Below are 72089 nucleotides of genomic sequence, written 5' to 3' on the forward strand. Positions count from 1 at the left end.
CAGGCACTTCAAACCGGCACTAGGAAACAGACTGAGAACCCAGAGTAAGTGTTTCTCCTGCAACCCGTTCCCTTTGTGCTGGATGAACGAACGTCTCTCCACATGCTCAGTTCTCAGAGAGAAGTGTGTGTGAAAGCCGTCCTTCACCTAGCTTGAAGGGAACACAAAGTTTCTTTTCAGTTGCAAAATCCACTCCATACATATATATGGGGAGGTACAAGCCCCAACTCGGTTTTACAGTGAAAACGGCAGGCACTTCAAACCGGCACTAGGAAACAGACTGAGAACCCAGAGTAAGTGTTTCTCCTGCAACCCGTTCCCTTTGTGCTGGATGAACGAACGTCTCTCCACATGCTCAGTTCTCAGAGATAAGTGTGTGTGAAAGCCGTCCTTCACCTAGCTTGAAAGGAACACAAAGTTTCTTTTCAGTTGCAAACTCCACTCCATACATATATATGGGGAGGTACAAGCCCCAACTCGGTTTTACAGTGAAAACGGCAGGCACTTCCAACCGGCACTAGGAAACAGAGTGAGAACCCAGAGTAAGTGTTTCTCCTGCAACCCGTTCCCTTTGTGCTGGATGAACGAACGTCTCTCCACATGCTCAGTTCTCAGAGAGAAGTGTGTGTGAAAGCCGTCCTTCACCTAGCTTGAAGGGAACACAAAGTTTCTTTTCAGTTGCAAACTCCACTCCATACATATATATGGGGAGGTACAAGCCCCAACTCGGTTTTACAGTGAAAACGGCAGGCACTTCAAACCGGCACTAGGAAACAGACTGAGAACCCAGAGTAAGTGTTTCTCCTGCAACCCGTTCCCTTTGTGCTGGATGAACGAACGTCTCTCCACATGCTCAGTTCTCAGAGATAAGTGTGTGTGAAAGCCGTCCTTCACCTAGCTTGAAGGGAACACAAAGTTTCTTTTCAGTTGCAAACTCCACTCCATACATATATATGGGGAGGTACAAGCCCCAACTCGGTTTTACAGTGAAAACGGCAGGCACTTCAAACCGGCACTAGGAAACAGACCGAGAACCCAGAGTAAGTGTTTCTCCTGCAACCCGTTCCCTTTGTGCTGGATGAACGAACGTCTCTCCACATGCTCAGTTCTCAGAGATAAGTGTGTGTGAAAGCCGTCCTTCACCTAGCTTGAAGGGAACACAAAGTTTCTTTTCAGTTGCAAACTCCACTCCATACATATATATGGGGAGGTACAAGCCCCAACTCGGTTTTACCGTGAAAAAGGCAGGCACTTCAAACCGGCACTAGGAAACAGACTGAGAACCCAGAGTAACTGTTTCTCCTGCAACCCGTTCCCTTTGTGCTGGATGAACGAACGTCTCTCCACATGCTCAGTTCTCAGAGAGAAGTGTGTGTGAAAGCCGTCCTTCACCTAGCTTGAAGGGAACACAAAGTTTCTTTTCAGTTGCAAACTCCACTCCATACATATATATGGGGAGGTACAAGCCCCAACTCGGTTTTACAGTGAAAACGGCAGGCACTTCAAACCGGCACTAGGAAACAGACTGAGAACCCAGAGTAAGTGTTTCTCCTGCAACCCGTTCCCTTTGTGCTGGATGAACGAACGTCTCTCCACATGCTCAGTTCTCAGAGATAAGTGTGTGTGAAAGCCGTCCTTCACCTAGCTTGAAGGGAACACAAAGTTTCTTTTCAGTTGCAAACTCCACTCCATACATATATATGGGGAGGTACAAGCCCCAACTCGGTTTTACAGTGAAAACGGCGGGCACTTCAAACCGGCACTAGGAAACAGACTGAGAACCCAGAGTAAGTGTTTCTCCTGCAAACCGTTCCCTTTGTGCTGGATGAACGAACGTCTCTCCACATGCTCAGTTCTCAGAGATAAGTGTGTGTGAAAGCCGTCCTTCACCTAGCTTGAAGGGAACACAAAGTTTCTTTTCAGTTGCAAACTCCACTCCATACATATATATGGGGAGGTACAAGCCCCAACTCGGTTTTACAGTGAAAACGGCAGGCACTTCAACCCGGCACTAGGAAACAGACTGAGAACACAGAGTAAGTGTTTCTCCTGCAACCCGTTCCCTTTGTGCTGGATGGACGAATGTCTCTCCACATGCTCAGTTCTCAGAGATAAGTGTGTGTGAAAGCCGTCCTTCACCTAGCTTGAAGGGAACACAAAGTTTCTTTTCAGTTGCAAACTCCACTCCATACATATATATGGGGAGGTACAAGCCCCAAATCGGTTATACAGTGAAAACGGCAGGCACTTCAAACCGGCACTAGGAAACAGACAGAGAACCCAGAGTAAGTGTTTCTCCTGCAACCCGTTCCCTTTGTGCTGGATGAACGAACGTCTCTCCACATGCTCAGTTCTCAGGGATAAGTGTGTGTGAAAGCCGTCCTTCACCTAGCTTGAAGGGAACACAAAGTTTCTTTTCAGTTGCAAACTCCACTCCATATATATATATGGGGAGGTACAAGCCCCAACTCGGTTTTACAGTGAAAACGGCAGGCACTTCAAACCGGCACTAGGAAACAGACTGAGAACCCAGAGTAAGTGTTTCTCCTGCAACCCGTTCCCTTTGTGCTGGATGAACGAACGTCTCTCCACATGCTCAGTTCTCAGAGATAAGTGTGTGTGAAAGCCGTCCTTCACCTAGCTTGAAGGGAACACAAAGTTTCTTTTCAGTTGCAAACTCCACTCCATACATATATATGGGGAGGTACAAGCCCCAACTCGGTTTTACAGTGAAAACGGCAGGCACTTCCAACCGGCACTTGGAAACAGACTTAGAACCCAGAGTAAGTGTTTCTCCTGCAACCCGTTCCCTTTGTGCTGGATGAACGAACGTCTCTCCACATGCTCAGTTCTCAGAGATAAGTGTGTGTGAAAGCCGTCCTTCACCTAGCTTGAAGGGAACAAAAAGTTTCTTTTCAGTTGCAAACTCCACTCCATACATATATATGGGGAGGTACAAGCCCCAACTCGGTTTTACAGTGAAAACGGCAGGCACTTTCAACCGGCACTAGGAAACAGACTGAGAACCCAGAGTAAGTGTTTCTCCTGCAACCCGTTCCCTTTGTGCTGGATGAACGAACGTCTCTCCACATGCTCAGTTCTCAGAGATAAGTGTGTGTGAAAGCCGTCCTTCACCTAGCTTGAAGGGAACACAAAGTTTCTTTTCAGTTGCAAACTCCACTCCATACATATATATGGGGAGGTACAAGCCCCAACTCGGTTTTACAGTGAAAACGGCAGGCACTTCAAACCGACACTAGGTAACAGACTGAGAACCCAGAGTAAGTGTTTCTCCTGCAACCCGTTCCCTTTGTGCTGGATGAACGAACGTCTCTCCACATGCTCAGTTCTCAGAGATAAGTGTGTGTGAAAGCCGTCCTTCACCTAGCTTGAAGGGAACACAAAGTTTCTTTTCAGTTGCAAACTCCACTCCATACATATATATGGGGAGGTACAAGCCCCAACTCGGTTATACAGTGAAAACGGCAGGCACTTCCAACCGGCACTAGGAAACAGACAGAGAACCCAGAGTAAGTGTTTCTCCTACAACCCGTTCCCTTTGTGCTGGATGAACGAACGTCTCTCCACATGCTCAGTTCTCAGGGATAAGTGTGTGTGAAAGCCGTCCTTCACCTAGCTTGAAGGGAACACAAAGTTTCTTTTCAGTTGCAAACTCCACTCCATACATATATATGGAGAGGTACAAGCCCCAACTCGGTTTTACAGTGAAAACGGCAGGCACTTCAAACCGGCACTAGGAAACAGACTGAGAACCCAGAGTAAGTGTTTCTCCTGCAACCCGTTCCCTTTGTGCTGGATGAACGAACGTCTCTCCACATGCTCAGTTCTCAGAGATAAGTGTGTGTGAAAGCCGTCCTTCACCTAGCTTGAAGGGAACACAAAGTTTCTTTTCAGTTGCAAACTCCACTCCATACATATATATGGGGAGGTACAAGCCCCAACTCGGTTTTACAGTGAAAACGGCAGGCACTTCAAACCGGCACTAGGAAACAGACTGAGAACCCAGAGTAAGTGTTTCTCCTGCAACCCGTTCCCTTTGTGCTGGATGAACGAACGTCTCTCCACATGCTCAGTTCTCAGAGATAAGTGTGTGTGAAAGCCGTCCTTCACCTAGCTTGAAGGGAACACAAAGTTTCTTTTCAGTTGCAAACTCCACTCCATACATATATATGGGGAGGTACAAGCCCCAACTCGGTTATACAGTGAAAACGGCAGGTCCTTCCAACCGGCACTAGGAAACAGACAGAGAACCCAGAGTAAGTGTTTCTCCTACAACCCGTTCCCTTTGTGCTGGATGAACGAACGTCTCTCCACATGCTCAGTTCTCAGGGATAAGTGTGTGTGAAAGCCGTCCTTCACCTAGCTTGAAGGGAACACAAAGTTTCTTTTCAGTTGCAAACTCCACTCCATACATATATATGGGGAGGTACAAGCCGCAACTCGGTTTTACAGTGAAAACGGCAGGCACTTCAAACCGGCACTAGGAAACAGACTGAGAACCCAGAGTAAGTGTTTCTCCTGCAACCCGTTCCCTTTGTGCTGGATGAACGAACGTCTCTCCACATGCTCAGTTCTCAGAGAGAAGTGTGTGTGAAAGCCGTCCTTCACCTAGCTTGAAGGGAACACAAAGTTTCTTTTCAGTTGCAAACTCCACTCCATACATATATATGGGGAGGTACAAGCCCCAACTCGGTTTTACAGTGAAAACGGCAGGCACTTCCAACCGGCACTTGGAAACAGACTGAGAACCCAGAGTAAGTGTTTCTCCTGCAACCCGTTCCCTTTGTGCTGGATGAACGAACGTCTCTCCACATGCTCAGTTCTCAGAGATAAGTGTGTGTGAAAGCCGTCCTTCACCTAGCTTGAAGGGAACAAAAAGTTTCTTTTCAGTTGCAAACTCCACTCCATACATATATATGGGGAGGTACAAGCCCCAACTCGGTTTTACAGTGAAAACGGCAGGCACTTTCAACCGGCACTAGGAAACAGACTGAGAACCCAGAATAAGTGTTTCTCCTGCAAACCGTTCCCTTTGTGCTGGATGAACGAACGTCTCTCCACATGCTCAGTTCTCAGAGATAAGTGTGTGTGAAAGCCGTCCTTCACCTAGCTTGAAGGGAACACAAAGTTTCTTTTCAGTTACAAACTCCACTCCATACATATATATGGGGAGGTACAAGCCCCAAATCGGTTTTACAGTGAAAACGGCAGGCACTTCAAACCGGCACTAGGAAACAGACTGAGAAACCAGAGTAAGTGTTTCACCTGCAAACCGTTCCCTTTGTGCTGGATGAACGAACGTCTCTCCACATGCTCAGTTCTCAGAGATAAGTGTGTGTGAAAGCCGCCCTTCACCTAGCTTGAAGGGAACACAAAGTTTCTTTTCAGTTGCAAACTCCACTCCATACATATATATGGGGAGGTACAAGCCCCAACTCGGTTTTACAGTGAAAACGGCAGGCACTTCCAACCGGCACTTGGAAACAGACTGAGAACCCAGAGTAAGTGTTGCTCCTGCAACCCGTTCCTTTTGTGCTGGATGAACGAACGTCTCTCCACTTGCTCAGTTCTCAGAGATACGTGTGTGTGAAAGCCGTCCTTCACCTAGCTTGAAGGGAACACAAAGTTTCTTTTCAGTTGCAAACTCCACTCCATACATATATATGGGGAGGTACAAGCCCCAACTCGGTTATAAAGTGAAAACGGCATGCAATTCCAACCGGCACAAGGAAACAGACTGAGAACCCAGACTAAGGGTTTCTCCTGCAACCCGTTCCCTTTGTGCTGGATGAACGAACGTCTCTCCACATGCTCAGGTCTCAGAGAGAAGTGTGTGTGAAAGCCGTCCTTCACCTAGCTTGAAGGGAACACAAAGTTTCTTTTCAGTTGCAAACTCCACTCCATACATATATATGGGGAGGTACAAGCCCCAACTCGGTTTTACAGTGAAAACGGCAGGCACTTCAAACCGGCACTAGGAAACAGACTGAGAACCCAGAGTAAGTGTTTCTCCTGCAACCCGTTCCCTTTGTGCTGGATGATCGATCGTCTCTCCACAAGCTCAGTTCTCAGAGAGAAGTGTGTGTGAAAGCCGTCCTTCACCTAGCTTGAAGGGAACACAAAGTTTCTTTTCAGTTGCAAACTCCACTCCATACATATATATGGGGAGGTACAAGCCCCAACTCGGTTTTACAGTGAAAACGGCAGGCACTTCAAACCGGCACTAGGAAACAGACTGAGAACCCAGAGTAAGTGTTTCTCCTGCAACCCGTTCCCTTTGTGCTGGATGAACGAACGTCTCTCCACATGCTCAGTTCTCAGAGATAAGTGTGTGTGAAAGCCGTCCTTCACCTAGCTTGAAGGGAACACAAAGTTTCTTTTCAGTTGCAAACTCCACTCCATACATATATATGGGGAGGTACAAGCCCCAACTCGGTTTTACAGTGAAAACGGCAGGCACTTCCAACCGGCACTAGGAAACAGACTGAGAACCCAGAGTAAGTGTTTCTCCTGCAACCCGTTCCCTTTGTGCTGGATGAACGAACGTCTCTCCACATGCTCAGTTCTCAGAGATAAGTGTGTGTGAAAGCCGTCCTTCACCTAGCTTGAAGGGAACACAAAGTTTCTTTTCAGTTGCAAACTCCACTCCATACATATATATGGGGAGGTACAAGCCCCAACTCGGTTTTACAGTGAAAACGGCAGGCACTTCAAACCGGCACTAGGAAACAGACTGAGAACCCAGAGTAAGTGTTTCTCCTGCAACCCGTTCCCTTTGTGCTGGATGAACGAACGTCTCTCCACATGCTCAGTTCTCAGAGATAAGTGTGTGTGAAAGCCGTCCTTCACCTAGCTTGAAGGGAACACAAAGTTTCTTTTCAGTTGCAAACTCCACTCCATACATATATATGGGGAGGTACAAGCCCCAACTCGGATTTACAGTGAAAACGGCAGGCACTTCAAACCGGCACTAGGAAACAGACTGAGAACCCAGAGTAAGTGTTTCTCCTGCAACCCGTTCCCTTTGTGCTGGATGAACGAAAGTCTCTCCACATGCTCAGTTCTCAGAGAGAAGTGTGTGTGAAAGCCGTCCTTCACCTAGCTTGAAGGGAACACAAAGTTTCTTTTCAGTTGCAAACTCCACTCCATACATATATATGGGGAGGTACAAGCCCCAACTCGGTTTTACAGTGAAAACGGCAGGCACTTCAAACCGGCACTAGGAAACAGACTGAGAACCCAGAGTAAGTGTTTCTCCTGCAACCCGTTCCCTTTGTGCTGGATGAACGAACGTCTCTCCACATGCTCAGTTCTCAGAGAGAAGTGTGTGTGAAAGCCGTCCTTCACCTAGCTTGAAGGGAACACAAAGTTTCTTTTCAGTTGCAAACTCCACTCCATACATATATATGGGGAGGTACAAGCCCCAACTCGGTTTTACAGTGAAAACGGCAGGCACTTCGAACCGGCACTAGGAAACAGACTGAGAACCCAGAGTAAGTGTTTCTCCTGCAACCCGTTCCCTTTGTGCTGGATGAACGAACGTCTCTCCACATGCTCAGTTCTCAGAGATAAGTGTGTGTGAAAGCCGTCCTTCACCTAGCTTGAAGGGAACACAAAGTTTCTTTTCAGTTGCAAACTCCACTCCATACATATATATGGGGAGGTACCAGCCCCAACTCGGTTTTACAGTGAAAACGGCAGGCACTTCGAACCGGCACTAGGAAACAGACTGAGAACCCAGAGTAAGTGTTTCTCCTGCAACCCGTTCCCTTTGTGCTGGATGAACGAACGTCTCTCCACATGCTCAGTTCTCAGAGATAAGTGTGTGTGAAAGCCGTCCTTCACCTAGCTTGAAGGGAACACAAAGTTTCTTTTCAGTTGCAAACTCCACTCCATACATATATATGGGGAGGTACAAGCCCCAACTCGGTTTTACAGTGAAAACGGCAGGCACTTCAAACCGGCACTAGGAAACAGACTGAGAACCCAGAGTAAGTGTTTCTCCTGCAACCCGTTCCCTTTGTGCTGGATGAACGAACGTCTCTCCACATGCTCAGTTCTCAGAGATAAGTGTGTGTGAAAGCCGTCCTTCACCTAGCTTGAAGGGAACACAAAGTTTCTTTTCAGTTGCAAACTCCACTCCATACATATATATGGGGAGGTACAAGCCCCAACTCGGTTTTACAGTGAAAACGGCAGGCACTTCAAACCGGCACTAGGAAACAGACTGAGAACCCAGAGTAAGTGTTTCTCCTGCAACCCGTTCCCTTTGTGCTGGATGAACGAACGTCTCTCCACATGCTCAGTTCTCAGAGAGAAGTGTGTGTGAAAGCCGTCCTTCACCTAGCTTGAAGGGAACACAAAGTTTCTTTTCAGTTGCAAACTCCACTCCATACATATATATGGGGAGGTACAAGCCCCAACTCGGTTTTACAGTGAAAACGGCAGGCACTTCAAACCGGCACTAGGAAACAGACTGAGAACCCAGAGTAAGTGTTTCTTCTGCAACCCGTTCCCTTTGCGCTGGATGAACGAACGTCTCTCCACATGCTCAGTTCTCAGAGAGAAGTGTGTGTGAAAGCCGTCCTTCACCTAGCTTGAAGGGAACACAAAGTTTCTTTTCAGTTGCAAACTCCACTCCATACATATATATGGGGAGGTACAAGCCCCAACTCGGTTTTACAGTGAAAACGGTAGGCACTTCAAACCGGCACTAGGAAACAGACTGAGAACCCAGAGTAAGTGTTTCTCCTGCAACCCGTTCCCTTTGTGCTGGATGAACGAACGTCTCTCCACATGCTCAGTTCTCAGAGAGAAGTGTGTGTGAAAGCCGTCCTTCACCTAGCTTGAAGGGAACACAAAGTTTCTTTTCAGTTGCAAACTCCACTCCATACATATATATGGGGAGGTACAAGCCCCAACTCGGTTTTACAGTGAAAACGGCAGGCACTTCAAACCGGCACTAGGAAACAGACTGAGAACCCAGAGTAAGTGTTTCCCCTGCAACCCGTTCCCTTTGTGCTGGATGAACGAACGTCTCTCCACATGCTCAGTTCTCAGAGAGAAGTGTGTGTGAAAGCCGTCCTTCACCTAGCTTGAAGGGAACACAAAGTTTCTTTTCAGTTGCAAACTCCACTCCATACATATATATGGGGAGGTACAAGCCCCAACTCGGTTTTACAGTGAAAACGGCAGGCACTTCAAACCGGCACTAGGAAACAGACTGAGAACCCAGAGTAAGTGTTTCCCCTGCAACCCGTTCCCTTTGTGCTGGATGAACGAACGTCTCTCCACATGCTCAGTTCTCAGAGATAAGTGTGTGTGAAAGCCGTCCTTCACCTAGCTTGAAGGGAACACAAAGTTTCTTTTCAGTTGCAAACTCCACTCCATACATATATATGGGGAGGTACAAGCCCCAACTCGGTTTTACAGTGAAAACGGCAGGCACTTCAAACCGGCACTAGGAAACAGACTGAGAACCCAGAGTAAGTGTTTCTCCTGCAACCCGTTCCCTTTGTGCTGGATGAACGAACGTCTCTCCACATGCTCAGTTCTCAGAGATAAGTGTGTGTGAAAGCCGTCCTTCACCTAGCTTGAAGGGAACACAAAGTTTCTTTTCAGTTGCAAACTCCACTCCATACATATATATGGGGAGGTACAAGCCCCAACTCGGTTTTACAGTGAAAACGGCGGGCACTTCAAACCGGCACTAGGAAACAGACTGAGAACCCAGAGTAAGTGTTTCTCCTGCAAACCGTTCCCTTTGTGCTGGATGAACGAACGTCTCTCCACATGCTCAGTTCTCAGAGATAAGTGTGTGTGAAAGCCGTCCTTCACCTAGCTTGAAGGGAACACAAAGTTTCTTTTCAGTTGCAAACTCCACTCCATACATATATATGGGGAGGTACAAGCCCCAACTCGGTTTTACAGTGAAAACGGCAGGCACTTCAACCCGGCACTAGGAAACAGACTGAGAACACAGAGTAAGTGTTTCTCCTGCAACCCGTTCCCTTTGTGCTGGATGGACGAATGTCTCTCCACATGCTCAGTTCTCAGAGATAAGTGTGTGTGAAAGCCGTCCTTCACCTAGCTTGAAGGGAACACAAAGTTTCTTTTCAGTTGCAAACTCCACTCCATAAATACATATGGGGAGGTAGAAGCCCCAACTCGGTTATACAGTGAAAACGGCAGGCACTTCCAACCGGCACTAGGAAACAGACAGAGAACCCAGAGTAAGTGTTTCTCCTGCAACCCGTTCCCTTTGTGCTGGATGAACGAACGTCTCTCCACATGCTCAGTTCTCAGGGATAAGTGTGTGTGAAAGCCGTCCTTCACCTAGCTTGAAGGGAACACAAAGTTTCTTTTCAGTTGCAAACTCCACTCCATACATATATATGGGGAGGTACAAGCCCCAACTCGGTTTTACAGTGAAAACGGCAGGCACTTCAAACCGGCACTAGGAAACAGACTGAGAACCCAGAGTAAGTGTTTCTCCTGCAACCCGTTCCCTTTGTGCTGGATGAACGAACGTCTCTCCACCTGCTCAGTTCTCAGAGATAAGTGTGTGTGAAAGCCGTCCTTCACCTAGCTTGAAGGGAACACAAAGTTTCTTTTCAGTTGCAAACTCCACTCCATACATATATATGGGGAGGTACAAGCCCCAACTCGGTTTTACAGTGAAAACGGCAGGCACTTCCAACCGGCACTTGGAAACAGACTTAGAACCCAGAGTAAGTGTTTCTCCTGCAACCCGTTCCCTTTGTGCTGGATGAACGAACGTCTCTCCACATGCTCAGTTCTCAGAGATAAGTGTGTGTGAAAGCCGTCCTTCACCTAGCTTGAAGGGAACAAAAAGTTTCTTTTCAGTTGCAAACTCCACTCCATACATATATATGGGGAGGTACAAGCCCCAACTCGGTTTTACAGTGAAAACGGCAGGCACTTTCAACCGGCACTAGGAAACAGACTGAGAACCCAGAGTAAGTGTTTCTCCTGCAACCCGTTCCCTTTGTGCTGGATGAACGAACGTCTCTCCACATGCTCAGTTCTCAGAGATAAGTGTGTGTGAAAGCCGTCCTTCACCTAGCTTGAAGGGAACACAAAGTTTCTTTTCAGTTGCAAACTCCACTCCATACATATATATGGGGAGGTAAAAGCCCCAACTCGGTTTTACAGTGAAAACGGCAGGCACTTCAAACCGACACTAGGTAACAGACTGAGAACCCAGAGTAAGTGTTTCTCCTGCAACCCGTTCCCTTTGTGCTGGATGAACGAACGTCTCTCCACATGCTCAGTTCTCAGAGATAAGTGTGTGTGAAAGCCGTCCTTCACCCAGCTTGAAGGGAACACAAAGTTTCTTTTCAGTTGCAAACTCCACTCCATACATATATATGGGGAGGTACAAGCCCCAACTCGGTTATACAGTAAAAACGGCAGGCACTTCCAACCGGCACTAGGAAACAGACAGAGAACCCAGAGTAAGTGTTTCTCCTACAACCCGTTCCCTTTGTGCTGGATGAACGAACGTCTCTCCACATGCTCAGTTCTCAGGGATAAGTGTGTGTGAAAGCCGTCCTTCACCTAGCTTGAAGGGAACACAAAGTTTCTTTTCAGTTGCAAACTCCACTCCATACATATATATGGGGAGGTACAAGCCCCAACTCGGTTTTACAGTGAAAACGGCAAGCACTTTCAACCGGCACTAGGAAACAGACTGAGAACCCAGAGTAAGTGTTTCTCCTGCAACCCGTTCCCTTTGTGCTGGATGAACGAACGTCTCTCCACATGCTCAGTTCTCAGAGATAAGTGTGTGTGAAAGCCGTCCTTCACCTAGCTTGAAGGGAACACAAAGTTTCTTTTCAGTTGCAAACTCCACTCCATACATATATATGGGGAGGTACAAGCCCCAACTCGGTTTTACAGTGAAAACGGCAGGCACTTCAAACCGGCACTAGGAAACAGACTGAGAACCCAGAGTAAGTGTTTCTCCTGCAACCCGTTCCCTTTGTGCTGGATGAACGAACGTCTCTCCACATGCTCAGTTCTCAGAGATAAGTGTGTGTGAAAGCCGTCCTTCACCTAGCTTGAAGGGAACACAAAGTTTCTTTTCAGTTGCAAACTCCACTCCATACATATATATGGGGAGGTACAAGCCCCAACTCGGTTTTACAGTGAAAACGGCAGGCACTTCAAACCGGCACTAGGAAACAGACTGAGAACCCAGAGTAAGTGTTTCTCCTGCAACCCGTTCCCTTTGTGCTGGATGAACGAACGTCTCTCCACATGCTCAGTTCTCAGAGATAAGTGTGTGTGAAAGCCGTCCTTCACCAAGCTTGAAGGGAACACAAAGTTTCTTTTCAGTTGCAAACTCCACTCCATACATATATATGGGGAGGTACAAGCCCCAACTCGGTTATACAGTGAAAACGGCAGGTACTTCCAACCGGCACGAGGAAACAGACAGAGAACCCAGAGTAAGTGTTTCTCCTACAACCCGTTCCCTTTGTGCTGGATGAACGAACGTCTCTCCACATGCTCAGTTCTCAGGGATAAGTGTGTGTGAAAGCCGTCCTTCACCTAGCTTGAAGGGAACACAAAGTTTCTTTTCAGTTTCAAACTCCACTCCATACATATATATGGGGAGGTACAAGCCCCAACTCGGTTTTACAGTGAAAACGGCAGGCACTTCAAACCGGCACTAGGAAACAGACTGAGAACCCAGAGTAAGTGTTTCTCCTGCAACCCGTTCCCTTTGTGCTGGATGAACGAACGTCTCTCCACATGCTCAGTTCTCAGAGAGAAGTGTGTGTGAAAGCCGTCCTTCACCTAGCTTGAAGGGAACACAAAGTTTCTTTTCAGTTGCAAACTCCACTCCATACATATATATGGGGTGGTACAAGCTCCAACTCGGTTTTACAGTGAAAACGGCAGGCACTTCCAACCGGCACTTGGAAACAGACTGAGAACCCAGAGTAAGTGTTTCTCCTGCAACCCGTTCCCTTTGTGCTGGATGAACGAACGTCTCTCCACATGCTCAGTTCTCAGAGATAAGTGTGTGTGAAAGCCGTCCTTCACCTAGCTTGAAGGGAACAAAAAGTTTCTTTTCAGTAGCAAACTCCACTCCATAAATATATATGGGGAGGTACAAGCCCCAACTCGGTTTTACAGTGAAAACGGCAGGCACTTTCAACCGGCACTAGGAAACAGACTGAGAACCCAGAGTAAGTGTTTCTCCTGCAAACCGTTCCCTTTGTGCTGGATGAACGAACGTCTCTCCACATGCTCAGTTCTCAGAGATAAGTGTGTGTGAAAGTCGTCCTTCACCTAGCTTGAAGGGAACACAAAGTTTCTTTTCAGTTGCAAACTCCACTCCATACATATATATGGGGAGGTACAAGCCCCAAATCGGTTTTAAAGTGAAAACGGCAAGCACTTCAAACCGGCACTAGGAAACAGACTGAGAAACCAGAGTAAGTGTTTCTCCTGCAAACCGTTCCCTTTGTGCTGGATGAACGAACGTCTCTCCACATGCTCAGTTCTCAGAGATAAGTGTGTGTGAAAGCCGCCCTTCACCTAGCTTGAAGGGAACACAAAGTTTCTTTTCAGTTGCAAACTCCACTCCATACATATATATGGGGAGGTACAAGCCCCAACTCGGTTTTACAGTGAAAACGGCAGGCACTTCCAACCGGCACTAGGAAACAGACTGAGAACCCAGAGTAAGTGTTGCTCCTGCAACCCGTTCCTTTTGTGCTGGATGAACGAACGTCTCTCCACTTGCTCAGTTCTCAGAGATAAGTGTGTGTGAAAGCCGTCCTTCACCTAGCTTGAAGGGAACACAAAGTTTCTTTTCAGTTGCAAACTCCACTCCATACATATATATGGGGAGGTACAAGCCCCAACTCGGTTATAAAGTGAAAACGGCATGCAATTCCAACCGGCACTAGGAAACAGACTGAGAACCCAGACTAAGGTTTTCTCCTGCAACCCGTTCCCTTTGTGCTGGATGAACGAACGTCTCTCCACATGCTCAGTTCTCAGAGAGAAGTGTGTGTGAAAGCCGTCCTTCACCTAGCTTGAAGGGAACACAAAGTTTCTTTTCAGTTGCAAACTCCACTCCATACATATATATGGGGAGGTACAAGCCCCAACTCGGTTTTACAGTGAAAACGGCAGGCACTTCAAACCGGCACTAGGAAACAGACTGAGAACCCAGAGTAAGTGTTTCTCCTGCAACCCGTTCCCTTTGTGCTGGATGATCGATCGTCTCTCCACAAGCTCAGTTCTCAGAGAGAAGTGTGTGTGAAAGCCGTCCTTCACCTAGCTTGAAGGGAACACAAAGTTTCTTTTCAGTTGCAAACTCCACTCCATACATATATATGGGGAGGTACAAGCCCCAACTCGGTTTTACAGTGAAAACGGCAGGCACTTCAAACCGGCACTAGGAAACAGACTGAGAACCCAGAGTAAGTGTTTCTCCTGCAACCCGTTCCCTTTGTGCTGGATGAACGAACGTCTCTCCACATGCTCAGTTCTCAGAGATAAGTGTGTGTGAAAGCCGTCCTTCACCTAGCTTGAAGGGAACACAAAGTTTCTTTTCAGTTGCAAACTCCACTCCATACATATATATGGGGAGGTACAAGCCCCAACTCGGTTTTACAGTGAAAACGGCAGGCACTTCGAACCGGCACTAGGAAACAGACTGAGAACCCAGAGTAAGTGTTTCTCCTGCAACCCGTTCCCTTTGTGCTGGATGAACGAACGTCTCTCCACATGCTCAGTTCTCAGAGAGAAGTGTGTGTGAAAGCCGTCCTTCACCTAGCTTGAAGGGAACACAAAGTTTCTTTTCAGTTGCAAACTCCACTCCATACATATATATGGGGAGGTACAAGCCCCAACTCGGTTTTACAGTGAAAACGGCAGGCACTTCGAACCGGCACTAGGAAACAGACTGAGAACCCAGAGTAAGTGTTTCTCCTGCAACCCGTTCCCTTTGTGCTGGATGAACGAACGTCTCTCCACATGCTCAGTTCTCAGAGATAAGTGTGTGTGAAAGCCGTCCTTCACCTAGCTTGAAGGGAACACAAAGTTTCTTTTCAGTTGCAAACTCCACTCCATACATATATATGGGGAGGTACAAGCCCCAACTCGGTTATACAGTAAAAACGGCAGGCACTTCCAACCGGCACTAGGAAACAGACAGAGAACCCAGAGTAAGTGTTTCTCCTACAACCCGTTCCCTTTGTGCTGGATGAACGAACGTCTCTCCACATGCTCAGTTCTCAGGGATAAGTGTGTGTGAAAGCCGTCCTTCACCTAGCTTGAAGGGAACACAAAGTTTCTTTTCAGTTGCAAACTCCACTCCATACATATATATGGGGAGGTACAAGCCCCAACTCGGTTTTACAGTGAAAACGGCAGGCACTTCAAACCGGCACTAGAAAACAGACTGAGAACCCAGAGTAAGTGTTTCTCCTGCAACCCGTTCCCTTTGTGCTGGATGAACGAACGTCTCTCCACATGCTCAGTTCTCAGAGATAAGTGTGTGTGAAAGCCGTCCTTCACCTAGCTTGAAGGGAACACAAAGTTTCTTTTCAGTTGCAAACTCCACTCCATACATATATATGGGGAGGTACAAGCCCCAACTCGGTTTTACAGTGAAAACGGCAGGCACTTCAAACCGGCACTAGGAAACAGACTGAGAACCCAGAGTAAGTGTTTCTCCTGCAACCCGTTCCCTTTGTGCTGGATGAACGAACGTCTCTCCACATGCTCAGTTCTCAGAGATAAGTGTGTGTGAAAGCCGTCCTTCACCTAGCTTGAAGGGAACACAAAGTTTCTTTTCAGTTGCAAACTCCACTCCATACATATATATGGGGAGGTACAAGCCCCAACTCGGTTATACAGTGAAAACGGCAGGTACTTCCAACCGGCACGAGGAAACAGACAGAGAACCCAGAGTAAGTGTTTCTCCTACAACCCGTTCCCTTTGTGCTGGATGAACGAACGTCTCTCCACATGCTCAGTTCTCAGGGATAAGTGTGTGTGAAAACCGTCCTTCACCTAGCTTGAAGGGAACACAAAGTTTCTTTTCAGTTTCAAACTCCACTCCATACATATATATGGGGAGGTACAAGCCCCAACTCGATTTTACAGTGAAAACGGCAGGCACTTCAAACCGGCACTAGGAAACAGACTGAGAACCCAGAGTAAGTGTTTCTCCTGCAACCCGTTCCCTTTGTGCTGGATGAACGAACGTCTCTCCACATGCTCAGTTCTCAGAGAGAAGTGTGTGTGAAAGCCGTCCTTCACCTAGCTTGAAGGGAACACAAAGTTTCTTTTCAGTTGCAAACTCCACTCCATACATATATATGGGGAGGTACAAGCTCCAACTCGGTTTTACAGTGAAAACGGCAGGCACTTCCAACCGGCACTTGGAAACAGACTGAGAACCCAGAGTAAGTGTTTCTCCTGCAACCCGTTCCCTTTGTGCTGGATGAACGAACGTCTCTCCACATGCTCAGTTCTCAGAGATAAGTGTGTGTGAAAGCCGTCCTTCACCTAGCTTGAAGGGAACAAAAAGTTTCTTTTCAGTAGCAAACTCCACTCCATAAATATATATGGGGAGGTACAAGCCCCAACTCGGTTTTACAGTGAAAACGGCAGGCACTTTCAACCGGCACTAGGAAACAGACTGAGAACCCAGAGTAAGTGTTTCTCCTGCAAACCGTTCCCTTTGTGCTGGATGAACGAACGTCTCTCCACATGCTCAGTTCTCAGAGATAAGTGTGTGTGAAAGCCGTCCTTCACCTAGCTTGAAGGGAACACAAAGTTTCTTTTCAGTTGCAAACTCCACTCCATACATATATATGGGGAGGTACAAGCCCCAAATCGGCTTTACAGTGAAAACGGCAGGCACTTCAAACCGGCACTAGGAAACAGACTGAGAACCCAGAGTAAGTGTTTCTCCTGCAAACCGTTCCCTTTGTGCTGGATGAACGAACGTCTCTCCACATGCTCAGTTCTCAGAGATAAGTGTGTGTGAAAGCCGCCCTTCACCTAGCTTGAAGGGAACACAAAGTTTCTTTTCAGTTGCAAACTCCACTCCATACATATATATGGGGAGGTACAAGCCCCAACTCGGTTTTACAGTGAAAACGGCAGGCACTTCCAACCGGCACTAGGAAACAGACTGAGAACCCAGAGTAAGTGTTGCTCCTGCAACCCGTTCCTTTTGTGCTGGATGAACGAACGTCTCTCCACTTGCTCAGTTCTCAGAGATAAGTGTGTGTGATAGCCGTCCTTCACCTAGCTTGAAGGGAACACAAAGTTTCTTTTCAGTTGCAAACTCCACTCCATACATATATATGGGGAGGTACAAGCCCCAACTCGGTTATAAAGTGAAAACGGCATTCAATTCCAACCGGCACTAGGAAACAGACTGAGAACCCAGACTAAGGGTTTCTCCTGCAACCCGTTCCCTTTGTGCTGGATGAACGAACGTCTCTCCACATGCTCAGTTCTCAGAGAGAAGTGTGTGTGAAAGCCGTCCTTCACCTAGCTTGAAGGGAACACAAAGTTTCTTTTCAGTTGCAAACTCCACTCCATACATATATATGGGGAGGTACAAGCCCCAACTCGGTTTTACAGTGAAAACGGCAGGCACTTCAAACCGGCACTAGGAAACAGACTGAGAACCCAGAGTAAGTGTTTCTCCTGCAACCCGTTCCCTTTGTGCTGGATGATCGATCGTCTCTCCACAAGCTCAGTTCTCAGAGAGAAGTGTGTGTGAAAGCCGTCCTTCACCTAGCTTGAAGGGAACACAAAGTTTCTTTTCAGTTGCAAACTCCACTCCATACATATATATGGGGAGGTACAAGCCCCAACTCGGTTTTACAGTGAAAACGGCAGGCACTTCAAACCGGCACTAGGAAACAGACTGAGAACCCAGAGTAAGTGTTTCTCCTGCAACCCGTTCCCTTTGTGCTGGATGAACGAACGTCTCTCCACATGCTCAGTTCTCAGAGATAAGTGTGTGTGAAAGCCGTCCTTCACCTAGCTTGAAGGGAACACAAAGTTTCTTTTCAGTTGCAAACTCCACTCCATACATATATATGGGGATGTACAAGCCCCAACTCGGTTTTACAGTGAAAACGGCAGGCACTTCGAACCGGCACTAGGAAACAGACTGAGAACCCAGAGTAAGTGTTTCTCCTGCAACCCGTTCCCTTTGTGCTGGATGAACGAACGTCTCTCCACATGCTCAGTTCTCAGAGATAAGTGTGTGTGAAAGCCGTCCTTCACCTAGCTTGAAGGGAACACAAAGTTTCTTTTCAGTTGCAAACTCCACTCCATACATATATATGGGGAGGTACAAGCCCCAACTCGATTTTACAGTGAAAACGGCAGGCACTTCCAACCGGCACTTGGAAACAGACTGAGAACCCAGAGTAAGTGTTTCTCCTGCAACCCGTTCCCTTTGTGCTGGATGAACGAACGTCTCTCCACATGCTCAGTTCTCAGAGATAAGTGTGTGTGAAAGCCGTCCTTCACCTAGCTTGAAGGAAACAAAAAGTTTCTTTTCAGTTGCAAACTCCACTCCATAAATATATATGGGGAGGTACAAGCCCCAACTCGGTTTTACAGTGAAAACGGCAGGCACTTTCAACCGGCACTAGGAAACAGACTGAGAACCCAGAGTAAGTGTTTCTCCTGCAAACCGTTCCCTTTGTGCTGGATGAACGAACGTCTCTCCACATGCTCAGTTCTCAGAGATAAGTGTGTGTGAAAGCCGTCCTTCACCTAGCTTGAAGGGAACACAAAGTTTCTTTTCAGTTGCAAACTCCACTCCATACATATATATGGGGAGGTACAAGCCCCAAATCGGTTTTACAGTGAAAACGGCAGGCACTTCAAACCGGCACTAGGAAACAGACTGAGAAACCAGAGTAAGTGTTTCTCCTGCAAACCGTTCCCTTTGTGCTGGATGAACGAACGTCTCTCCACATGCTCAGTTCTCAGAGATAAGTGTGTGTGAAAGCCGCCCTTCACCTAGCTTGAAGGGAACACAAAGTTTCTTTTCAGTTGCAAACTCCACTCCATACATATATATGGGGAGGTACAAGCCCCAACTCGGTTTTACAGTGAAAACGGCAGGCACTTCCAACCGGCACTAGGAAACAGACTGAGAACCCAGAGTAAGTGTTGCTCCTGCAACCCGTTCCTTTTGTGCTGGATGAACGAACGTCTCTCCACTTGCTCAGTTCTCAGAGATAAGTGTGTGTGAAAGCCGTCCTTCACCTAGCTTGAAGGGAACACAAAGTTTCTTTTCAGTTGCAAACTCCACTCCATACATATATATGGGGAGGTACAAGTCCCAACTCGGTTATAAAGTGAAAACGGCATGCAATTCCAACCGGCACTAGGAAACAGACTGAGAACCCAGACTAAGGGTTTCTCCTGCAACCCGTTCCCTTTGTGCTGGATGAACGAACGTCTCTCCACATGCTCAGTTCTCAGAGAGAAGTGTGTGTGAAAGCCGTCCTTCACCTAGCTTGAAGGGAACACAAAGTTTCTTTTCAGTTGCAAACTCCACTCCATACATATATATGGGGAGGTACAAGCCCCAACTCGGTTTTACAGTGAAAACGGCAGGCACTTCAAACCGGCACTAGGAAACAGACTGAGAACCCAGAGTAAGTGTTTCTCCTGCAACCCGTTCCCTTTGTGCTGGATGATCGATCGTCTCTCCACAAGCTCAGTTCTCAGAGAGAAGTGTGTGTGAAAGCCGTCCTTCACCTAGCTTGAAGGGAACACAAAGTTTCTTTTCAGTTGCAAACTCCACTCCATACATATATATGGGGAGGTACAAGCCCCAACTCGGTTTTACAGTGAAAACGGCAGGCACTTCAAACCGGCACTAGGAAACAGACTGAGAACCCAGAGTAAGTGTTTCTCCTGCAACCCGTTCCCTTTGTGCTGGATGAACGAACGTCTCTCCACATGCTCAGTTCTCAGAGATAAGTGTGTGTGAAAGCCGTCCTTCACCTAGCTTGAAGGGAACACAAAGTTTCTTTTCAGTTGCAAACTCCACTCCATACATATATATGGGGAGGTACAAGCCCCAACTCGGTTTTACAGTGAAAACGGCAGGCACTTCGAACCGGCACTAGGAAACAGACTGAGAACCCAGAGTAAGTGTTTCTCCTGCAACCCGTTCCCTTTGTGCTGGATGAACGAACGTCTCTCCACATGCTCAGTTCTCAGAGATAAGTGTGTGTGAAAGCCGTCCTTCACCTAGCTTGAAGGGAACACAAAGTTTCTTTTCAGTTGCAAACTCCACTCCATACATATATATGGGGAGGTACAAGCCCCAACTCGGTTTTACAGTGAAAACGGCAGGCACTTCAAACCGGCACTAGGAAACAGACTGAGAACCCAGAGTAAGTGTTTCTCCTGCAACCCGTTCCCTTTGTGCTGGATGAACGAACGTCTCTCCACATGCTCAGTTCTCAGAGATAAGTGTGTGTAAAAGCCGTCCTTCACCTAGCTTGAAGGGAACACAAAGTTTCTTTTCAGTTGCAAACTCCACTCCATACATATATATGGGGAGGTACAAGCCCCAACTCGGTTTTACAGTGAAAACGGCAGGCACTTCAAACCGGCACTAGGAAACAGACTTAGAACCCAGAGTAAGTGTTTCTCCTGCAACCCGTTCCCTTTGTGCTGGATGAACGAAAGTCTCTCCACATGCTCAGTTCTCAGAGAGAAGTGTGTGTGAAAGCCGTCCTTCACCTAGCTTGAAGGGAACACAAAGTTTCTTTTCAGTTGCAAACTCCACTCCATACATATATATGGGGAGGTACAAGCCCCAACTCGGTTTTACAGTGAAAACGGCAGGCACTTCAAACCGGCACTAGAAAACAGACTGAGAACCCAGAGTAAGTGTTTCTCCTGCAACCCGTTCCCTTTGTGCTGGATGAACGAACGTCTCTCCACATGCTCAGTTCTCAGAGAGAAGTGTGTGTGAAAGCCGTCCTTCACCTAGCTTGAAGGGAACACAAAGTTTCTTTTCAGTTGCAAACTCCACTCCATACATATATATGGGGAGGTAAAAGCCCCAACTCGGTTTTACAGTGAAAACGGCAGGCACTTCAAACCGGCACTAGGAAACAGACTGAGAACCCAGAGTAAGTGTTTCTCCTGCAACCCGTTCCCTTTGTGCTGGATGAACGAACGTCTCTCCACATGCTCAGTTCTCAGAGATAAGTGTGTGTGAAAGCCGTACTTCACCTAGCTTGAAGGGAACACAAAGTTTCTTTTCAGTTGCAAACTCCACTCCATACATATATATGGGGAGGTACAAGCCCCAACTCGGTTTTACAGTGAAAACGGCAGGCACTTCAAACCGGCACTAGGAAACAGACTGAGAACCCAGAGTAAGTGTTTCTCCTGCAACCCGTTCCCTTTGTGCTGGATGAACGAACGTCTCTCCACATGCTCAGTTCTCAGAGTTAAGTGTGTGTGAAAGCCGTCCTTCACCTAGCTTGAAGGGAACACAAAGTTTCTTTTCAGTTGCAAACTCCACTCCATACATATATATGGGGAGGTACAAGCCCCAACTCGGTTTTACAGTGAAAACGGCGGGCACTTCAAACCGGCACTAGGAAACAGACTGAGAACCCAGAGTAAGTGTTTCTCCTGCAACCCGTTCCCTTTGAGCTGGATGAACGAACGTCTCTCCACATGCTCAGTTCTCAGAGATAAGTGTGTGTGAAAGAAGACCTTCACCTAGCTTGAAGGGAACACAAAGTTTCTTTTCAGTTGCAAACTCCACTCCATACATATATATGGGGAGGTACAAGCCCCAACTCGGTTTTACAGTGAAAACGGCAGGCACTTCAAACCGGCACTAGGAAACAGACTGAGAACCCAGAGTAAGTGTTTCTCCTGCAACCCGTTCCCTTTGTGCTGGATGAACGAACGTCTCTCCACATGCTCAGTTCTCAGAGATAAGTGTGTGTGAAAGCCGTCCTTCACCTAGCTTGAAGGGAACACAAAGTTTCTTTTCAGTTGCAAACACCACTCCATACATATATATGGGGAGGTACAAGCCCCAACTCGGTTTTACAGTGAAAACGGCGGGCACTTCCTACCGGATCTAGGAAACAGACTGAGAACCCAGAGTAAGTGTTTCTCCTGCAACCCGTTCCCTTTGTGCTGGATGAACGAACGTCTCTCCACATGCTCAGTTCTCAGAGATAAGTGTGTGTGAAAGCCGTCCTTCACCTAGCTTGAAGGGAACACAAAGTTTCTTTTCAGTTGCAAACTCCTCTCCATACATATATATGGGGAGGTACAAGCCCCAACTCGGTTTTACAGTGAAAACGGCAGGCACTTCAAACCGGCACTAGGAAACAGACTGAGAACCCAGAGTAAGTGTTTCTCCTGCAACCCGTTCCCTTTGTGCTGGATGAACGAACGTCTCTCCTCATGCTCAGTTCTCAGAGATAAGTGTGTGTGAAAGCCGTCCTTCACCTAGCTTGAAGGGAACACAAAGTTTCTTTTCAGTTGCAAACTCCACTCCATACATATATATGGGGAGGTACAAGCCCCAACTCGGTTTTACAGTGAAAACGGCAGGCACTTCAAACCGGCAATAGGAAACAGACTGAGAACCCAGAGTAAGTGTTTCTCCTGCAACCCGTTCCCTTTGTGCTGGATGAACGAACGTCTCTCCACATGCTCAGTTCTCAGAGATAAGTGTGTGTGAAAGCCTTCCTTCACCTAGCTTGAAGGGAACACAAAGTTTCTTTTCAGTTGCAAACTCCACTCCATACATATATACGGGGAGGTACAAGCCCCAACTCGGTTTTACAGTGAAAACGGCAGGCACTTCAAACCGGCACTAGGAAACAGACTGAGAACCCAGAGTAAGTGTTTCTCCTGCAACCCGTTCCCTTTGTCCTGGATGAACGAACGTCTCTCCACATGCTCAGTTCTCAGAGATAAGTGTGTGTGAAAGAAGACCTTCACCTAGCTTGAAGGGAACACAAAGTTTCTTTTCAGTTGCAAACTCCACTCCATACATATATATGGGGAGTTACAAGCCCCAACACGGTTTTACAGTGAAAACGGCAGGCACTTCAAACCGGCACTAGGAAACAGACTGAGAACCCAGAGTAAGTGTTTCTTCTGCAACCCGTTCCCTTTGTGCTGGATGAACGAACGTCTCTCCACATGCTCAGTTCTCAGAGAGAAGTGTGTGTGAAAGCCGTCCTTCACCTAGCTTGAAGGGAACACAAAGTTTCTTTTCAGTTGCAAACTCCACTCCATACATATATATGGGGAGGTACAAGCCCCAACTCGGTTTTACAGTGAAAACGATAGGCACTTCAAACCGGCACTAGGAAACAGACTGAGATCCCAGAGTAATTGTTTCACCTGCAATCCGTTCCCTTTGTGCTGGATGAACGAACGTCTCTCCACATGCTCAGTTCTCAGAGATAAGTGTGTGTGAAAGCCTTCCTTCACCTAGCTTGAAGGGAACACAAAGTTTCTTTTCAGTTGCAAACTCCACTCCATACATATATATGCGGAGGTACAAGCCCCAACTCGGTTTTACAGTGAAAACGGCAGGCACTTCAAACCGGCACTAGAAACAGACTGAGAACCCAGAGTAAGTGTTTCTCCTGCAACCCGTTCCCTTTGTGCTGGATGAACGAACGTCTCTCCACATGCTCAGTTCTCAGAGATAAGTGTGTGTGAAAGCCGTCCTTCACCTAGCTTGAAGGGAACACAAAGTTTCTTTTCAGTTGCAAACTCCACTCCATACATATATATGGGGAGGTACAAGCCCCAACTCGGTTTTACAGTGAAAACGGCAGGCACTTCGAACCGGCACTAGGAAACAGACTGAGAACCCAGAGTAAGTGTTTCTCATGCAACCCGTTCCCTTTGTGCTGGATGAACGAACGTCTCTCCACATGCTCAGTTCTCAGAGATAAGTGTGTGTGAAAGCCGTTCTTCACCTAGCTTGAAGGGAACACAAAGTTTCTTTTCAGTTGCAAACTCCACTCCATACATATATATGGGGAGGTACAAGCCCCAACTCGGTTTTACACTGAAAACGGCAGGCACTTCAAACCGGCACTAGGAAACAGACTGAGAACCCAGAGTAAGGGTTTCTCCTGCAACCCGTTCCCTTTTTGCTGGATGAACGAACGTCTCTCCACATGCTCAGTTCTCAGAGAGAAGTGTGTGTGAAAGCCGTCCTTCACCTAGCTTGAAGGGAACACAAAGTTTCTTTTCAGTTGCAAACTCCACTCCATACATATATATGGGGAGGTACAAGCCCCAACTCGGTTTTACAGTGAAAACGGCAGGCACTTCAAACCGGCACTAGGAAACAGATGAGAACCCAGAGTAAGTGTTTCTCCTGCAACCCGTTCCCTTTGTGCTGGATGAACGAACGTCTCTCCACATGCTCAGTTCTCAGAGAGAAGTGAGTGTGAAAGCCGTCCTTCACCTAGCTTGAAGGGAACACAAAGTTTCTTTTCATTTGCAAACTCCACTCCATACATATATATGGGGAGGTACAAGCCCCAACTCGGTTTTACAGTGAAAACGGCAGGCACTTTCAACCGGCACTAGGAAACAGACTGAGAACCCAGAGTAAGGGTTTCTCCTGCAAACCGTTCCCTTTGTGCTGGATGAACGAACGTCTCTCCACATGCTCAGTTCTCAGAGAGAAGTGTGTGTGAAAGCCGTCCTTCACCTAGCTTGAAGGGAACACAAAGTTTCTTTTCAGTTGCCAACTCCACTCCATACATATATATGGGGAGGTACAAGCCCCAACTCGGTTTTACAGTGAAAACGGCAGGCACTTCAAACCGGCACTAGGAAACAGACTGAGAACCCAGAGTAAGTGTTTCTCCTGCAAACCGTTCCCTTTGTGCTGGATGAACGAACGTCTCTCCACATGCTCAGTTCTCAGAGATAAGTGTGTGTGAAAGCCGTACTTCACCTAGCTTGAAGGGAACACAAAGTTTCTTTTCAGTTGCAAACTCCACTCCATAAATATATATGGGGAGGTACAAGCCCCAACTCGGTTTTACAGTGAAAACGGCAGGCACTTCAAACAGGCAGTAGGAAACAGACTGAGAACCCAGAGTAAGTGTTTCTCCTGCAACCCGTTCCCTTTGTGCTGGATGAACGAACGTCTCTCCACATGCTCAGTTCACAGAGAGAAGTGTGTGTGAAAGCCGTCCTTCACCTAGCTTGAAGGGAACACAAAGTTTCTTTTCAGTTGCAAACTCCACTCCATACATATATACGGGGAGGTACAAGCCCCAACTCGGTTTTACAGTGAAAACGGCAGGCACTTCAAACCGGCACTAGGAAACAGACTGAGAACCCAGAGTAAGTGTTTCTCCTGCAACCCGTTCCCTTTGTGCTGGATGAACGAACGTCTCTCCACATGCTCAGTTCTCAGAGATAAGTGTGTGCGAAAGAAGTCCTTCACCTAGCTTGAAGGGAACACAAAGTTTCTTTTCAGTTGCAAACTCCACTCCATACATATATATGGAGAGGTACAAGCCCCAACTCGGTTTTAGAGTGAAAACGGCAGGCACTTCAAACCGGCACAAGGAAACAGACTGAGAACACAGAGTAAGTGTTTCTCCTGCAACCCGTTCCCTTTGTGCTGGATGAACGAAAGTCTCTCCACATGCTCAGTTCTCAGAGATAAGTGTGTGTGAAAGCTGTTCTTCACCTAGCTTGAAGGGAACACAAAGTTTCTTTTCAGTTTCAAACTCCACTCCATACATATATATATATGGGGAGGTACAAGCCACAACTCGGTTTTACAGTGAAAACGGCAGGCACTTCAAACCGGCACTAGGAAACAGACTGAGAACCCAGAGTAAGTGTTTCTAGTGCAACCCGTTCCCTTTGTGCTGGATGAACGAACGTCTCTCCACATGCTCAGTTCTCAGAGATAAGTGTGTGTGAAAGCCGTCCTTCACCTAGCTTGAAGGGAACACAAAGTTTCTTTTCAGTTGCAAACTCCACTCCATACATATATATGGGGTGGTACAAGCCCCAACTCGGTTTTACAGTGAAAACGGCAGGCACTTCAAACCGGCACTAGGAAACAGACTGAGAACCCAGAGTAAGTGTTTCTCCTGCAACCCGTTCCATTTGAGCTGGATGAACGAACGTCCCTCCACATGCTCAGTTCTCAGAGATAAGTGTGTGTGAAAGAAGTCCTTCACCTAGCTTGAAGGGAACACAAAGTTTCTTTTCAGTTGCAAACTCCACTCCATACATATATATGGGGAGGTACAAGCCCCAACTCGGTTTTACAGTGAAAACGGCAGGCACATCAAACCGGTACTAGGAAACAGACTGAGAACCCAGAGTAAGTGTTTCTCCTGCAACCCGTTCCCTTTGTGCTGGATGAACGAACGTCTCTCCACATGCTCAGTTCTCAGAGATAAGTGTGTGTGAAAGCCGTCCTTCACCTAGCTTGAAGGGAACACAAAGTTTCTTTTCAGTTGCAAACTCCACTCCATACATATATATGGGGAGGTACAAGCCCCAACTCGGTTTTACAGTGAAAACTGCAGGAACCTCAAACCGGCAATTGGAAACAGACTGAGAACCCAGAGTAAGTGTTTCTCCTGCAACCCGTTCCCTTTGTGCTGGATGAACGAACGTTTCTCCACATGCTCAGTTCTCAGAGATAAGTGTGTGTGAAAGCCGTCCTTCACCTAGCTTGAAGGGAACACAAAGTTTCTTTTCAGTTGCAAACTCCACTCCATACATATATATGGGGAGGTACAAGCCCCAACTCGGTTTTACAGTGAAAACGGCAGGCACTTCAAACCGGCACTAGGAAACAGACTGAGAACACAGAGTAAGTGTTTCTCCTGCAACCCGTTCCCTTTGTGCTGGATGAACGAACGTCTCTCCACATGCTCAGTTCTCAGAGATAAGTGTGTGTGAAAGCTGTTCTTCACCTAGCTTGAAGGGAACACAAAGTTTCTTTTCAGTTGCAAACTCCACTCCATACATATATATATATGGGAGGTACAAGCCACAACTCGGTTTTACAGTGAAAACGGCAGGCACTTCAAACCGGCACTAGGGAACAGACTGAGAACCCAGAGTAAGTGTTTCTCCTGCAACCCGTTCCCTTTGTGCTGGATGAACGAACGTCTCTCCACATGCTCAGTTCTCAGAGAGAAGTGTGTGTGAAAGCCGTCCTTCACCTAGCTTGAAGGGAACACAAAGTTTCTTTTCAGTTGCAAACTCCACTCCATACATATATATGGGGAGGTACAAGCCCCAACTCGGTTTTACAGTGAAAACGGCAGGCACTTCAAACCGGCACTAGGAAACAGACTGAGAACACAGAGTAAGTGTTTCTCCTGCAACCCGTTCCCTTTGTGCTGGATGAACGAACGTCTCTCCACATGCTCAGTTCTCAGAGATAAGTGTGTGTGAAAGCCGTCCTTCACCTAGCTTGAAGGGAACACAAAGTTTCTTTTCAGTTGCAAACTCCACTCCATACATATATATGGGGAGATACAAGCCCCAACTCGGTTTTACAGTGAAAACGGCGGGCACTTCAAACCGGCACTAGGAAACAGACTGAGAACCCAGAGTAAGGGTTTCTCCTGCAACCCGTTCCCTTTGTGCTGGATGAACGAACGTCTCTCCACATGCTCAGTTCTCAGAGAGAAGTGTGTGTGAAAGCCGTCCTTCACCTAGCTTGAAGGGAACACAAAGTTTCTTTTCAGTTGCAAACTCCACTCCATACATATATATGGGGAGGTACAAGCCCCAACTCGGTTTTACAGTGAAAACGGCGGGCACTTCAAACCGGCACTAGGAAACAGACTGAGAACCCAGAGTAAGTGTTTCTCCTGCAACCCGTTCCCTTTGAGCTGGATGAACGAACGTCTCTCCACATGCTCAGTTCTCAGAGATAAGTGTGTGTGAAAGAAGTCCTTCACCTAGCTTGAAGGGAACACAAAGTTTCTTTTCAGTTGCAAACTCCACTCCATACATATATATGGGGAGGTACAAGCCCCAACTCGGTTTTACAGTGAAAACGGCAGGCACTTCAAACCGGCACTAGGAAACAGACTGAGAACCCAGAGTAAGTGTTTCTCCTGCAACCCGTTCCCTTTGTGCTGGATGAACGAACGTCTCTCCACATGCTCAGTTCTCAGAGATAAGTGTGTGTGAAAGCCGTGCTTCACCTAGCTTGAAGGGAACACAAAGTTTCTTTTCAGTTGCAAACACCACTCCATACATATATATGGGGAGGTACAAGCCCCAACTCGGTTTTACAGTGAAAACGGCGGGCACTTCCTACCGGATCTAGGAAACAGACTGAGAACCCAGAGTAAGTGTTTCTCCTGCAACCCGTTCCCTTTGTGCTGGATGAACGAACGTCTCTCCACATGCTCAGATCTCAGAGATAAGTGTGTGTGAAAGCCGTCCTTCACCTAGCTTGAAGGGAACACAAAGTTTCTTTTCAGTTGCAAACTCCACTCCATACATATATATGGGGAGGTACAAGCCCCAACTCGGTTTTACAGTGAAAACGGCAGGCACTTCAAACCGGCACTAGGAAACAGACTGAGAACCCAGAGTAAGTGTTTCTCCTGCAACCCGTTCCCTTTGTGCTGGATGAACGAACGTCTCTCCTCATGCTCAGTTCTCAGAGATAAGTGTGTGTGAAAGCCGTCCTTCACCTAGCTTGAAGGGAACACAAAGTTTCTTTTCAGTTGCAAACTCCACTCCATACATATATATGGGGAGGTACAAGCCCCAACTCGGTTTTACAGTGAAAACGGCAGGCACTTCAAACCGGCAATAGGAAACAGACTGAGAACCCAGCGTAAGTGTTTCTCCTGCAAACCGTTCCCTTTGTGCTGGATGAACGAACGTCTCTCCACATGCTCAGTTCTCAGAGATAAGTGTGTGTGAAAGCCGTCCTTCACCTAGCTTGAAGGGAACACAAAGTTTCTTTTCAGTTGCAAACTCCACTCCATACATATATACGGGGAGGTACAAGCCCCAACTCGGTTTTACAGTGAAAACGGCAGGCACTTCAAACCGGCACTAGGAAACAGACTGAGAACCCAGAGTAAGTGTTTCTCCTGCAACCCGTTCCCTTTGTCCTGGATGAACGAACGTCTCTCCACATGCTCAGTTCTCAGAGATAAGTGTGTGTGAAAGAAGACCTTCACCTAGCTTGAAGGGAACACAAAGTTTCTTTTCAGTTGCAAACTCCACTCCATACATATATATGGGGAGTTACAAGCCCCAACACGGTTTTACAGTGAAAACGGCAGGCACGTCCAACCGGCACTAGGAAACAGACTGAGAACCCAGAGTAAGTGTTTCTCCTGCAACCCGTTCCCTTTGAGCTGGATGAACGAACGTCTCTCCACATGCTCAGTTCTCAGAGATAAGTGTGTGTGAAAGCCGTCCTTCACCTAGCTTGAAGGGAACACAAAGTTTCTTTTCAGTTGCAAACTCCACTCCATACATATATATGGGGAGGTACAAGCCCCAACTCGGTTTTACAGTGAAAACGGCAGGCACTTCAAACCGGCACTAGGAAACAGACTGAGAACCCAGAGTAAGTGTTTCTCCTGCAACCCGTTCCCTTTGTGCTGGATGAACGAACGTCTCTCCACATGCTCAGTTCTCAGAGAGAAGTGTGTGTGAAAGCCGTCCTTCACCTAGCTTGAAGGGAACACAAAGTTTCTTTTCAGTTGCAAACTCCACTCCATACATATATATGGGGAGGTACAAGCCCCAACTCGGTTTTACAGTGAAAACGACAGGCACTTCAAACCGGCACTAGGAAACAGACTGAGATCCCAGAGTAATTGTTTCACCTGCAATCCGTTCCCTTTGTGCTGGATGAACGAACGTCTCTCCACATGCTCAGTTCTCAGAGATAAGTGTGTGTGAAAGCCTTCCTTCACCTAGCTTGAAGGGAACACAAAGTTTCTTTTCAGTTGCAAACTCCACTCCATACATATATATGCGGAGGTACAAGCCCCAACTCGGTTTTACAGTGAAAACGGCAGGCACTTCAAACCGGCACTAGAAACAGACTGAGAACCCAGAGTAAGTGTTTCTCCTGCAACCCGTTCCCTTTGTGCTGGATGAACGAACGTCTCTCCACATGCTCAGTTCTCAGAGATAAGTGTGTGTGAAAGCCGTCCTTCACCTAGCTTGAAGGGAACACAAAGTTTCTTTTCAGTTGCAAACTCCACTCCATACATATATATGGGGAGGTACAAGCCCCAACTCGGTTTTACAGTGAAAACGGCAGGCACTTCAAACCGGCACTAGGAAACAGACTGAGAACCCAGAGTAAGTGTTTCTCCTGCAACCCGTTCCCTTTGTGCTGGATGAACGAACGTCTCTCCACATGCTCAGTTCTCAGAGAGAAGTGTGTGTGAAAGCCGTCCTTCACCTAGCTTGAAGGGAACACAAAGTTTCTTTTCAGTTGCAAACTCCACTCCATACATATATATGGGGAGGTACAAGCCCCAACTCGGTTTTACAGTGAAAACGGCAGGCACTTCAAACCGGCACTAGGAAACAGACTGAGAACCCAGAGTAAGTGTTTCTCCTGCAACCCGTTCCCTTTGTGCTGGATGAACGAACGTCTCTCCACATGCTCAGTTCTCAGAGATAAGTGTGTGTGAAAGCCGTCCTTCACCTAGCTTGAAGGGAACACAAAGTTTCTTTTCAGTTGCAAACTCCACTCCATACATATATATGGGGAGGTACAAGCCCCAACTCGGTTTTACAGTGAAAACGGCAGGCACTTCAAACCGGTTCTAGGAAACAGACTGAGAACCCAGAGTAAGTGTTTCTCCTGCAACCCGTTCCCTTTGTGCTGGATGAACGAACGTCTCTCCACATGCTCAGTTCTCAGAGAGAAGTGTGTGTGAAAGCCGTCCTTTACCTAGCTTGAAGGGAACACAAAGTTTCTTTTCAGTTGCAAACTCCACTCCATACATATATATGGGGAGGTACAAGCCCCAACTCGGTTTTACAGTGAAAACGGCAGGCACTTCAAACCGGCACTAGGGAACAGACTGAGAACCCAGAGTAAGTGTTTCTCCTGCAACCCGTTCCCTTTGTGCTGGATGAACGAACGTCTCTCCACATGCTCAGTTCTCAGAGATAAGTGTGTGTGAAAGCCGTTCTTCACCTAGCTTGAAGGGAACACAAAGTTTCTTTTCAGTTGCAAACTCCACTCCATACATATATATGGGGAGGTACAAGCCCCAACTCGGTTTTACAGTGAAAACGGCAGGCACTTCAAAACGGGACTAGGAAACAGACTGAGAACCCAGAGTAAGTGTTTCTCCTGCAACCCGTTCCCTTTGTGCTGGATGAACGAACATCTCTCCACATGCTCAGTTCTCAGAGATAAGTGTGTGTGAAAGCCGTCCTTCACCTAGCTTGAAGGGAACACAAAGTTTCTTTTCAGTTGCAAACTCCACTCCATACATATATATGGGGAGGTACAAGCCCCAACTCGGTTTTACAGTGAAAACGGCGGGCACTTCAAACCGGCACTAGGAAACAGACTGAGAACCCAGAGTAAGGGTTTCTCCTGCAACCCGTTCCCTTTGTTCTTGTTGAACGAACGTCTCTCCACATGCTCAGTTCTCAGAGAGAAGTGTGTGTGAAAGCCGTCCTTCACCTAGCTTGAAGGGAACACAAAGTTTCTTTTCAGTTGCAAACTCCACTCCATACATATATATGGGGAGGTACAAGCCCCAACTCGGTTTTACAGTGAAAACGGCGGGCACTTCAAACCGGCACTAGGAAACAGACTGAGAACCCAGAGTAAGTGTTTCTCCTGCAACCCGTTCCCTTTGAGCTGGATGAACGAACGTCTCTCCACATGCTCAGTTCTCAGAGATAAGTGTGTGTGAAAGAAGTCCTTCACCTAGCTTGAAGGGAACACAAAGTTTCTTTTCAGTTGCAAACTCCACTCCATACATATATATGGGGAGTTACAAGCCCCAACTCAGTTTTACAGTGAAAACGGCAGGCACATCAAACCGGCACTAGGGAACAGACTGAGAACCCAGAGTAAGTGTTTCTCCTGCAACCCGTTCCCTTTGTGCTGGATGAACGAAAGTCTCTCCACATGCTCAGTTCTCAGAGATAAGTGTGTGTGAAAGCCGTTCTTCACCTAGCTTGAAGGGAACACAAAGTTTCTTTTCAGTTGCAAACTCCACTCCATACATATATATGGGGAGGTACAAGCCCCAACTCGGTTTTACAGTGAAAACGGCAGGCACTTCAAACCGGGACTAGGAAACAGACTGAGAACCCAGAGTAAGTGTTTCTCCTGCAACCCGTTCCCTTTGTGCTGGATGAACGAACATCTCTCCACATGCTCAGTTCTCAGAGATAAGTGTGTGTGAAAGCCATCCTTCACCTAGCTTGAAGGGAACACAAAGTTTCTTTTCAGTTGCAAACTCCACTCCATACATATATATGGGGAGGTACAAGCCCCAACTCGGTTTTACAGTGAAAACGGCGGGCACTTCAAACCGGCACTAGGAAACAGACTGAGAACCCAGAGTAAGGGTTTCTCCTGCAACCCGTTCCCTTTGTGCTTGTTGAACGAACGTCTCTCCACATGCTCAGTTCTCAGAGAGAAGTGTGTGTGAAAGCCGTCCTTTACCTAGCTTGAAGGGAACACAAAGTTTCTTTTCAGTTGCAAACTCCACTCCATACATATATATGGGGAGGTACAAGCCCCAACTCGGTTTTACAGTGAAAACGGCAGGCACTTCAAACCGGCACTAGGGAACAGACTGAGAACCCAGAGTAAGTGTTTCTCCTGCAACCCGTTCCCTTTGTGCTGGATGAACGAACGTCTCTCCACATGCTCAGTTCTCAGAGATAAGTGTGTGTGAAAGCCGTTCTTCACCTAGCTTGAAGGGAACACAAAGTTTCTTTTCAGTTGCAAACTCCACTCCATACATATATATGGGGAGGTACAAGCCCCAACTCGGTTTTACAGTGAAAACGGCAGGCACTTCAAAACGGGACTAGGAAACAGACTGAGAACCCAGAGTAAGTGTTTCTCCTGCAACCCGTTCCCTTTGTGCTGGATGAACGAACATCTCTCCACATGCTCAGTTCTCAGAGATAAGTGTGTGTGAAAGCCGTCCTTCACCTAGCTTGAAGGGAACACAAAGTTTCTTTTCAGTTGCAAACTCCACTCCATACATATATATGGGGAGGTACAAGCCCCAACTCGGTTTTACAGTGAAAACGGCGGGCACTTCAAACCGGCACTAGGAAACAGACTGAGAACCCAGAGTAAGGGTTTCTCCTGCAACCCGTTCCCTTTGTTCTTGTTGAACGAACGTCTCTCCACATGCTCAGTTCTCAGAGAGAAGTGTGTGTGAAAGCCGTCCTTCACCTAGCTTGAAGGGAACACAAAGTTTCTTTTCAGTTGCAAACTCCACTCCATACATATATATGGGGAGGTACAAGCCCCAACTCGGTTTTACAGTGAAAACGGCGGGCACTTCAAACCGGCACTAGGAAACAGACTGAGAACCCAGAGTAAGTGTTTCTCCTGCAACCCGTTCCCTTTGAGCTGGATGAACGAACGTCTCTCCACATGCTCAGTTCTCAGAGATAAGTGTGTGTGAAAGAAGTCCTTCACCTAGCTTGAAGGGAACACAAAGTTTCTTTTCAGTTGCAAACTCCACTCCATACATATATATGGGGAGTTACAAGCCCCAACTCAGTTTTACAGTGAAAACGGCAGGCACATCAAACCGGCACTAGGGAACAGACTGAGAACCCAGAGTAAGTGTTTCCCCTGCAACCCGTTCCCTTTGTGCTGGATGAACGAAAGTCTCTCCACATGCTCAGTTCTCAGAGATAAGTGTGTGTGAAAGCCGTTCTTCACCTAGCTTGAAGGGAACACAAAGTTTCTTTTCAGTTGCAAACTCCACTCCATACATATATATGGGGAGGTACAAGCCCCAACTCGGTTTTACAGTGAAAACGGCAGGCACTTCAAAACGGGACTAGGAAACAGACTGAGAACCCAGAGTAAGTGATTCTCCTGCAACCCGTTCCCTTTGTGCTGGATGAACGAACATCTCTCCACATGCTCAGTTCTCAGAGATAAGTGTGTGTGAAAGCCGTCCTTCACCTAGCTTGAAGGGAACACAAAGTTTCTTTTCAGTTGCAAACTCCACTCCATACATATATATGGGGAGGTACAAGCCCCAACTCGGTTTTACAGTGAAAACGGCGGGCACTTCAAACCGGCACTAGGAAACAGACTGAGAACCCAGAGTAAGGGTTTCTCCTGCAACCCGTTCCCTTTGTGCTTGTTGAACGAACGTCTCTCCACATGCTCAGTTCTCAGAGAGAAGTGTGTGTGAAAGCCGTCCTTCACCTAGCTTGAAGGGAACACAAAGTTTCTTTTCAGTTGCAAACTCCACTCCATACATATATATGGGGAGGTACAAGCCCCAACTCGGTTTTACAGTGAAAACGGCGGGCACTTCAAACCGGCACTAGGAAACAGACTGAGAACCCAGAGTAAGTGTTTCTCCTGCAACCCGTTCCCTTTGAGCTGGATGAACGAACGTCTCTCCACATGCTCAGTTCTCAGAGATAAGTGTGTGTGAAAGAAGTCCTTCACCTAGCTTGAAGGGAACACAAAGTTTCTTTTCAGTTGCAAACTCCACTCCATACATTTATATGGGGAGGTACAAGCCCCAACTCGGTTTTACAGTGAAAACGGCAGGCACTTCAAACCGGCACTAGGAAACAGACTGAGAACCCAGAGTAAGTGTTTCTCCTGCAACCCGTTCCCTTTGTGCTGGATGAACGAACGTCTCTCCACATGCTCAGTTCTCAGAGATAAGTGTGTGTGAAAGCCGTCCTTCACCTAGCTTGAAGGGAACACAAAGTTTCTTTTCAGTTGCAAACTCCACTCCATACATATATATGGGGTGGTACAAGCCCCAACTCGGTTTTACAGTGAAAACGGCGGGCACTTCCTACCGGAACTAGGAAACAGACTGAGAACCCAGAGTAAGTGTTTCTCCTGCAACCCGTTCCCTTTGTGCTGGATGAACGAACGTCTCTCCACATGCTCAGTTCTCAGAGATAAGTGTGTGTGAAAGCCGTCCTTCACCTAGCTTGAAGGGAACACAAAGTTTCTTTTCAGTTGCAAACTCCACTCCATACATATATATGGGGAGGTACAAGCCCCAACTCGGTTTTACAGTGAAAACGGCAGGCACTTCAAACCGGCACTAGGAAACAGACTGAGAACCCAGAGTAAGTGTTTCTCCTGCAACCCGTTCCCTTTGTGCTGGATGAACGAACGTCTCTCCTCATGCTCAGTTCTCAGAGATAAGTGTGTGTGAAAGCCGTCCTTCACCTAGCTTGAAGGGAACACAAAGTTTCTTTTCAGTTGCAAACTCCACTCCATACATATATATGGGGAGGTACAAGCCCCAACTCGGTTTTACAGTGAAAACGGCAGGCACTTCAAACCGGCAATAGGAAACAGACTGAGAACCCAGAGTAAGTGTTTCTCCTGCAACCCGTTCCCTTTGTGCTGGATGAACGAACGTCTCTCCACATGCTCAGTTCTCAGAGATAAGTGTGTGTGAAAGCCGTCCTTCACCTAGCTTGAAGGGAACACAAAGTTTCTTTTCAGTTGCAAACTCCACTCCATACATATATATGGGGAGGTACAAGCCCCAACTCGGTTTTACAGTGAAAACGGCAGGCACTTCAAACCGGCACTAGGAAACAGACTGAGAACCCAGAGTAAGTGTTTCTCCTGCAACCCGTTCCCTTTGTCCTGGATGAACGAACGTCTCTCCACATGCTCAGTTCTCAGAGATAAGTGTGTGTTAAAGAAGTCCTTCACCTAGCTTGAAGGGAACACAAAGTTTCTTTTCAGTTGCAAACTCCACTCCATACATATATATGGGGAGTTACAAGCCCCAACACGGTTTTACAGTGAAAACGGCAGGCACGTCCAACCGGCACTAGGAAACAGACTGAGAACCCAGAGTAAGTGTTTCTCCTGCAACCCGTTCCCTTTGAGCTGGATGAACGAACGTCTCTCCACATGCTCAGTTCTCAGAGATAAGTGTGTGTGAAAGCCGTCCTTCACCTAGCTTGAAGGGAACACAAAGTTTCTTTTCAGTTGCCAACTCCACTCCATACATATATATGGGGAGGTACAAGCCCCAACTCGGTTTTACAGTGAAAACGGCAGGCACTTCAAACCGGCACTAGGAAACAGACTGAGAACCCAGAGTAAGTGTTTCTCCTGCAACCCGTTCCCTTTGTGCTGGATGAACGAACGTCTCTCCACATGCTCAGTTCTCAGAGATAAGTGTGTGTGAAAGCCGTCCTTCACCTAGCTTGAAGGGAACACAAAGTTTCTTTTCAGTTGCAAACTCCACTCCATACATATATATGGGGAGGTACAAGCCCCAACTCGGTTTTACAGTGAAAACGACAGGCACTTCAAACCGGCACTAGGAAACAGACTGAGAACCCAGAGTAATTGTTTCACCTGCAATCCGTTCCCTTTGTGCTGGATGAACGAACGTCTCTCCACATGCTCAGTTCTCAGAGATAAGTGTGTGTGAAAGCCTTCCTTCACCTAGCTTGAAGGGAACACAAAGTTTCTTTTCAGTTGCAAACTCCACTCCATACATATATATGCGGAGGTACAAGCCCCAACTCGGTTTTACAGTGAAAACGGCAGGCACTTCAAACCGGCACTAGAAACAGACTGAGAACCCAGAGTAAGTGTTTCCCCTGCAACCCGTTCCCTTTGTGCTGGATGAACGAACGTCTCTCCACATGCTCAGTTCTCAGAGATAAGTGTGTGTGAAAGCCGTCCTTCACCTAGCTTGAAGGGAACACAAAGTTTCTTTTCAGTTGCAAACTCCACTCCATACATATATATGGGGAGGTACAAGCCCCAACTCGGTTTTACAGTGAAAACGGCAGGCACTTCAAACCGGCACTAGGAAACAGACTGAGAACCCAGAGTAAGTGTTTCTCCTGCAACCCGTTCCCTTTGTGCTGGATGAACGAAAGTCTCTCCACATGCTCAGTTCTCAGAGAGAAGTGTGTGTGAAAGCCGTCCTTCACCTAGCTTGAAGGGAACACAAAGTTTCTTTTCAGTTGCAAACTCCACTCCATACATATATATGGGGAGGTACAAGCCCCAACTCGGTTTTACAGTGAAAACGGCAGGCACTTCAAACCGGCACTAGGAAACAGACTGAGAACCCAGAGTAAGTGTTTCTCCTGCAACCCGTTCCCTTTGTGCTGGATGAACGAACGTCTCTCCACATGCTCAGTTCTCAGAGATAAGTGTGTGTGAAAGCCGTCCTTCACCTAGCTTGAAGGGAACACAAAGTTTCTTTTCAGTTGCAAACTCCACTCCATACATATATATGGGGAGGTACAAGCCCCAACTCGGTTTTACAGTGAAAACGGCAGGCACTTCAAACCGGCACTAGGAAACAGACTGAGAACCCAGAGTAAGTATTTCACCTGCAACCCGTTCCCTTTGTGCTGGATGAACGAACGTCTCTCCACATGCTCAGTTCTCAGAGATAAGTGTGTGTGAAAGCCGACCTTCACCTAGCTTGAAGGGAACACAAAGTTTCTTTTCAGTTGCAAACTCCACTCCATACATATATATGCGGAGGTACAAGCCCCAACTCGGTTTTACAGTGAAAACGGCAGGCACTTCAAACCGGCACTAGAAACAGACTGAGAACCCAGAGTAAGTGTTTCCCCTGCAACCCGTTCCCTTTGTGCTGGATGAACGAACGTCTCTCCACATGCTCAGTTCTCAGAGATAAGTGTGTGTGAAAGCCGTACTTCACCTAGCTTGAAGGGAACACAAAGTTTCTTTTCAGTTGCAAACTCCACTCCATACATATATATGGGGAGGTACAAGCCCCAACTCGGTTTTACAGTGAAAACGGCAGGCACTTCAAACCGGCACTAGGAAACAGACTGAGAACCCAGAGTAAGTGTTTCTCCTGCAACCCGTTCCCTTTGTGCTGGATGAACGAAAGTCTCTCCACATGCTCAGTTCTCAGAGAGAAGTGTGTGTGAAAGCCGCCCTTCACCTAGCTTGAAGGGAACACAAAGTTTCTTTTCAGTTGCAAACTCCACTCCATACATATATATGGGGAGGTACAAGCCCCAACTCGGTTTTACAGTGAAAACGGCAGGCACTTCAAACCGGCACTAGGAAACAGACTGAGAACCCAGAGTAAGTGTTTCTCCTGCAACCCGTTCCCTTTGTGCTGGATGAACGAACGTCTCTCCACATGCTCAGTTCTCAGAGATAAGTGTGTGTGAAAGCCGTCCTTCACCTAGCTTGAAGGGAACACAAAGTTTCTTTTCAGTTGCAAACTCCACTCCATACATATATATGGGGAGGTACAAGCCCCAACTCGGTTTTACAGTGAAAACGGCAGGCACTTCAAACCGGCACTAGGAAACAGACTGAGAACCCAGAGTAAGTATTTCACCTGCAACCCGTTCCCTTTGTGCTGGATGAACGAACGTCTCTCCACATGCTCAGTTCTCAGAGATAAGTGTGTGTGAAAGCCGACCTTCACCTAGCTTGAAGGGAACACAAAGTTTCTTTTCAGTTGCAAACTCCACTCCATACATATATATGGGGAGGTAGAAGCCCCAACACGATTTTACAGTGAAAACGGCAGGCACTTCAAACCGGCACTAGGAAACAGACTGAGAACCCAGAGTAAGTGTTTCTCCTGCAACCCGTTCCCTTTGTGCTGGATGAACGAACGTCTCTCCACATGCTCAGTTCTCAGAGATAAGTGTGTGTGAAAGCCGTCCTTCACCTAGCTTGAAGGGAACACAAAGTTTCTTTTCAGTTGTAAACTCCAATCCATACATATATATGGGGAGGTACAAGCCCCAACTCGGGTTTACAGTGAAAACGGCAGGCACTTCAAACCGGCACTAGGAAACAGACTGAGAACCCAGAGTAAGTGTTTCACCTGCAACCCGTTCCCTTTGTGCTGGATGAACGAACGTCTCTCCACATGCTCAGTTCTCAGAGATATGTGTGGGTGAAAGCCGTCCTTCACCTAGCTTGAAGGGAACACAAAGTTTCTTTTCAGTTGCAAACTCCACTCCATACATATATATGGGGAGGTACAAGCCCCAACTCGGTTTTACAGTGAAAACGGCAGGCACTTCAAACCGGCACTAGGAAACAGACTGAGAACCCAGAGTAAGGGTTTCTCCTGCAACCCGTTCCCTTTGTGCTGGATGAACGAACGTCTCTCCACATGCTCAGTTCTCAGAGATAAGTGTGTGTGAAAGCCGTCCTTCACCTAGCTTGAAGGGAACACAAAGTTTCTTTTCAGTTGCAAACTCCACTCCATACATATATATGGGGAGGTACAAGCCCCAACTCGGTTTTACAGTGAAAACGGCAGGTACTTCAAACCGGCACTAGGAAACAGACTGAGAACCCAGAGTAAGTGTTTCTCCTGCAACCCGTTCCCTTTGTGCTGGATGAACGAACGTCTCTCCACATGCTCAGTTCTCAGAGATAAGTGTGTGTGAAAGCCGTCCTTTACCTAGCTTGAAGGGAACACAAAGTTTCTTTTCAGTTGTAAACTCCAATCCATACATATATATGGGGAGGTACAAGCCCCAACTCGGGTTTACAGTGAAAACGGCAGGCACTTCAAACCGGCACTAGGAAACAGACTGAGAACCCAGAGTAAGTGTTTCACCTGCAACCCGTTCCCTTTGTGCTGGATGAACGAACGTCTCTCCACATGCTCAGTTCTCAGAGAGAAGTGTGTGTGAAAGCCGTCCTTCACCTAGCTTGAAGGGAACACAAAGTTTCTTTTCAGTTGCAAACTCCACTCCATACATATATATGGGGAGGTACAAGCCCCAACTCGGTTTTACAGTGAAAACGGCAGGCACTTCAAACCGGCACTAGGAAACAGACTGAGAACCCAGAGTAAGGGTTTCTCCTGCAACCCGTTCCCTTTGTGCTGGATGAACGAACGTCTCTCCACATGCTCAGTTCTCAGAGATAAGTGTGTGTGAAAGCCGTCCTTCACCTAGCTTGAAGGGAACACAAAGTTTCTTTTCAGTTGCAAACTCCACTCCATACATATATATGGGGAGGTACAAGCCCCAACTCGGTTTTACAGTGAAAACGGCAGGCACTTCAAACCGGCACTAGGAAACAGACTGAGAACCCAGAGTAAGTGTTTCACCTGCAACCCGTTCCCTTTGTGCTGGATGAACGAACGTCTCTCCACATGCTCAGTTCTCAGAGATAAGTGTGTGTGAAAGCCGTCCTTCACCTAGCTTAAGGGAACACAAAGTTTCTTTTCAGTTGCAAACTCCACTCCATACATATATATGGGGAGGTACAAGCCCCAACTCGGTTTTACAGTGAAAACGGCAGGCACTTCAAACCGGCACTAGGAAACAGACTGAGAACCCAGAGTAAGTGTTTCTCCTGCAACCCGTTCCCTTTGTGCTGGATGAACGAACGTCTCTCCACATGCTCAGTTCTCAGAGATAAGTGTGTGTGAAAGCCGTCCTTCACCTATCTTGAAGGGAACACAAAGTTTCTTTTCAGTTGCCAACTCCACTCCATACATATATATGGGGAGGTACAAGCCCCAACTCGGTTTTACAGTGAAAACGGCAGGCACTTCAAACCGGCACTAGGAAACAGACTGAGAACCCAGAGTAAGTGTTTCTCCTGCAAACCGTTCCCTTTGTGCTGGATGAACGAACGTCTCTCCACATGCTCAGTTCTCAGAGATAATTGTGTGTGAATGCCGTCCTTCACCTAGCTTGAAGGGAACACAAAGTTTCTTTTCAGTTGCAAACTCCACTCCATACATATATATGGGGAGGTACAAGCCCCAACTCGGTTTTACAGTGAAAACGGCAGGCACTTCAAACCGGCACTAGGAAACAGACTGAGAACCCAGAGTAAGTGTTTCACCTGCAACCCGTTACCTTTGTGCTGGATGAACGAACGTCTCTCCACATGCTCAGTTCTCAGAGATAAGTGTGTGTGAAAGCCGTCCTTCACCTAGCTTGAAGGGAACACAAAGTTTCTTTTCAGTTGCAAACTCCACTCCATACATATATACGGGGAGGTACAAGCCCCAACTCGGTTTTACAGTGAAAACGGCAGGCACTTCAAACCGGCACTAGGAAACAGTCTGAGAACCCAGAGTAAGTGCTTCTCCTGCAACCCTTTCCCTTTGTGCTGGATGAACGAACGTCTCTCCACATGCTCAGTTCTCAGAGATAAGTGTGTGTGAAAGCCGTTCTTCACCTAGCTTGAAGGGAACACAAAGTTTCTTTTCAGTTGTAAACTCCAATCCATACATATATATGGGGAGGTACAAGCCCCAACTCGGGTTTACAGTGAAAACGGCAGGCACTTCAAACCGGCACTAGGAAACAGACTGAGAACCCAGAGTAAGGGTTTCTCCTGCAACCCGTTCCCTTTGTGCTGGATGAACGAACGTCTCTCCACATGCTCAGTTCTCAGAGAGAAGTGTGTGTGAAAGCCGTCCTTCACCTAGCTTGAAGGGAACACAAAGTTTCTTTTCAGTTGCAAACTCCACTCCATACATATATATGGGGAGGTACAAGCCCCAACTCGGTTTTACAGTGAAAACGGCAGGCACTTCAAACCGGCACTAGGAAATAGACTGAGAACCCAGAGTAAGTGTTTCTCCTGCAACCCGTTCCCTTTGTGCTGGATGAACGAACGTCTCTCCACATGCTCAGTTCTCAGAGAGAAGTGTGTGTGAAAGCCGTCCTTCACCTAGCTTGAAGGGAACACAAAGTTTCTTTTCAGTTGCCAACTCCACTCCATACATATATACGGGGAGGTACAAGCCCCAACTCGGTTTTACAGTGAAAACGGCAGGCACTTCAAACCGGCACTAGGAAACAGTCTGAGAACCCAGAGTAAGTGTTTCTCCTGCAACCCGTTCCCTTTGTGCTGGATGAACGAACGTCTCTCCACATGCTCAGTTCTCAGAGATAAGTGTGTGTGAAAGCCGTTCTTCACCTAGCTTGAAGGGAACACAAAGTTTCTTTTCAGTTGCAAACTCCAATCCATACATATATATGGGGAGGTACAAGCCCCAACTCGGGTTTACAGTGAAAACGGCAGGCACTTCAAACCGGCACTAGGAAACAGACTGAGAACCCAGAGTAAGGGTTTCTCCTGCAACCCGTTCCCTTTGTGCTGGATGAACGAACGTCTCTCCACATGCTCAGTTCTCAGAGAGAAGTGTGTGTGATAGCCGTCCTTCACCTAGCTTGAAGGGAACACAAAGTTTCTTTTCAGTTGCAAACTCCACTCCATACATATATATGGGGAGGTACAAGCCCCAACTCGGTTTTACAGTGAAAACGGCAGGCACTTCAAACCGGCACTAGGAAACAGACTGAGAACCCAGAGTAAGTGTTTCTCCTGCAACCCGTTCCCTTTGTGCTGGATGAACGAACGTCTCTCCACATGCTCAGTTCTCAGAGATAAGTGTGTGTGAAAGCCGTTCTTCACCTAGCTTGAAGGGAACACAAAGTTTCTTTTCAGTTGCAAACTCCACTCCATACATATGTATGGGGAGGTACAAGCCCCAACACGGTTTTACAGAGAAAACGGCAGGCACTTCAAACCGGCACTAGGAAACAGACTGAGAACCCAGAGTAACTGTTTCACCTGCAACCCGTTCCCTTTGTGCTGGATGAACGAACGTCTCTCCACATGCTCAGTTCTCAGAGATAAGTGTGTGTGAAAGCCGTCCTTCACCTAGCTTGAAGGGAACACAAAGTTTCTTTTCAGTTGCAAACTCCACTCCATACATATATATGGGGAGGTACAAGCCCCAACTCGGTTTTACAGTGAAAATGGCAGGCACTTCAAACCGGCACTAGGAAACAGACTGAGAACCCAGAGTAAGTGTTTCTCCTGCAACCCGTTCCCTTTGTGCTGGATGAACGAACGTCTCTCCACATGCTCAGTTCTCAAAGATAAGTGTGTGTGAAAGCCGTTCTTCACCTAGCTTGAAGGGAACACAAAGTTTCTTTTCAGTTGTAAACTCCACTCCATACATATATATGGGGAGGTACAAGCCCCAACTCGGTTTTACACTGAAAACGGCAGGCACTTCAAACCGGCACTAGGAAACAGACTGAGAACCCAGAGTAACTGTTTCACCTGCAACCCGTTCCCTTTGTGCTGGATGAACGAAAGTCTCTCCACATGCTCAGTTCTCAGAGATAAGTGTGTGTGAAAGCCGTCCTTCACCTAGCTTGAAGGGAACACAAAGTTTCTTTTCAGTTGCAAACTCCACTCCATACATATATATGGGGAGGTACAAGCCCCAACTCGGTTTTACAGTGAAAACGGCAGGCACTTCAAACCGGCACTAGGAAACAGACTGAGAACCCAGAGTAAGTGTTTCTCCTGCAAACCGTTCACTTTGTGCTGGATGAACGAACGTCTCTCCACATGCTCAGTTCTCAAAGATAAGTGTGTGTGAAAGCCGTTCTTCACCTAGCTTGAAGGGAACACAAAGTTTCTTTTCAGTTGTAAACTCCACTCCATACATATATATGGGGAGGTACAAGCCCCAACTCGGTTTTACACTGAAAACGGCAGGCACTTCAAACCGGCACTAGGAAACAGACTGAGAACCCAGAGTAAGGGTTTCTCCTGCAACCCGTTCCCTTTGTGCTGGATGAACGAACGTCTCTCCACATGCTCAGTTCTCAGAGAGAAGTGTGTGTGAAAGCCGTCCTTCACCTAGCTTGAAGGGAACACAAAGTTTCTTTTCAGTTGCAAACTCCACTCCATACATATATATGGAGAGGTACAAGCCCCAACTCGGTTTTACAGTGAAAACGGCAGGCACTTCAAACCGGCACTAGGAAACAGACTGAGAACCCAGAGTAAGTGTTTCTCCTGCAACCCGTTCCCTTTGTGCTGGATGAACGAACGTCTCTCCACATGCTCAGTTCTCAGAGAGAAGTGAGTGTGAAAGCCGTCCTTCACCTAGCTTGAAGGGAACACAAAGTTTCTTTTCATTTGCAAACTCCACTCCATACATATATATGGGGAGTTACAAGCCCCAACTCGGTTTTACAGTGAAAACGGCAGGCACTTCAAACCGGCACTAGGAAACAGACTGAGAACCCAGAGTAAGGGTTTCTCCTGCAAACCGTTCCCTTTGTGCTGGATGAACGAACGTCTCTCCACATGCTCAGTTCTCAGAGAGAAGTGTGTGTGAAAGCCGTCCTTCACCTAGCTTGAAGGGAACACAAAGTTTCTTTTCAGTTGCCAACTCCACTCCATACATATATATGGGGAGGTACAAGCCCCAACTCGGTTTTACAGTGAAAACGGCAGGCACTTCAAACCGGCACTAGGAAACAGACTGAGAACCCAGAGTAAGTGTTTCTCCTGCAAACCGTTCCCTTTGTGCTGGATGAACGAACGTCTCTCCACATGCTCAGTTCTCAGAGATAAGTGTGTGTGAAAGCCGTCCTTCACCTAGCTTGAAGGGAACACAAAGTTTCTTTTCAGTTGCAAACTCCACTCCATAAATATATATGGGGAGGTACAAGCCCCAACTCGGTTTTACAGTGAAAACGGCAGGCACTTCAAACCGGCACTAGGAAACAGACTGAGAACCCAGAGTAAGTGTTTCTCCTGCAACCCGTTCCCTTTGTGCTGGATGAACGAACGTTTCTCCACATGCTCAGTTCTCAGAGAGAAGTGTGTGTGAAAGCCGTTCTTCACCTAGCTTGAAGGGAACACAAAGTTTCTTTTCAGTTGCAAACTCCACTCCATACATATATATGGGGAGGTACAAGCCCCAACTCGGTTTTACAGTGAAAACGGCAGGCACTTCAAACCGGCACTAGGAAACAGACTGAGAACCCAGAGTAACTGTTTCACCTGCAACCCGTTCCCTTTGTGCTGGATGAACGAACGTCTCTCCACATGCTCAGTTCTCAGAGATAAGTGTGTGTGAAAGCCGTCCTTCACCTAGCTTGAAGGGAACACAAAGTTTCTTTTCAGTTGCAAACTCCACTCCATACATATATATGGGGAGGTACAAGCCCCAACTCGGTTTTACAGTGAAAATGGCAGGCACTTCAAACCGGCACTAGGAAACAGACTGAGAACCCAGAGTAAGTGTTTCTCCTGCAACCCGTTCCCTTTGTGCTGGATGAACGAACGTCTCTCCACATGCTCAGTTCACAGAGAGAAGTGTGTGTGAAAGCCGTCCTTCACCTAGCTTGAAGGGAACACAAAGTTTCTTTTCAGTTGCAAACTCCACTCCATACATATATACGGGGAGGTACAAGCCCCAACTCGGTTTTACAGTGAAAACGGCAGGCACTTCAAACCGGCACTAGGAAACAGACTGAGAACCCAGAGTAAGTGTTTCTCCTGCAACCCGTTCCCTTTGTCCTAGATGAACGAACGTCTCTCCACATGCTCAGTTCTCAGAGATAAGTGTGTGTGAAAGAAGTCCTTCACCTAGCTTGAAGGGAACACAAAGTTTCTTTTCAGTTGCAAACTCCACTCCATACATATATATGGGGAGGTACAAGCCCCAACTCGGTTTTACAGTGAAAACGGCAGGCACTTCCAACCGGCACTAGGAAACAGACTGAGAACCCAGAGTAAGTGTTTCTCCTGCAACCCGTTCCCTTTGAGCTGGATGAAAGAACGTCTCTCCACATGCTCAGTTCTCAGAGATAAGTGTGTGCGAAAGAACCTTCACCTAGCTTGAAGGGAACACAAAGTTTCTTTTCAGTTGCAAACTCCACTCCATACATATATATGGGGAGGTACAAGCCCCAACTCGGTTTTACAGTGAAAACGGCAGGCACTTCAAACCGGCACTAGGAAACAGACTGAGAACACAGAGTAAGTGTTTTTCCTGCAACCCGTTCCCTTTGTGCTGGATGAACGAACGTCTCTCCACATGCTCAGTTCTCAGAGATAAGTGTGTGTGAAAGCTGTTCTTCACCTAGCTTGAAGGGAACACAAAGTTTCTTTTCAGTTGCAAACTCCACTCCATACATATATATATATGGGGAGGTACAAGCCACAACTCGGTTTTACAGTGAAAACGGCAGGCACTTCCAACCGGCACTAGGAAACAGACTGAGAACCCAGAGTAAGTGTTTCTCCTGCAACCCGTTCCCTTTGAGCTGGATGAAAGAACGTCTCTCCACATGCTCAGTTCTCAGAGATAAGTGTGTGCGAAAGAAGTCCTTCACCTAGCTTGAAGGGAACACAAAGTTTCTTTTCAGTTGCAAACTCCACTCCGTACATATATATGGGGAGGTACAAGCCCCAACTCGGTTTTACAGTGAAAACGGCAGGCACTTCAAACCGGCACTAGGAAACAGACTGAGAACACAGAGTAAGTGTTTCTCCTGCAACCCGTTCCCTTTGTGCTGGATGAACGAACGTCTCTCCACATGCTCAGTTCTCAGAGAGAAGTGTGTGTGAAAGCCGTCCTTCACCTAGCTTGAAGGGAACACAAAGTTTCTTTTCAGTTGCCAACTCCACTCCATACATATATATGGGGTGGTACAAGCCCCAACTCGGTTTTACAGTGAAAACGGCAGGCACTTCAAACCGGCACTAGGAAACAGACTGAGAACCCAGAGTAAGTGTTTCTCCTGCAACCCGTTCCCTTTGAGCTGGATGAACGAACGTCCCTCCACATGCTCAGGTCTCAGAGATAAGTGTGTGTGAAAGAAGTCCTTCACCTAGCTTGAAGGGAACACAAAGTTTCTTTTCAGTTGCAAACTCCACTCCATACATATATATGGGGAGGTACAAGCCCCAACTCGGTTTTACAGTGAAAAAGGCAGGCACATCAAACCGGTACTAGGAAACAGACTGAGAACCCAGAGTAAGTGTTTCTCCTGCAACCCGTTCCCTTTGTGCTGGATGAACGAACGTCTCTCCACATGCTCAGTTCTCAGAGATAAGTGTGTGTGAAAGCCGTCCTTCACCTAGCTTGAAGGGAACACAAAGTTTCTTTTCAGTTGCAAACTCCACTCCATACATATATATGGGGAGGTACAAGCCCCAACTCGGTTTTACAGTGAAAACGGCGGGCACTTCAAACCGGCACTAGGAAACAGACTGAGAACCCAGAGTAAGGGTTTCTCCTGCAACCCGTTCCCTTTGTGCTTGTTGAACGAACGTCTCTCCACATGCTCAGTTCTCAGAGAGAAGTGTGTGTGAAAGCCGTCCTTTACCTAGCTTGAAGGGAACACAAAGTTTCTTTTCAGTTGCAAACTCCACTCCATACATATATATGGGGAGGTACAAGCCCCAACTCGGTTTTACAGTGAAAACGGCAGGCACTTCAAACCGGCACTAGGGAACAGACTGAGAACCCAGAGTAAGTGTTTCTCCTGCAACCCGTTCCCTTTGTGCTGGATGAACGAACGTCTCTCCACATGCTCAGTTCTCAGAGATAAGTGTGTGTGAAAGCCGTTCTTCACCTAGCTTGAAGGGAACACAAAGTTTCTTTTCAGTTGCAAACTCCACTCCATACATATATATGGGGAGGTACAAGCCCCAACTCGGTTTTACAGTGAAAACGGCAGGCACTTCAAAACGGGACTAGGAAACAGACTGAGAACCCAGAGTAAGTGTTTCTCCTGCAACCCGTTCCCTTTGTGCTGGATGAACGAACATCTCTCCACATGCTCAGTTCTCAGAGATAAGTGTGTGTGAAAGCCGTCCTTCACCTAGCTTGAAGGGAACACAAAGTTTCTTTTCAGTTGCAAACTCCACTCCATACATATATATGGGGAGGTACAAGCCCCAACTCGGTTTTACAGTGAAAACGGCGGGCACTTCAAACCGGCACTAGGAAACAGACTGAGAACCCAGAGTAAGGGTTTCTCCTGCAACCCGTTCCCTTTGTTCTTGTTGAACGAACGTCTCTCCACATGCTCAGTTCTCAGAGAGAAGTGTGTGTGAAAGCCGTCCTTCACCTAGCTTGAAGGGAACACAAAGTTTCTTTTCAGTTGCAAACTCCACTCCATACATATATATGGGGAGGTACAAGCCCCAACTCGGTTTTACAGTGAAAACGGCGGGCACTTCAAACCGGCACTAGGAAACAGACTGAGAACCCAGAGTAAGTGTTTCTCCTGCAACCCGTTCCCTTTGAGCTGGATGAACGAACGTCTCTCCACATGCTCAGTTCTCAGAGATAAGTGTGTGTGAAAGAAGTCCTTCACCTAGCTTGAAGGGAACACAAAGTTTCTTTTCAGTTGCAAACTCCACTCCATACATATATATGGGGAGTTACAAGCCCCAACTCAGTTTTACAGTGAAAACGGCAGGCACATCAAACCGGCACTAGGGAACAGACTGAGAACCCAGAGTAAGTGTTTCCCCTGCAACCCGTTCCCTTTGTGCTGGATGAACGAAAGTCTCTCCACATGCTCAGTTCTCAGAGATAAGTGTGTGTGAAAGCCGTTCTTCACCTAGCTTGAAGGGAACACAAAGTTTCTTTTCAGTTGCAAACTCCACTCCATACATATATATGGGGAGGTACAAGCCCCAACTCGGTTTTACAGTGAAAACGGCAGGCACTTCAAAACGGGACTAGGAAACAGACTGAGAACCCAGAGTAAGTGATTCTCCTGCAACCCGTTCCCTTTGTGCTGGATGAACGAACATCTCTCCACATGCTCAGTTCTCAGAGATAAGTGTGTGTGAAAGCCGTCCTTCACCTAGCTTGAAGGGAACACAAAGTTTCTTTTCAGTTGCAAACTCCACTCCATACATATATATGGGGAGGTACAAGCCCCAACTCGGTTTTACAGTGAAAACGGCGGGCACTTCAAACCGGCACTAGGAAACAGACTGAGAACCCAGAGTAAGGGTTTCTCCTGCAACCCGTTCCCTTTGTGCTTGTTGAACGAAAGTCTCTCCACATGCTCAGTTCTCAGAGAGAAGTGTGTGTGAAAGCCGTCCTTCACCTAGCTTGAAGGGAACACAAAGTTTCTTTTCAGTTGCAAACTCCACTCCATACATATATATGGGGAGGTACAAGCCCCAACTCGGTTTTACAGTGAAAACGGCGGGCACTTCAAACCGGCACTAGGAAACAGACTGAGAACCCAGAGTAAGTGTTTCTCCTGCAACCCGTTCCCTTTGAGCTGGATGAACGAACGTCTCTCCACATGCTCAGTTCTCAGAGATAAGTGTGTGTGAAAGAAGTCCTACACCTAGCTTGAAGGGAACACAAAGTTTCTTTTCAGTTGCAAACTCCACTCCATACATTTATATGGGGAGGTACAAGCCCCAACTCGGTTTTACAGTGAAAACGGCAGGCACTTCAAACCGGCACTAGGAAACAGACTGAGAACCCAGAGTAAGTGTTTCTCCTGCAACCCGTTCCCTTTGTGCTGGATGAACGAACGTCTCTCCACATGCTCAGTTCTCAGAGATAAGTGTGTGTGAAAGCCGTCCTTCACCTAGCTTGAAGGGAACACAAAGTTTCTTTTCAGTTGCAAACTCCACTCCATACATATATATGGGGTGGTACAAGCCCCAACTCGGTTTTACAGTGAAAACGGCGGGCACTTCCTACCGGAACTAGGAAACAGACTGAGAACCCAGAGTAAGTGTTTCTCCTGCAACCCGTTCCCTTTGTGCTGGATGAACGAACGTCTCTCCACATGCTCAGTTCTCAGAGATAAGTGTGTGTGAAAGCCGTCCTTCACCTAGCTTGAAGGGAACACAAAGTTTCTTTTCAGTTGCAAACTCCACTCCATACATATATATGGGGAGGTACAAGCCCCAACTCGGTTTTACAGTGAAAACGGCAGGCACTTCAAACCGGCACTAGGAAACAGACTGAGAACCCAGAGTAAGTGTTTCTCCTGCAACCCGTTCCCTTTGTGCTGGATGAACGAACGTCTCTCCTCATGCTCAGTTCTCAGAGATAAGTGTGTGTGAAAGCCGTCCTTCACCTAGCTTGAAGGGAACACAAAGTTTCTTTTCAGTTGCAAACTCCACTCCATACATATATATGGGGAGGTACAAGCCCCAACTCGGTTTTACAGTGAAAACGGCAGGCACTTCAAACCGGCAATAGGAAACAGACTGAGAACCCAGAGTAAGTGTTTCTCCTGCAACCCGTTCCCTTTGTGCTGGATGAACGAACGTCTCTCCACATGCTCAGTTCTCAGAGATAAGTGTGTGTGAAAGCCGTCCTTCACCTAGCTTGAAGGGAACACAAAGTTTCTTTTCAGTTGCAAACTCCACTCCATACATATATATGGGGAGGTACAAGCCCCAACTCGGTTTTACAGTGAAAACGGCAGGCACTTCAAACCGGCACTAGGAAACAGACTGAGAACCCAGAGTAAGTGTTTCTCCTGCAACCCGTTCCCTTTGTCCTGGATGAACGAACGTCTCTCCACATGCTCAGTTCTCAGAGATAAGTGTGTGTTAAAGAAGTCCTTCACCTAGCTTGAAGGGAACACAAAGTTTCTTTTCAGTTGCAAACTCCACTCCATACATATATATGGGGAGTTACAAGCCCCAACACGGTTTTACAGTGAAAACGGCAGGCACGTCCAACCGGCACTAGGAAACAGACTGAGAACCCAGAGTAAGTGTTTCTCCTGCAACCCGTTCCCTTTGAGCTGGATGAACGAACGTCTCTCCACATGCTCAGTTCTCAGAGATAAGTGTGTGTGAAAGCCGTCCTTCACCTAGCTTGAAGGGAACACAAAGTTTCTTTTCAGTTGCCAACTCCACTCCATACATATATATGGGGAGGTACAAGCCCCAACTCGGTTTTACAGTGAAAACGGCAGGCACTTCAAACCGGCACTAGGAAACAGACTGAGAACCCAGAGTAAGTGTTTCTCCTGCAACCCGTTCCCTTTGTGCTGGATGAACGAACGTCTCTCCACATGCTCAGTTCTCAGAGATAAGTGTGTGTGAAAGCCGTCCTTCACCTAGCTTGAAGGGAACACAAAGTTTCTTTTCAGTTGCAAACTCCACTCCATACATATATATGGGGAGGTACAAGCCCCAACTCGGTTTTACAGTGAAAACGACAGGCACTTCAAACCGGCACTAGGAAACAGACTGAGAACCCAGAGTAATTGTTTCACCTGCAATCCGTTCCCTTTGTGCTGGATGAACGAACGTCTCTCCACATGCTCAGTTCTCAGAGATAAGTGTGTGTGAAAGCCTTCCTTCACCTAGCTTGAAGGGAACACAAAGTTTCTTTTCAGTTGCAAACTCCACTCCATACATATATATGCGGAGGTACAAGCCCCAACTCGGTTTTACAGTGAAAACGGCAGGCACTTCAAACCGGCACTAGAAACAGACTGAGAACCCAGAGTAAGTGTTTCCCCTGCAACCCGTTCCCTTTGTGCTGGATGAACGAACGTCTCTCCACATGCTCAGTTCTCAGAGATAAGTGTGTGTGAAAGCCGTCCTTCACCTAGCTTGAAGGGAACACAAAGTTTCTTTTCAGTTGCAAACTCCACTCCATACATATATATGGGGAGGTACAAGCCCCAACTCGGTTTTACAGTGAAAACGGCAGGCACTTCAAACCGGCACTAGGAAACAGACTGAGAACCCAGAGTAAGTGTTTCTCCTGCAACCCGTTCCCTTTGTGCTGGATGAACGAAAGTCTCTCCACATGCTCAGTTCTCAGAGAGAAGTGTGTGTGAAAGCCGTCCTTCACCTAGCTTGAAGGGAACACAAAGTTTCTTTTCAGTTGCAAACTCCACTCCATACATATATATGGGGAGGTACAAGCCCCAACTCGGTTTTACAGTGAAAACGGCAGGCACTTCAAACCGGCACTAGGAAACAGACTGAGAACCCAGAGTAAGTGTTTCTCCTGCAACCCGTTCCCTTTGTGCTGGATGAACGAACGTCTCTCCACATGCTCAGTTCTCAGAGATAAGTGTGTGTGAAAGCCGTCCTTCACCTAGCTTGAAGGGAACACAAAGTTTCTTTTCAGTTGCAAACTCCACTCCATACATATATATGGGGAGGTACAAGCCCCAACTCGGTTTTACAGTGAAAACGGCAGGCACTTCAAACCGGCACTAGGAAACAGACTGAGAACCCAGAGTAAGTATTTCACCTGCAACCCGTTCCCTTTGTGCTGGATGAACGAACGTCTCTCCACATGCTCAGTTCTCAGAGATAAGTGTGTGTGAAAGCCGACCTTCACCTAGCTTGAAGGGAACACAAAGTTTCTTTTCAGTTGCAAACTCCACTCCATACATATATATGCGGAGGTACAAGCCCCAACTCGGTTTTACAGTGAAAACGGCAGGCACTTCAAACCGGCACTAGAAACAGACTGAGAACCCAGAGTAAGTGTTTCCCCTGCAACCCGTTCCCTTTGTGCTGGATGAACGAACGTCTCTCCACATGCTCAGTTCTCAGAGATAAGTGTGTGTGAAAGCCGTCCTTCACCTAGCTTGAAGGGAACACAAAGTTTCTTTTCAGTTGCAAACTCCACTCCATACATATATATGGGGAGGTACAAGCCCCAACTCGGTTTTACAGTGAAAACGGCAGGCACTTCAAACCGGCACTAGGAAACAGACTGAGAACCCAGAGTAAGTGTTTCTCCTGCAACCCGTTCCCTTTGTGCTGGATGAACGAAAGTCTCTCCACATGCTCAGTTCTCAGAGAGAAGTGTGTGTGAAAGCCGTCCTTCACCTAGCTTGAAGGGAACACAAAGTTTCTTTTCAGTTGCAAACTCCACTCCATACATATATATGGGGAGGTACAAGCCCCAACTCGGTTTTACAGTGAAAACGGCAGGCACTTCAAACCGGCACTAGGAAACAGACTGAGAACCCAGAGTAAGTGTTTCTCCTGCAACCCGTTCCCTTTGTGCTGGATGAACGAACGTCTCTCCACATGCTCAGTTCTCAGAGATAAGTGTGTGTGAAAGCCGTCCTTCACCTAGCTTGAAGGGAACACAAAGTTTCTTTTCAGTTGCAAACTCCACTCCATACATATATATGGGGAGGTACAAGCCCCAACTCGGTTTTACAGTGAAAACGGCAGGCACTTCAAACCGGCACTAGGAAACAGACTGAGAACCCAGAGTAAGTATTTCACCTGCAACCCGTTCCCTTTGTGCTGGATGAACGAACGTCTCTCCACATGCTCAGTTCTCAGAGATAAGTGTGTGTGAAAGCCGACCTTCACCTAGCTTGAAGGGAACACAAAGTTTCTTTTCAGTTGCAAACTCCACTCCATACATATATATGGGGAGGTACAAGCCCCAACACGATTTTACAGTGAAAACGGCAGGCACTTCAAACCGGCACTAGGAAACAGACTGAGAACCCAGAGTAAGTGTTTCTCCTGCAACCCGTTCCCTTTGTGCTGGATGAACGAACGTCTCTCCACATGCTCAGTTCTCAGAGATAAGTGTGTGTGAAAGCCGTCCTTCACCTAGCTTGAAGGGAACACAAAGTTTCTTTTCAGTTGTAAACTCCAATCCATACATATATATGGGGAGGTACAAGCCCCAACTCGGGTTTACAGTGAAAACGGCAGGCACTTCAAACCGGCACTAGGAAACAGACTGAGAACCCAGAGTAAGTGTTTCACCTGCAACCCGTTCCCTTTGTGCTGGATGAACGAACGTCTCTCCACATGCTCAGTTCTCAGAGATATGTGTGGGTGAAAGCCGTCCTTCACCTAGCTTGAAGGGAACACAAAGTTTCTTTTCAGTTGCAAACTCCACTCCATACATATATATGGGGAGGTACAAGCCCCAACTCGGTTTTACAGTGAAAACGGCAGGCACTTCAAACCGGCACTAGGAAACAGACTGAGAACCCAGAGTAAGGGTTTCTCCTGCAACCCGTTCCCTTTGTGCTGGATGAACGAACGTCTCTCCACATGCTCAGTTCTCAGAGATAAGTGTGTGTGAAAGCCGTCCTTCACCTAGCTTGAAGGGAACACAAAGTTTCTTTTCAGTTGCAAACTCCACTCCATACATATATATGGGGAGGTACAAGCCCCAACTCGGTTTTACAGTGAAAACGGCAGGTACTTCAAACCGGCACTAGGAAACAGACTGAGAACCCAGAGTAAGTGTTTCTCCTGCAACCCGTTCCCTTTGTGCTGGATGAACGAACGTCTCTCCACATGCTCAGTTCTCAGAGATAAGTGTGTGTGAAAGCCGTCCTTTACCTAGCTTGAAGGGAACACAAAGTTTCTTTTCAGTTGTAAACTCCAATCCATACATATATATGGGGAGGTACAAGCCCCAACTCGGGTTTACAGTGAAAACGGCAGGCACTTCAAACCGGCACTAGGAAACAGACTGAGAACCCAGAGTAAGTGTTTCACCTGCAACCCGTTCCCTTTGTGCTGGATGAACGAACGTCTCTCCACATGCTCAGTTCTCAGAGAGAAGTGTGTGTGAAAGCCGTCCTTCACCTAGCTTGAAGGGAACACAAAGTTTCTTTTCAGTTGCAAACTCCACTCCATACATATATATGGGGAGGTACAAGCCCCAACTCGGTTTTACAGTGAAAACGGCAGGCACTTCAAACCGGCACTAGGAAACAGACTGAGAACCCAGAGTAAGGGTTTCTCCTGCAACCCGTTCCCTTTGTGCTGGATGAACGAACGTCTCTCCACATGCTCAGTTCTCAGAGATAAGTGTGTGTGAAAGCCGTCCTTCACCTAGCTTGAAGGGAACACAAAGTTTCTTTTCAGTTGCAAACTACACTCCATACATATATACGGGGAGGTACAAGCCCCAACTCGGTTTTACAGTGAAAACGGCAGGCACTTCAAACCGGCACTAGGAAACAGTCTGAGAACCCAGAGTAAGTGTTTCTCCTGCAACCCGTTCCCTTTGTGCTGGATGAACGAACGTCTCTCCACATGCTCAGTTCTCAGAGATAAGTGTGTGTGAAAGCCGTTCTTCACCTAGCTTGAAGGGAACACAAAGTTTCTTTTCAGTTGCAAACTCCAATCCATACATATATATGGGGAGGTACAAGCCCCAACTCGGGTTTACAGTGAAAACGGCAGGCACTTCAAACCGGCACTAGGAAACAGACTGAGAACCCAGAGTAAGGGTTTCTCCTGCAACCCGTTCCCTTTGTGCTGGATGAACGAACGTCTCTCCACATGCTCAGTTCTCAGAGAGAAGTGTGTGTGATAGCCGTCCTTCACCTAGCTTGAAGGGAACACAAAGTTTCTTTTCAGTTGCAAACTCCACTCCATACATATATATGGGGAGGTACAAGCCCCAACTCGGTTTTACAGTGAAAACGGCAGGCACTTCAAACCGGCACTAGGAAACAGACTGAGAACCCAGAGTAAGTGTTTCTCCTGCAACCCGTTCCCTTTGTGCTGGATGAACGAACGTCTCTCCACATGCTCAGTTCTCAGAGATAAGTGTGTGTGAAAGCCGTTCTTCACCTAGCTTGAAGGGAACACAAAGTTTCTTTTCAGTTGCAAACTCCACTCCATACATATGTATGGGGAGGTACAAGCCCCAACACGGTTTTACAGAGAAAACGGCAGGCACTTCAAACCGGCACTAGGAAACAGACTGAGAACCCAGAGTAACTGTTTCACCTGCAACCCGTTCCCTTTGTGCTGGATGAACGAACGTCTCTCCACATGCTCAGTTCTCAGAGATAAGTGTGTGTGAAAGCCGTCCTTCACCTAGCTTGAAGGGAACACAAAGTTTCTTTTCAGTTGCAAACTCCACTCCATACATATATATGGGGAGGTACAAGCCCCAACTCGGTTTTACAGTGAAAATGGCAGGCACTTCAAACCGGCACTAGGAAACAGACTGAGAACCCAGAGTAAGTGTTTCTCCTGCAACCCGTTCCCTTTGTGCTGGATGAACGAACGTCTCTCCACATGCTCAGTTCTCAAAGATAAGTGTGTGTGAAAGCCGTTCTTCACCTAGCTTGAAGGGAACACAAAGTTTCTTTTCAGTTGTAAACTCCACTCCATACATATATATGGGGAGGTACAAGCCCCAACTCGGTTTTACACTGAAAACGGCAGGCACTTCAAACCGGCACTAGGAAACAGACTGAGAACCCAGAGTAACTGTTTCACCTGCAACCCGTTCCCTTTGTGCTGGATGAACGAAAGTCTCTCCACATGCTCAGTTCTCAGAGATAAGTGTGTGTGAAAGCCGTCCTTCACCTAGCTTGAAGGGAACACAAAGTTTCTTTTCAGTTGCAAACTCCACTCCATACATATATATGGGGAGGTACAAGCCCCAACTCGGTTTTACAGTGAAAACGGCAGGCACTTCAAACCGGCACTAGGAAACAGACTGAGAACCCAGAGTAAGTGTTTCTCCTGCAAACCGTTCACTTTGTGCTGGATGAACGAACGTCTCTCCACATGCTCAGTTCTCAAAGATAAGTGTGTGTGAAAGCCGTTCTTCACCTAGCTTGAAGGGAACACAAAGTTTCTTTTCAGTTGTAAACTCCACTCCATACATATATATGGGGAGGTACAAGCCCCAACTCGGTTTTACACTGAAAACGGCAGGCACTTCAAACCGGCACTAGGAAACAGACTGAGAACCCAGAGTAAGGGTTTCTCCTGCAACCCGTTCCCTTTGTGCTGGATGAACGAACGTCTCTCCACATGCTCAGTTCTCAGAGAGAAGTGTGTGTGAAAGCCGTCCTTCACCTAGCTTGAAGGGAACACAAAGTTTCTTTTCAGTTGCAAACTCCACTCCATACATATATATGGAGAGGTACAAGCCCCAACTCGGTTTTACAGTGAAAACGGCAGGCACTTCAAACCGGCACTAGGAAACAGACTGAGAACCCAGAGTAAGTGTTTCTCCTGCAACCCGTTCCCTTTGTGCTGGATGAACGAACGTCTCTCCACATGCTCAGTTCTCAGAGAGAAGTGAGTGTGAAAGCCGTCCTTCACCTAGCTTGAAGGGAACACAAAGTTTCTTTTCATTTGCAAACTCCACTCCATACATATATATGGGGAGTTACAAGCCCCAACTCGGTTTTACAGTGAAAACGGCAGGCACTTCAAACCGGCACTAGGAAACAGACTGAGAACCCAGAGTAAGGGTTTCTCCTGCAAACCGTTCCCTTTGTGCTGGATGAACGAACGTCTCTCCACATGCTCAGTTCTCAGAGAGAAGTGTGTGTGAAAGCCGTCCTTCACCTAGCTTGAAGGGAACACAAAGTTTCTTTTCAGTTGCCAACTCCACTCCATACATATATATGGGGAGGTACAAGCCCCAACTCGGTTTTACAGTGAAAACGGCAGGCACTTCAAACCGGCACTAGGAAACAGACTGAGAACCCAGAGTAAGTGTTTCTCCTGCAAACCGTTCCCTTTGTGCTGGATGAAGGAACGTCTCTCCACATGCTCAGTTCTCAGAGATAAGTGTGTGTGAAAGCCGTCCTTCACCTAGCTTGAAGGGAACACAAAGTTTCTTTTCAGTTGCAAACTCCACTCCATAAATATATATGGGGAGGTACAAGCCCCAACTCGGTTTTACAGTGAAAACGGCAGGCACTTCAAACCGGCACTAGGAAACAGACTGAGAACCCAGAGTAAGTGTTTCTCCTGCAACCCGTTCCCTTTGTGCTGGATGAACGAACGTTTCTCCACATGCTCAGTTCTCAGAGAGAAGTGTGTGTGAAAGCCGTTCTTCACCTAGCTTGAAGGGAACACAAAGTTTCTTTTCAGTTGCAAACTCCACTCCATACATATATATGGGGAGGTACAAGCCCCAACTCGGTTTTACAGTGAAAACGGCAGGCACTTCAAACCGGCACTAGGAAACAGACTGAGAACCCAGAGTAACTGTTTCACCTGCAACCCGTTCCCTTTGTGCTGGATGAACGAACGTCTCTCCACATGCTCAGTTCTCAGAGATAAGTGTGTGTGAAAGCCGTCCTTCACCTAGCTTGAAGGGAACACAAAGTTTCTTTTCAGTTGCAAACTCCACTCCATACATATATATGGGGAGGTACAAGCCCCAACTCGGTTTTACAGTGAAAATGGCAGGCACTTCAAACCGGCACTAGGAAACAGACTGAGAACCCAGAGTAAGTGTTTCTCCTGCAACCCGTTCCCCTTGTGCTGGATGAACGAACGTCTCTCCACATGCTCAGTTCACAGAGAGAAGTGTGTGTGAAAGCCGTCCTTCACCTAGCTTGAAGGGAACACAAAGTTTCTTTTCAGTTGCAAACTCCACTCCATACATATATACGGGGAGGTACAAGCCCCAACTCGGTTTTACAGTGAAAACGGCAGGCACTTCAAACCGGCACTAGGAAACAGACTGAGAACCCAGAGTAAGTGTTTCTCCTGCAACCCGTTCCCTTTGTCCTAGATGAACGAACGTCTCTCCACATGCTCAGTTCTCAGAGATAAGTGTGTGTGAAAGAAGTCCTTCACCTAGCTTGAAGGGAACACAAAGTTTCTTTTCAGTTGCAAACTCCACTCCATACATATATATGGGGAGGTACAAGCCCCAACTCGGTTTTACAGTGAAAACGGCAGGCACTTCCAACCGGCACTAGGAAACAGACTGAGAACCCAGAGTAAGTGTTTCTCCTGCAACCCGTTCCCTTTGAGCTGGATGAAAGAACGTCTCTCCACATGCTCAGTTCTCAGAGATAAGTGTGTGCGAAAGAACCTTCACCTAGCTTGAAGGGAACACAAAGTTTCTTTTCAGTTGCAAACTCCACTCCATACATATATATGGGGAGGTACAAGCCCCAACTCGGTTTTACAGTGAAAACGGCAGGCACTTCAAACCGGCACTAGGAAACAGACTGAGAACACAGAGTAAGTGTTTTTCCTGCAACCCGTTCCCTTTGTGCTGGATGAACGAACGTCTCTCCACATGCTCAGTTCTCAGAGATAAGTGTGTGTGAAAGCTGTTCTTCACCTAGCTTGAAGGGAACACAAAGTTTCTTTTCAGTTGCAAACTCCACTCCATACATATATATATATGGGGAGGTACAAGCCACAACTCGGTTTTACAGTGAAAACGGCAGGCACTTCCAACCGGCACTAGGAAACAGACTGAGAACCCAGAGTAAGTGTTTCTCCTGCAACCCGTTCCCTTTGAGCTGGATGAAAGAACGTCTCTCCACATGCTCAGTTCTCAGAGATAAGTGTGTGCGAAAGAAGTCCTTCACCTAGCTTGAAGGGAACACAAAGTTTCTTTTCAGTTGCAAACTCCACTCCGTACATATATATGGGGAGGTACAAGCCCCAACTCGGTTTTACAGTGAAAACGGCAGGCACTTCAAACCGGCACTAGGAAACAGACTGAGAACACAGAGTAAGTGTTTCTCCTGCAACCCGTTCCCTTTGTGCTGGATGAACGAACGTCTCTCCACATGCTCAGTTCTCAGAGAGAAGTGTGTGTGAAAGCCGTCCTTCACCTAGCTTGAAGGGAACACAAAGTTTCTTTTCAGTTGCCAACTCCACTCCATACATATATATGGGGTGGTACAAGCCCCAACTCGGTTTTACAGTGAAAACGGCAGGCACTTCAAACCGGCACTAGGAAACAGACTGAGAACCCAGAGTAAGTGTTTCTCCTGCAACCCGTTCCCTTTGAGCTGGATGAACGAACGTCCCTCCACATGCTCAGGTCTCAGAGATAAGTGTGTGTGAAAGAAGTCCTTCACCTAGCTTGAAGGGAACACAAAGTTTCTTTTCAGTTGCAAACTCCACTCCATACATATATATGGGGAGGTACAAGCCCCAACTCGGTTTTACAGTGAAAAAGGCAGGCACATCAAACCGGTACTAGGAAACAGACTGAGAACCCAGAGTAAGTGTTTCTCCTGCAACCCGTTCCCTTTGTGCTGGATGAACGAACGTCTCTCCACATGCTCAGTTCTCAGAGATAAGTGTGTGTGAAAGCCGTCCTTCACCTAGCTTGAAGGGAACACAAAGTTTCTTTTCAGTTGCAAACTCCACTCCATACATATATATGGGGAGGTACAAGCCCCAACTCGGTTTTACAGTGAAAACGGCAGGCACTTCAAACCGGCACTAGGGAACAGAATGAGAACCCAGAGTAAGTGTTTCTGCTGCAACCCGTTCCCTTTGTACTGGATGAACGAACGTCTCTCCACATGCTCAGTTCTCAGAGATAAGTGTGTGTGAAAGCCGTCCTTCACCTAGCTTGAAGGGAACACAAAGTTTCTTTTCAGTTGCAAACTCCACTCCATACATATATATGGGGAGGTACAAGCCCCAACTCGGTTTTACAGTGAAAACGGCGGGCACTTCAAACCGGCACTAGGAAACAGACTGAGAACCCAGAGTAAGGGTTTCTCCTGCAACCCGTTCCCTTTGTGCTTGTTGAACGAACGTCTCTCCACATGCTCAGTTCTCAGAGAGAAGTGTGTGTGAAAGCCGTCCTTCACCTAGGTTGAAGGGAACACAAAGTTTCTTTTCAGTTGCAAACTCCACTCCATACATATATATGGGGAGGTACAAGCCCCAACTCGGTTTTACAGTGAAAACGGCGGGCACTTCAAACCGGCACTAGGAAACAGACTGAGAACCCAGAGTAAGTGTTTCTCCTGCAACCCGTTCCCTTTGAGCTGAATGAACGAACGTCTCTCCACATGCTCAGTTCTCAGAGATAAGTGTGTGTGAAAGAAGTCCTTCACCTAGCTTGAAGGGAACACAAAGTTTCTTTTCAGTTGCAAACTCCACTCCATACATATATATGGGGAGGTACAAGCCCCAAATCAGTTTTACAGTGAAAACGGCAGGCACTTCAAACCGGCACTAGGAAACAGACTGAGAACCCAGAGTAAGTGTTTCTCCTGCAACCCGTTCCCTTTGTGCTGGATGAACGAACGTCTCTCCACATGCTCAGTTCTCAGAGATAAGTGTGTGTGAAAGCCGTCCTTCACCTAGCTTGAAGGGAACACAAAGTTTCTTTTCAGTTGCAAACTCCACTCCATACATATATATGGGGAGGTACAAGCCCCAACTCGGTTTTACAGTGAAAACGGCAGGCACTTCCTACCGGAACTAGGAAACAGACTGAGAACCCAGAGTAAGTGTTTCTCCTGCAACCCGTTCCCTTTGTGCTGGATGAACGAACGTCTCTCCACATGCTCAGTTCTCAGAGAGAAGTGTGTGTGAAAGCCGTCCTTCACCTAGCTTGAAGGGAACACAAAGTTTCTTTTCAGTTGCAAACTCCACTCCATACATATATATGGGGAGGTACAAGCCCCAACTCGGTTTACAGTGAAAACGGCAGGCACTTCAAACCGGCACTAGGAAACAGACTGAGAACCCAGAGTAAGTGTTTCTCCTGCAACCCGTTCCCTTTGTGCTGGATGAACGAACGTCTCTCCTCATGCTCAGTTCTCAGAGATAAGTGTGTGTCAAAGCCGTCCTTCACCTAGCTTGAAGGGAACACAAAGTTTCTTTTCAGTTGCAAACTCCACTCCATACATATATATGGGGAGGTACAAGCCCCAACTCGGTTTTACAGTGAAAACGGCAGGCACTTCAAACCGGCAATAGGAAACAGACTGAGAACCCAGAGTAAGTGTTTCTCCTGCAACCCGTTCCCTTTGTGCTGGATGAACGAACGTCTCTCCACATGCTCAGTTCTCAGAGATAAGTGTGTGTGAAAGCCGTCCTTCACCTAGCTTGAAGGGAAAACAAAGTTTCTTTTCAGTTGCAAACTCCACTCCATACATATATATGGGGAGGTACAAGCCCCAACTCGGTTTTACAGTGAAAACGGCAGGCACTTCAAACCGGCACTAGGAAACAGACTGAGAACCCAGAGTAAGTGTTTCTCCTGCAACCCGTTCCCTTTGTGCTGGATGAACGAACGTCTCTCCACATGCTCAGTTCTCAGAGATAAGTGTGTGTGAAAGCCGTCCTTCACCTAGCTTGAAGGGAACACAAAGTTTCTTTTCAGTTGCAAACTCCACTCCATACATATATATGGGGTGGTACAAGCCCCAACTCGGTTTTACAGTGAAAACGGCAGGCACTTCAAACCGGCACTAGGAAACAGACTGAGAACCCAGAGTAAGTGTTTCTCCTGCAACCCGTTCCCTTTGTGCTGGATGAACGAACGTCTCTCCACATGCTCAGTTCTCAGAGATAAGTGTGTGTGAAAGCCGTCCTTCACCTAGCTTGAAGGGAACACAAAGTTTCTTTTCAGTTGCAAACTCCACTCCTTATTTATATATGGGGAGGTACAAGCCCCAACTCGGTTTTACAGTGAAAACGGCAGGCACTTCAAACCGGCACTAGGAAACAGACTGAGAACCCAGAGTAAGTGTTTCTCCTGCAAACCGTTCCCTTTGTGCTGGATGAACGAACGTCTCTCCACATGCTCTGTTCTCAGAGATAAGTGTGTGTGAAAGCCGTCCTTCACCTAGCTTGAAGGGAACACAAAGTTTCTTTTCAGTTGCCAACTCCACTCCATACATATATATGGGGAGGTACAAGCCCCAACTCGGTTTTACAGTGAAAACGGCAGGCACTTCAAACCGGCACTAGGAAACAGACTGAGAACCCAGAGTAAGTGTTTCTCCTGCAACCCGTTCCCTTTGTGCTGGATGAACGAACGTCTCTCCACATGCTCAGTTCTCAGAGATAAGTGTGTTTGAAAGCCGTCCTTCACCTAGCTTGAAGGGAACACAAAGTTTCTTTTCAGTTGCAAACTCCACTCCATACATATATATGGGGAGGTACAAGCCCCAACTCGGTTTTACACTGAAAACGGCAGGCACTTCAAACCGGCACTAGGAAACAGACTGAGAACCCAGAGTAAGTGTTTCTCCTGCAACCCGTTCCCTTTGTGCTGGATGAACGAACGTCTCTCCACATGCTCAGTTCTCAGAGATAAGTGTGTGTGAAAGCCGTCCTTCACCTAGCTTGAAGGGAACACAAAGTTTCTTTTCAGTTGCAAACTCCACTCCATACATATATATGGGGAGGTACAAGCCCCAACTCGGTTTTACAGTGAAAACGGCAGGCACTTCCAACCGGCACTAGGAAACAGACTGAGAACCCAGAGTAAGTGTTTCTCCTGCAACCCGTTCCCTTTGTGCTGGATGAACGAACGTCTCTCCACATGCTCAGTTCTCAGAGAGAAGTGTGTGTGAAAGCCGTCCTTCACCTAGGTTGAAGGGAACACAAAGTTTCTTTTCAGTTGCAAACTCCACTCCATACATATATATGGGGAGGTACAAGCCCCAACTCGGTTTTACAGTGAAAACGGCAGGCACTTCAAACCGGCACTAGGAAACAGACTGAGAACCCAGAGTAAGTGTTTCTCCTGCAACCCGTTCCCTTTGTGCTGGATGAACGAACGTCTCTCCACATGCTCAGTTCTCAGAGATAAGTGTGTGTGAAAGACGTCCTTCACCTAGCTTGAAGGGAACACAAAGTTTCTTTTCAGTTGCAAACTCCACTCCATACATATATATGGGGAGGTACAAGCCCCAACTCGGTTTTACAGTGAAACGGCAGGGACTTCAAACCGGCACTAGGAAACAGACTGAGAACCCAGAGTAAGTGTTTCTTCTGCAACCCGTTCCCTTTGTGCTGGATGAACGAACGTCTCTCCACATGCTCAGTTCTCAGAGAGAAGTGTGTGTGAAAGCCGTCCTTCACCTAGCTTGAAGGGAACACAAAGTTTCTTTTCAGTTGCAAACTCCACTCCATACATATATATGGGGAGGTACAAGCCCCAACTCGGTTTTACAGTGAAAACGGCAGGCACTTCAAACCGGCACTAGGAAACAGACTGAGAACCCAGAGTAAGTGTTTCTCCTGCAACCCGTTCCCTTTGTGCTGGATGAACGAACGTCTCTCCACATGCTCAGTTCTCAGAGATAAGTGTGTGTGAAAGCCGTCCTTCACCTAGCTTGAAGGGAACACAAAGTTTCTTTTCAGTTGCAAACTCCACTCCATACATATATATGGGGAGGTACAAGCCCCAACTCGGTTTTACAGTGAAAACGGCAGGCACTTCAAACCGGCACTAGGAAACAGACTGAGAACCCAGAGTAAGTGTTTCTCCTGCAACCCGTTCCCTTTGTGCTGGATGAACGAACGTCTCTCCATATGCTCAGTTCTCAGAGATAAGTGTGTGTGAAAGACGTCCTTCACCTAGCTTGAAGGGAACACAAAGTTTCTTTTCAGTTGCAAACTCCACTCCATACATATATATGGGGAGGTACAAGCCCCAACTCGGTTTTACAGTGAAAACGGCAGGCACTTCAAACCGGCACTAGGAAACAGACTGAGAACCCAGAGTAAGTGTTTCTCCTGCAACCCGTTCCCTTTGTGCTGGATGAACGAACGTCTCTCCACATGCTCAGTTCTCAGAGATAAGTGTGTGTGAAAGCCGTCCTTCACCTAGCTTGAAGGGAACACAGTTTCTTTTCAGTTGCAAACTCCACTCCATACATATATATGGGGAGGTACAAGCACCAACTCGGTTTTACCGTGAAAAAGGCAGGCACTTCAAACCGGCACTAGGAAACAGACTGAGAACCCAGAGTAACTGTTTCTCCTGCAACCCGTTCCCTTTGTGCTGGATGAACGAACGTCTCACCACATGCTCAGTTCTCAGAGAGAAGTGTGTGTGAAAGCCGTCCTTCACCTAGCTTGAAGGGAACACAAAGTTTCTTTTCAGTTGCAAACTCCACTCCATACATATATATGGGGAGGTACAAGCCCCAACTCGGTTTTACAGTGAAAACGGCAGGCACTTCAAACCGGCACTTGGAAACAGACTGAGAACCCAGAGTAAGTGTTTCTCCTGCAACCCGTTCCCTTTGTGCTGGATGAACGAACGTCTCTCCACATGCTCAGTTCTCAGAGATAAGTGTGTGTGAAAGCCGTCCTTCACCTAGCTTGAAGGGAACACAAAGTTTCTTTTCAGTTGCAAACTCCACTCCATACATATATATGGGGAGGTACAAGCCCCAACTCGGTTTTACAGTGAAAACGGCGGGCACTTCAAACCGGCACTAGGAAACAGACTGAGAACCCAGAGTAAGTGTTTCTCCTGCAATCAGTTCACTTTGTACTGGATGAACGAACGTCTCTCCACATGCTCAGTTCTCAGAGATAAGTGTGTGTGAAAGCCGTCCTTCACCTAGCTTGAAGGGAACACAAAGTTTCTTTTCAGTTGCAAACTCCACTCCATACATATATATGGGGAGGTACAAGCCCCAACTCGGTTTTACAGTGCAAACGGCAGGCACTTCAAACCGGCACTAGGAAACAGACTGAGGACCCAGAGTAAGTGTTTCTCTTGCAACCCGTTCCCTTTGTGCTGGATGAACGAACGTCTCTCCACATGCTCAGTTCTCAGAGATAAGTGTGTGTGAAAGCCGTCCTTCACCTAGCTTGAAGGGAACACAAAGTTTCTTTTCAGTTGCAAACTCCACTCCATACATATATATGGGGAGGTACAAGCCCCAACTCGGTTTTACACTGAAAACGGCAGGCACTTCAAACCGGCACTAGGAAACAGACTGAGAACCCAGAGTAAGTGTTTCTCCTGCAACCCGTTCCCTTTGTGCTGGATGAACGAACGTCTATCCACATGCTCAGTTCTCAGAGATAAGTGTGTGTGAAAGCCGTCCTTCACCTAGCTTGAAGGGAACACAAAGTTTCTTTTCAGTTGCAAACTCCACTCCATACATATATATGGGGAGGTACAAGCCCCAACTCGGTTTTACAGTGAAAACGGCAGGCACTTCCAACCGGCACTAGGAAACAGACTGAGAACCCAGAGTAAGTGTTTCTCCTGCAACCCGTTCCCTTTGTGCTGGATGAACGAACGTCTCTCCACATGCTCAGTTCTCAGAGAGAAGTGTGTGTGAAAGCCGTCCTTCACCTAGGTTGAAGGGAACACAAAGTTTCTTTTCAGTTGCAAACTCCACTCCATACATATATATGGGGAGGTACAAGCCCCAACTCGGTTTTACAGTGAAAACGGCAGGCACTTCAAACCGGCACTAGGAAACAGACTGAGAACCCAGAGTAAGTGTTTCTCCTGCAACCCGTTCCCTTTGTGCTGGATGAACGAACGTCTCTCCACATGCTCAGTTCTCAGAGATAAGTGTGTGTGAAAGCAGTCCTTCACCTAGCTTAAAGGGAACACAAAGTTTCTTTTCAGTTGCAAACACCACTCCATACATATATATGGGGAGGTACAAGCCCCAACACGGTTTTACAGTGAAAACGGCAGGCACTTCAAACCGGCACTAGGAAACAGACTGAGAACCCAGAGTAAGTGTTTCTCCTGCAACCCGTTCCCTTTGTGCTGGATGAACGAACGTCTCTCCACATGCTCAGTTCTCAGAGATAAGTGTGTGTGAAAGCCGTCCTTCACCTAGCTTGAAGGGAACACAAAGTTTCTTTTCAGTTGCAAACTCCACTCCATACATATATATGGGGAGGTACAAGCCCCAACTCGGTTTTACCGTGAAAAAGGCAGGCACTTCAAACCGACACTAGGAAAAATACTGAGAACCCAGAGTAACTGTTTCTCCTGCAACCCGTTCCCTTTGTGCTGGATGAACGAACGTCTCTCCACATGCTCAGTTCTCAGAGAGAAGTGTGTGTGAAAGCCGTCCTTCACCTAGCTTGAAGGGAACACAAAGTTTCTTTTCAGTTGCAAACTCCACTCCATACATATATATGGGGAGGTACAAGCCCCAACTCGGTTTTACAGTGAAAACGGCAGGCACTTCAAACCGGCACTAAGAAACAGACTGAGAACCCAGAGTAAGTGTTTCTCCTGCAACCCGTTCCCTTTGTGCTGGATGAACGAACGTCTCTCCACATGCTCAGTTCTCAGAGATAAGTGTGTGTGAATGCCGTCCTTCACCTAGCTTGAAGGGAACACAAAGTTTCTTTTCAGTTGCAAACTCCACTCCATACATATATATGGGGAGGTACAAGCCCCAACTCGGTTTTACAGTGAAAACGGCAGGCACTTCAAACCGGCACTAGGAAACAGACTGAGAACCCAGAGTAAGTGTTTCTCCTGCAACCCGTTCCCTTTGTGCTGGATGAACGAACGTCTCTCCACATGCTCAGTTCTCAGAGATAAGTGTGTGTGAAAGCCGTCCTTCACCTAGCTTGAAGGGAACACAAAGTTTCTTTTCAGTTGCAAACTCCACTCCATACATATATATGGGGAGGTACAAGCCCCAACTCGGTTTTACCGTGAAAAAGGCAGGCACTTCAAACCGACACTAGGAAAAATACTGAGAACCCAGAGTAACTGTTTCTCCTGCAACCCGTTCCCTTTGTGCTGGATGAACGAACGTCTCTCCACATGCTCAGTTCTCAGAGAGAAGTGTGTGTGAAAGCCGTCCTTCACCTAGCTTGAAGGGAACACAAAGTTTCTTTTCAGTTGCAAACTCCACTCCATACATATATATGGGGAGGTACAAGCCCCAACTCGGTTTTACAGTGAAAACGGCAGGCACTTCAAACCGGAACTAAGAAACAGACTGAGAACCCAGAGTAAGTGTTTCTCCTGCAACCCGTTCCCTTTGTGCTGGATGAACGAACGTCTCTCCACATGCTCAGTTCTCAGAGATAAGTGTGTGTGAAAGCCGTCCTTCACCTAGCTTGAAGGGAACACAAAGTTTCTTTTCAGTTGCAAACTCCACTCCATACATATATATGGGGAGGTACAAGCCCCAACTCGGTTTTACAGTGAAAACGGCAGGCACTTCAAACCGGCACTAGGAAACAGACTGAGAACCCAGAGTAAGTGTTTCTCCTGCAACCCGTTCCCTTTGTGCTGGATGAACGAACGTCTCTCCACATGCTCAGTTCTCAGAGAGAAGTGTGTGTGAAAGCCGTCCTTCACCTAGCTTGAAGGGAACACAAAGTTTCTTTTCAGTTGCAAACTCCACTCCATACATATATATGGGGAGGTACAAGCCCCAACTCGGTTTTACCGTGAAAAAGGCAGGCACTTCAAACCGGCACTAGGAAACAGACTGAGAACCCAGAGTAACTGTTTCTCCTGCAACCCGTTCCCTTTGTGCTGGATGAACGAACGTCTCTCCACATGCTCAGTTCTCAGAGATAAGTGTGTGTGAAAGCCGTCCTTCACCTAGCTTGAAGGGAACACAAAGTTTCTTTTCAGTTGCAAACTCCACTCCATACATATATATGGGGAGGTACAAGTCCCAACTCGGTTTTACAGTGAAAACGGCAGGCACTTCAAACCGGCACTTGGAAACAGACTGAGAACCCAGAGTAAGTGTTTCTCCTGCAACCCGTTCCCTTTGTGCTGGATGAACGAACGTCTCTCCACATGCTCAGTTCTCAGAGATAAGTGTGTGTGAAAGCCGTCCTTCACCTAGCTTGAAGGGAACACAAAGTTTCTTTTCAGTTGCAAACTCCACTCCATACATATATATGGGGAGGTACAAGCCCCAACTCGGTTTTACAGTGAAAACGGCGGGCACTTCAAACCGGCACTAGGAAACAGACTGAGAACCCAGAGTAAGTGTTTCTCCTGCAAACAGTTCCCTTTGTGCTGGATGAACGAACGTCTCTCCACATGCTCAGTTCTCAGAGATAAGTGTGTGTGAAAGCCGTCCTTCACCTAGCTTGAAGGGAACACAAAGTTTCTTTTCAGTTGCAAACTCCACTCCATACATATATATGGGGAGGTACAAGCCCCAACTCGGTTTTACAGTGAAAACGGCAGGTACTTCAAACCGGCACTAGGAAACAGACTGAGGACCCAGAGTAAGTGTTTCTCCTGCAACCCGTTCCCTTTGTGCTGGATGAACGAACGTCTCTCCACATGCTCAGTTCTCAGAGATAAGTGTGTGTGAAAGCCGTCCTTCACCTAGCTTGAAGGGAACACAAAGTTTCTTTTCAGTTGCAAACTCCACTCCATACATATATATGGGGAGGTACAAGCCCCAACTCGGTTTTACACTGAAAACGGCAGGCACTTCAAACCGGCACTAGGAAACAGACTGAGAACCCAGAGTAAGTGTTTCTCCTGCAACACGTTCCCTTTGTGCTGGATGAACGAACGTCTATCCACATGCTCAGTTCTCAGAGATAAGTGTGTGTGAAAGCCGTCCTTCACCTAGCTTGAAGGGAACACAAAGTTTCTTTTCAGTTGCAAACTCCACTCCATACATAGATATGGGGAGGTACAAGCCCCAACTCGGTTTTACAGTGAAAACGGCAGGCACTTCCAACCGGCACTAGGAAACAGACTGAGAACCCAGAGTAAGTGTTTCTCCTGCAACCCGTTCCCTTTGTGCTGGATGAACGAACGTCTCTCCACATGCTCAGTTCTCAGAGAGAAGTGTGTGTGAAAGCCGTCCTTCACCTAGCTTGAAGGGAACACAAAGTTTCTTTTCAGTTGCAAACTCCACTCCATACATATATATGGGGAGGTACAAGCCCCAACTCGGTTTTACAGTGAAAACGGCAGGCACTTCAAACCGGCACTAGGAAACAGACTGAGAACCCAGAGGAAGGGTTTCTCCTGCAACCCGTTCCCTTTGTGCTGGATGAACGAACGTCTCTCCACATGCTCAGTTCTCAGAGAGAAGTGTGTGTGAAAGCCGTCCTTCACCTAGCTTGAAGGGAACACAAAGTTTCTTTTCAGTTGCAAACTCCACTCCATACATATATATGGGGAGGTACAAGCCCCAACTCGGTTTTACAGTGAAAACGGCAGGCACTTCAAACCGGCACTAGGAAACAGACTGAGAACCCAGAGTAAGTGTTTCTCCTGCAACCCGTTCCCTTTGTGCTGGATGAACGAACGTCTCTCCACATGCTCAGTTCTCAGAGAGAAGTGTGTGTGAAAGCCGTCCTTCACCTAGCTTGAAGGGAACACAAAGTTTCTTTTCAGTTGCAAACTCCACTCCATACATATATATGGGGAGGTACAAGCCCCAACTCGGTTTTACCGTGAAAAAGGCAGGCACTTCAAACCGGCACTAGGAAACAGACTGAGAACCCAGAGTAACTGTTTCTCCTGCAACCCGTTCCCTTTGTGCTGGATGAACGAACGTCTCTCCACATGCTCAGTTCTCAGAGAGAAGTGTGTGTGAAAGCCGTCCTTCACCTAGCTTGAAGGGAACACAAAGTTTCTTTTCAGTTGCAAACTCCACTCCATACATATATATGGGGAGGTACAAGCCCCAACTCGGTTTTACAGTGAAAACGGCAGGCACTTCAAACCGGCACTAGGAAACAGACTGAGAACCCAGAGTAAGTGTTTCTCCTGCAAACCGTTCCCTTTGTGCTGGATGAACGAACGTCTCTCCACATGCTCAGTTCTCAGAGAGAAGTGTGTGTGAAAGCCGTCCTTCACCTAGCTTGAAGGGAACACAAAGTTTCTTTTCAGTTGCAAACTCCACTCCATACATATATATGGGGAGGTACAAGCCCCAACTCGGTTTTACAGTGAAAACGGCAGGCACTTCAAACCGGCACTAGGAAACAGACTGAGAACCCAGAGTAAGTGTTTCTCCTGCAACCCGTTCCCTTTGTGCTGGATGAACGAACGTCTCTCCACATGCTCAGTTCTCAGAGATAAGTGTGTGTGAAAGCCGTCCTTCACCTAGCTTGAAGGGAACACAAAGTTTCTTTTCAGTTGCAAACTCCACTCCATACATATATATGGGGAGGTACAAGCCCCAACTCGGTTTTACCGTGAAAAAGGCAGGCACTTCAAACCGGCACTAGGAAACAGACTGAGAACCCAGAGTAACTGTTTCTCCTGCAACCCGTTCCCTTTGTGCTGGATGAACGAACGTCTCTCCACATGCTCAGTTCTCAGAGATAAGTGTGTGTGAAAGCCGTCCTTCACCTAGCTTGAAGGGAACACAAAGTTTCTTTTCAGTTGCAAACTCCACTCCATACATATATATGGGGAGGTACAAGTCCCAACTCGGTTTTACAGTGAAAACGGCAGGCACTTCAAACCGGCACTTGGAAACAGACTGAGAACCCAGAGTAAGTGTTTCTCCTGCAACCCGTTCCCTTTGTGCTGGATGAACGAACGTCTCTCCACATGCTCAGTTCTCAGAGATAAGTGTGTGTGAAAGCCGTCCTTCACCTAGCTTGAAGGGAACACAAAGTTTCTTTTCAGTTGCAAACTCCACTCCATACATATATATGGGGAGGTACAAGCCCCAACTCGGTTTTACAGTGAAAACGGCGGGCACTTCAAACCGGCACTAGGAAACAGACTGAGAACCCAGAGTAAGTGTTTCTCCTGCAAACAGTTCCCTTTGTGCTGGATGAACGAACGTCTCTCCACATGCTCAGTTCTCAGAGATAAGTGTGTGTGAAAGCCGTCCTTCACCTAGCTTGAAGGGAACACAAAGTTTCTTTTCAGTTGCAAACTCCACTCCATACATATATATGGGGAGGTACAAGCCCCAACTCGGTTTTACAGTGAAAACGGCAGGTACTTCAAACCGGCACTAGGAAACAGACTGAGGACCCAGAGTAAGTGTTTCTCCTGCAACCCGTTCCCTTTGTGCTGGATGAACGAACGTCTCTCCACATGCTCAGTTCTCAGAGATAAGTGTGTGTGAAAGCCGTCCTTCACCTAGCTTGAAGGGAACACAAAGTTTCTTTTCAGTTGCAAACTCCACTCCATACATATATATGGGGAGGTACAAGCCCCAACTCGGTTTTACACTGAAAACGGCAGGCACTTCAAACCGGCACTAGGAAACAGACTGAGAACCCAGAGTAAGTGTTTCTCCTGCAACACGTTCCCTTTGTGCTGGATGAACGAACGTCTATCCACATGCTCAGTTCTCAGAGATAAGTGTGT

The sequence above is a fragment of the Vicugna pacos genome, chromosome 18 (assembly GCF_048564905.1).
Source record: "Vicugna pacos chromosome 18, VicPac4, whole genome shotgun sequence".
Lineage (NCBI taxonomy): Eukaryota > Metazoa > Chordata > Mammalia > Artiodactyla > Camelidae > Vicugna > Vicugna pacos.